This window comes from Archocentrus centrarchus, chromosome 1, assembly GCF_007364275.1.
Source record: "Archocentrus centrarchus isolate MPI-CPG fArcCen1 chromosome 1, fArcCen1, whole genome shotgun sequence".
NCBI classification, from domain to species: Eukaryota; Metazoa; Chordata; class Actinopteri; order Cichliformes; family Cichlidae; genus Archocentrus; species Archocentrus centrarchus.
In genome coordinates, this window is record NC_044346.1 from 9,006,958 (window position 1) to 9,072,991 (window position 66,034).

At 41.5% G+C, this 66,034-nt stretch overlaps 2 protein-coding genes and 1 long non-coding RNA gene across 4 annotated transcripts; all 3 read right to left on the reverse strand.

Annotated features, from left to right (window-relative positions):
• Positions 1–15,526: 15,526 nt before the first annotated feature.
• micall2b (mical-like 2b) lies at positions 15,527–30,246 on the reverse strand. 2 transcript variants are annotated; one of them, XM_030737518.1, is made up of 16 exons: positions 29,920–30,246; positions 29,048–29,096; positions 24,328–24,469; positions 24,059–24,246; positions 23,672–23,799; positions 22,356–23,045; positions 22,038–22,246; positions 21,537–21,600; positions 20,870–21,000; positions 20,645–20,703; positions 20,426–20,549; positions 20,208–20,310; positions 18,441–18,514; positions 18,237–18,351; positions 17,475–17,521; positions 15,527–16,221 (listed from the first exon to the last, which is right to left on the reverse strand). In XM_030737518.1, exons 1-16 carry the CDS (start codon positions 30,060–30,062, stop codon positions 16,130–16,132), a joined length of 2,358 nt encoding a protein of 785 aa, XP_030593378.1. In that variant the 5' UTR covers positions 30,063–30,246; the 3' UTR covers positions 15,527–16,129. The 2 variants fall into 2 exon arrangements, with proteins under 2 accessions (XP_030593378.1, XP_030593368.1); XM_030737508.1 differs by having other exon boundaries at positions 21,537–21,603.
• Positions 30,247–40,627: 10,381 nt separating this feature from the next.
• Positions 40,628–52,900, reverse strand: gaa2 (alpha glucosidase 2). Its single transcript, XM_030732688.1, has 21 exons — positions 52,765–52,900; positions 51,914–52,096; positions 51,161–51,733; positions 50,598–50,743; positions 49,683–49,848; positions 49,402–49,498; positions 48,791–48,910; positions 48,436–48,554; positions 47,700–47,831; positions 47,497–47,607; positions 46,066–46,179; positions 45,886–45,970; positions 45,676–45,793; positions 45,396–45,529; positions 45,054–45,205; positions 44,621–44,769; positions 44,372–44,513; positions 44,186–44,284; positions 42,777–42,941; positions 42,416–42,562; positions 40,628–41,101 (listed from the first exon to the last, which is right to left on the reverse strand). The coding sequence occupies exons 2-21, from the start codon at positions 52,004–52,006 to the stop codon at positions 41,039–41,041; spliced, it is 2,925 nt and encodes a 974-aa protein (XP_030588548.1). The 5' UTR covers positions 52,007–52,096; positions 52,765–52,900; the 3' UTR covers positions 40,628–41,038.
• Positions 52,901–56,543: 3,643 nt separating this feature from the next.
• On the reverse strand, positions 56,544–58,078 carry LOC115789717 (uncharacterized). Its single transcript, XR_004020719.1, has 3 exons — positions 58,018–58,078; positions 57,307–57,399; positions 56,544–57,208 (listed from the first exon to the last, which is right to left on the reverse strand). It is a non-coding gene; the product is annotated as an uncharacterized LOC115789717 (long non-coding RNA).
• Positions 58,079–66,034: the final 7,956 nt, after the last annotated feature.

Genomic DNA, 66,034 nt, shown 5'->3' on the forward strand with positions numbered 1-66,034 from the left:
TAAACTGTTTCCCTCAGTGCTTATACTTCAGTGCAATTGACTAATGGCCACAATCATAGACCTTATAAAAGAGATACTTCTTCTTCTTCCAAGTTGGACCAGAAATAGAGTGGGTGCTTTGACTCATTGTTCCAAAGTGGTATTACACAATGGTATGGCCTGGGGCTAGTTGGTTAGCACGCTAACTTCTGTAGTCATCTCTGCAACACAATACATAAAATCTTTCATATGTCAAAGCTATTAATTATTATTATTCAGTTAAGAAGTTTCAAGTAAAGTAAAATTGTGTGCATTATACATTTGTTTTTTTGAAGTATAATAAAAATAAATAAGTTATGTATATTATGTATATTGTATTTAATTACAAGTGGTTTGCAGATTAATCTATTACATAAAATATATTTACAAACAAATGATAAAATAGCTTATTCTATACTTTGTCTTAAAAATCCACTGTAATGCACTATAACACTGCCCAGCAGTTTATAAAGTCGGTCCAATAACCTCCACTCTAATTGCATTAATGTTCCAGTAATAAGAATCCAATAATATACAATGAAGAATCACCATGCAAAAGCCCACTCTCCAGGCTATAATTGTATTAATTAAGTAAAAAAAATATTAATAATACCCAGAGACTCCGCTTAAGTACAATTTTAATTTCACAAATACTTTTATGTCTCACTACCAAATATGAGTGCTTTCCACCCATGTGTTTGTGTGTTGTTGTTCCCACCAGAGTGATTTACCTCCAGAGACCTGAGATGCTAATTAAGATGAATCCACCTCCAGTCTTTGTTGTCCACACCCCTGTCTCATATGCAGCAGTGTTATGTTAATGAGCATGTGCAAAATCTCAGCCCAGTGTCCCATCTCACTCATTGTAATATATAGCATTTAATAACACCGTGCACATACACACATAAAATCAATATCCATGATTTAATAAAACAATGTGCCGATCCAACTGGTTTCACAGGCCTTATTCCTGGTCACCAGAGCATTACCACGACAACAAGCAACAGAATAATAGATCTGCTTCAAGTCTATTAATTGAAAGCATGTGTGTGTTTGTGTTTGTGTGTCTAAGTGTGTGCACGTGAATGTAATGAAGTAATGAGTTGGACATTTTTCATCTATGGAATGATGAAGTAGGATTTAATAAACTAGCAAAACACACACTCGCACTCACACACAGATTCCCTCAGCAGGTGAGCATAGCTGAGTTGACACTCTGTCAGCACATTGTAATTTGACATAATGAATGCAAGCATCGTTACTGCTGTTAATTGGCCAGACTAATTATGCTCCGAGGACGTCATTAGAGAGAACCTGCCGCTCTGCTCTGTGTGTGTGGTAGTAGATGAGTGTAGCTCTGTGTGTGTGTGTGTGTGTGTGTGTGTGTGTGTGTGTGTGTGTGTGTGTGTGTGTGTGTGTGTGTGTGTGTGTGTGTGTGTGTGTGTGTGTTTACAAGTCAGATTGAGGCAGACGGTGGGAAAAGTACAGGAGACTGACTGACTGGAAGAAGTGGGGTGTTCTCACGAAGAGAGCAGGATGAAGACAAGCAATGCAGGTGGTCAGGACTGATGAAGAGGGAGCAGCGGGGTGAGGCAGGGTATAGTTTAGGTGCCATGCCAGAGGTGAATTTAGATTTCAAGCCAAAAGAGAGGTGATGAAGGGTTCAAGCCTGTCAGGTCAAAACATTCAAAGTCCTGAAAAGTTTGTTAGTCTTTGCCAAAGCCAGGGCCCCAATGCACCACGTTATTTAAATTAATTCATTTAGGCGAGCATAACGTGTAAAGCTACAGTCATTTTTCTATGTTCTGACCTAAAAAAAGTCAATTACTCCATTCAGTTTAGTACTTTTCTATATCAGATTTTCATTATTGTTGCTCACCCTTTATACTGTAACAGTAATGCTTCCTACACATTCCCATGTATTAACTGAGGGGGTCAAATACTAATGCACCAGCGCCTTTGACGGCAGTATTTGGTGCCCTGGGAATGCATAAAAGCTGGATGCACAGTTCTTAGCCACTTCATTAGTGCTTATTTACCACTAAATACAGTTTCTACATGTTTTAAACATGCAGGGCAAGTTTGTTAGTGCCCATGTCCAGTGATAACTGGTTTGTTATTGTCACTTTTACATGAACTGTTATTTGGACTTGTTGTGCTCTGAGCTTACACTGTGAAATCAAATTGCAAATTCTCCACTAGGCAAGCTGTTTTTCATTTTTGCTTTACATGTGCATATCCATGAGATCACATCAGGTGTTGTATTCCTTCCGCTTGTACTAAACTTTTGGTAACATCCTGTAGTATATTTCTAACCATCATTTTCATTGTAGTCTGTATATTTGAGATTTGAGAGGGGAAAAATTACCAACTAGCTGAGTAAAGTAAAATAAAGTCTCACTAGCCTATACAGGGTACACCAGTCTCACAGGCCTATAGACCAGTCTATTGGCATGTGTGACTGGGGCTTTAGAAATCACATCGGCCATCAACCTCCAGAAACCACTCACCAACCAGTCGGGGAACATACATGATTTTTCATGATCTGGTTATCAGCTGGTGACTGACGGGTAACAAACCACTTTTTAATGCAAGAATAACAATTTTGTCAATCTAAGATATTTATTTGAACCATGTCTGCTTTGGTCCCAGTTCAGCCTATGTTGGGGTTTAGTTTCCCTGATCAGTCACCAAAGACCGAAGTACTACCACACAGCCTGACATCCACTTGGCAGTGGCTATAGTCTAGCCTGTGACATTGATTAGTTAATCTTTAGTCCTCATGTGATATTCGGTGTTTAATATCAGGATGTAAAACAAATCAGTCAAAAATGAAACACTTTCTCACTCACTTACATTCAAATCAAACCCTTGATGGGGAAAGATTGATCACTGCCGTATATTCCTGAATGAAATTTAGAAAAAAGCAAACCTACAGTGAACATGCTGATGTCTCTCAGCTGAAACGGCATCCGTGGAGTATTTACTTAGCCAGCCATTACAGCTGAGAAATTTGAGCAAATTCTGAGAAACAATATCGGCTCGCAGTCCGCCAGCAGAGAGGGAGGGGTGGCTGAGAGTCTGTGACAGAGAAACGTGTAATTTCCTAATTCTGATCTTGCAAGACAATCCGTCCTTATCAGTGTCTGATTCCCACATTGGAGGAAAAGTAGACAGAGAAGCTGGAGGCCATTTCTCTCGCTCTCTCACGCACACACACACGCTAAATAGAAGACAGAGGCATGAAATTACATAAAGGAAAGGGATATAGATAGAAAGGCTGAGAGACTAGTGAGAGAACAAACAGGCCTATCAAACGACCACAGACCCAGATAACAAGATAAGGCCTAATCAATCAATCCTTGCACACGGAGAGAGATTGTGCTAAGTGGCTCATGAGTCCTGCTGTAAATTAAATCTGCACACTCCTTCAAGTAAGACAGAATGGAGCGAGTGAGAGTTGGAGAGAAGAAGAGAAAGAGAGAGGGGGGATAATAGAGGCTAATTTCATCAGCATGGCCCATGATGAAGCTTTTACACGGTGGTTTGAGAGGCCAAACTAAAAGGCTGGAGGTTTGGTGATATTGAATATGAGTGGTGTGTCATGATTAGATTTGTAAGACGATAGCCAGGAATTAGATTATAGGGTCTAATGCGGATATCTGAAAGGGTGTCAGATCTTAAGGGTTTGGTGTGTGTGTGTGTGTGTGTGTGCGTATTTGAGCGCATGTCTTGTAATTCTCTTCCTGGAGAGGAGAAGCCAACAGACAATGGTCTAACACACTCTGATTCACTTTAATTCACTCAGTCCAGCATCATACATCCTCATCACTGCTGTGTGTATGTGTGTGTGTGTAGACTAAATGTCACCCGGTTTCTAAAACAAAAAAAAATATTCATAAGAAAGGAAAAGCAGTGAGCGGCAGACCCAGAAAAAAAAAGAAAGAAAAAAAAATGTCTGTTTGGTTAAACAGAAGCGCCAGTGATCCTCAGCATGATAAATCATTTTGCTTGGTTTTCGCTCTTAAAGCTACAGTGCCAAAGCCTGTGTTTCATTTGGCGCAGCTTCATTGTTCAGTCACTGGAAAAATGGCTTCACAAAGCAATAATTAAGACTATTCAAATGTTTACTCTCCATCTATTCTGCTTGTGTGTGTGTGTGTGTGTGTGTGTGTGTGTGTGTGTGTGTGTGTGTGTGTGTGTGTGTGTGTGTGTGTGTGTGTGTGTGTGTGTGTGTGTGTGTGTGCATCACCCATCTCCAACTGTGAGTATTTATCTAGGGAAAATGGCAAGACAGCATAAAGCATTAGTAGAAAGTAATCACCCTGACGATGGACACATTAGCCCATGTGTATCTTAGTAGACTCTCGCTGTCTCCAAGATCGTAAGGACCAAATGATGGAGCAAATCTTCAGCTATTTACACATATGCAGAGAAGCCTTGAATTTTTATACACATTACCTGACAGTTACACTTACCTGTCACTTCATGAAGTACATCTCTAATCAGCCAATCACATGGCAGCAACTCAGTGCATTTAGACATGGTCAAGATGAGCTTGTTACAATCACAGTATACAGAAGAGCATCTCTGAACACAGAGAGCATCAAACCTTGAAGCAGATTGGTTACAGCAGCAGAAGACCACACAGGATACCACTCCTCTCAGCTGAGAACAGGAAACTGAGGCTACAATTCGCACAGACTGTCCAGGATTGGACAACAGAAAACTGGAAAAGTGGTAATAGTGTAATGGCATAGGGGATGTTTTCTTGGCACATTTTGGGCCCCTTAGTACCAACTGAGCATCTTTTAAAAACCACAGCCTATTTGAGTATTGCTGTTGACCATGTGCAGAGAAATGGGAGCCTCGCATCATGGTTGTAAATCCAACAAATCTGCAGCAATTGTGTGATGCTATCACGTCAACATGGACCAAAATCTCTGAGGAATGTTTCCAGCACCGTGTTGAATCTGTGCCATGAAGAATTAAGGCAGTTCTCAAGGCAAAAGGAAGCCCAACCCAGTACTAGCAGGATGTAACTAACGAAGTGCGTTGTGAGTGTAAATCAAATCCTTAAATGGTCTGTTGGCAAGTTCACATGTATGCTGCATCCTTGCTCTACACTGATCTGATTCTGTCCAGAGTTCCTGTGTGAAAAACATCTTTATATTGAGACTATATTTGAAATTAGGCATTTTTAAAAATAAAAAGTTACATTTTTAAGCAAAAACGTTCTCAGTTGTGCAACCAGTAGCATATAGTTGCCAATGTCAGTTACATAACTGGTGGTAACTGACTTTAAATAACTGTGTTGTTGCACATTCATTTTACCATTTGTGAGTGCCGACACATCGGCTCGGCATAGGTTGTTTAAAAAAAAATGTTCACGCATTTACAGAAACTTTACTATCTTGCTGTGAAGATTTTTGTGGTTTCAGCTGAACATTTGAGATAAGAGTTAATGAATGTTGGCACAACTAGAAAAAAAAAAATCAGTGGTTGCTGGATGATTGCATTGAATTTCTTTGCTGTCAGTGATTGCAAGTAGTTGCCCAGTCATCCAGAGGTTGAGCATGCAACACCCTCAAAATCTAGGCGACAACTTTTGATCGCAAGGGGATAGAACAGCTCACCTGATGGGAGGCAACATGTTTCCAAACAAATTAGGGTTTGACTCGGACTGACTGGGGAAGGTTTGCAAATTGCTGTCTAATTTATAAATGCAGGCAGGCTGTCAGCATGTTGTAATTGATCTGTAATCAATCTGAGTCAGTCTGCGCAATGACCGCAAGTCGTGAGCAACACATTTCTTTGAAATAGGGGACTCAACACAAAAGGTTGCCAGCTGTTTGAATTCTGGTTATATTCTTAAACAAAAAGCAAGGTTGCTCATTTATAGTTCAATCACTGCAACACTCAGTGTCACAAAAATGTTTCAAATCTGTGAGGTTCAGGTTGTACTCTGGATGTAAGTAGTTAATGTGAATTTCTGTGTTTGTAGACGGCAAAAGATTTGAGATTTTTGTCAATTTCTTGCAGTTAATCACCGTTTTGCCAACTTGACCCCATTCAGTCGCAAATTGATTCCGTCTTATTGCCATTTCATTGCTGTCAACACACCAAAGTCTGTTTGAAGACAGCAACTGACTGCGAGTGGTTGCTGACTTGGTCATCTTTGAGGCAACCATTTCAAAGGCAAAGATATCTTAAAACAATGTAAAAGAGAGTCCAAAACACAAAGGAACACAAACTGCTGTCTCTTGGCTGACAAGCGTGCGACTTATTCAACCCATCCAACCAGCAAATGTTGACTTTATCGTTCTTTTATAAACAGACTGTTATCTCTCATTGTCCAATAACGCTGTGACGCCTGCATAAAGGCGCAGACACTTGCATGTATCTATGTAACCCCAGCGGTATCTGGCAGAACAGCAGTATTTGACACCGTGGCACAAGAACGAGTCGTACTCTCTCTGTCACTGAGGCTAACGTGACCTCATACAGCCACAGAGCAAACACAAACACAACATAAAATGCATCCAGCATACTGAAAACACAACCAACAAATCCCAATTATAAATAAAAAAAGAGAACCGCAGCTTGTGGCAAAGACCTCATAACTAAAAATGAATGGCCACGTGCGCACACATACACAGACACCAGTGAAGTTGTTCAAGTGTTGTTTGGCAGCGAGGGTAGGCGGGAGATTCATGATTTTTAATATGCAGAGCAACTGAAAAGTGGAAAAGCAGGCACTCGCTCACACATACACACACATATGAACTATGAAGATGTTTTTCCATTCGTGTGGTGACAGACAGCAGCTAACACACAACAGATCGCTCCCAGCAGAGAACACAGAGCCCTCACATCATTAACACCTCCTGCTGCGTATCGCAAGCCTTCTACTGTCTGGGGACATAAAGCCAAGGGAGGGAAGGAACAACAGATGAACACTTAGGACACGAACGAAGAGGTGCTGCAAATGTGTGTGTGTGTGTGTGTGTGTGTGCGTGTGTGTGTGTGTGTGTGTGTGTGTGTGCGTGTGTGTGTGTGTGTGCGCGCGCGTCCGCGTCTCCCAAATGCCTCAACTCATCTACTAATTAGTCAGGAGCAATTAGGTGCACTTAAACTAACCGCACACAGTGGCAGGCAGAACACACATCCAGGTAAACAAATAATCACAAACGGAGCGAATGACTCACTTTAACTGCACTGGTTAATAAAAGCAAAAGGCATCCTTCAATAGAAACAGAAGAAAAGACTAAAATGAATCTGTGTGAATACAGTCGTGAGAGACAGAAAGGCAGAGAGAGGGGAAGAAAAGAGTAATAAGGAGAGAAGAAAAAATGAGGAGAAAGAGATAATCATAAGTCCCAATGGACCGATTGAAGGAGGGTGGATTCGATCACGTGCTATCTCTCATTTATATGCTAATTTACACTATTAACAGAGAGTGGGTGAGAGAGAATGAGTGGAAAGAGGGACTAATAAATACCTACTGATTGCTGTTTGTTCATTACTAGCTGTTTGATTTTAAAGAAATTTGTTGTGAGCGGGTAGGCAGATGTTACCGTTCTAACTAAAGACAAACTGTGTCTCATATTGTCTTGAGGAACTCTTAAGTGCAACAACAAGGTGGAAAGTGGGTGTTTGAAATGAAATGGGGAAATAATGTACAAAATAAAGGCAGAAGAAAGAGATGTTATCAACGTAATTCAATTTGGATTAACGCCGCAAATCATCTCCTTTCATCCTTCCTCCCTCCCTCTCCTCCTTCACTTTTGTTCCTTTATGATACTGATAGCCACTTGAGTGCTTCTCTCATTTTCTGCTTTAAGCTTTTGCTGCTGCTGATCTCAGTTCAGCTCAATTAACAATAAATCTGAGCTCACATGTACACGCCTGCATACATTGCCTGGCGTGTATGCAGGCCTGACAGTGTAAACACTCCAGGCCTGCATACATACAGGAGTTAAAGAATCATATTAAAGGGTCAGACATGAGAGAAGTGTTTAATTTGTTATTATTGCTTTTAGATTTCTTTTTTTTGTGTGTGCTTTCTTTTACTTTTGGACCAAGCTGGATCCTTTGGTTTTTATGTTTGGACCTGTGTAATTATTTTAAGCATCCCGTGCTTTTCAAAACAGTACATTTGATATATTTATCATGCATGAACGCTACACTAAAAGGGGAAAATTCATAAGTACACATGGATTTTTGGACACGTCACAAGCGACATATTGACACAATATACGCAAATGTGATTTTTGGATATTTCACAAGTGAAATCTAATTTCTGTCTCCCAAAAATCTCCTAACACTCCCTCGGAAATCGCTTCTTTATTGCATAAAAGCTCCTGCTCACACGTCTAAATCTGCCTTGGTGTCATTTTTTTATTTCATTTGTTTATTTTATGGTGGTTCTCTAGTCTGAATCTAATGTCTGCTCTCTTTAAAAAAAAAAAAAAAAATCTGAAGCTCTCATACTTGTATTTTTCCTGACCCATATTTCCAGCAGAAAAAAAAAGGAAAAAGAAAAAAAATTCCAAGTTGCTAAGGCAGCACCCTCACACTGAGGTTCCTGAACAAAAAAACACTTTCAGAAGTACAACTTTTCTAGTTTTATATATATATATATATATATAAAGCAGTATGAGAGAGCTGAAGCCATGTTGTTTCATTCGGACTGGCTGTAGACCACCAGTGTAATATCTTATCATTTTCTCCAGATCAATTAATCTCACCAACTTCTTCTTAATTAGTTTTCCACAGTCTGAAAACCTGCTGTACATGCCTAAACTAGTCATGACCCTTCACACAATCATGGACTCGCTGCCTGTAATAAGTCATGACGTTTGTGTCACGTTCATTATGTGAGAGCAAAGAAAATCAGGATCTTTCACATCCTCAGATATTTCACAATCGCAGCTAGTCTTCTCACGCTGCTGCTTCTCACCCTCTGGATTAGATTAATAACAAGACAAAATAGAAAAATACAAACTTCAGCTGCATTTCTTTAAAGAATCATTCCTAGTAAGCAATTTGAACAGTGTAATGTCAGTGAGGGTTTCAAATACTGTTTGTCTTCAGTAAAGCTGTAATTGGGGAAAAGCGTGTATTCTACGACCAGTTGGCGAGTGGTTGTGGGAGGCTGTTTACTGTTGCTAGGCGAGATTGGCTGCAAACAGGTATATGGTGCTGCCCTTAAAAACTCAGCTTGTTTTAGCATATTGCCCATAGTTTGCATGGAAGACACCAAAGATTTTGCAGCTACTCGCTAAGCAGCTGCAAAACTATGAAAAGTGCAAAATTAAAGTTGCACTTTTTTAAAACATGGTGGTTTCAGCAGTCAGGTGTGTCCTCTGTGTCATCATGTGTTGCATGGAGAACTTATTTTCATTACCTTTTTTGTGCTAATTGAAACAAATTCTGGTGAACAAGCTCCCTCCTTCCAAGACAAATTTTTATAAAAGGACGCCCGACCAATGTTCCTGAAGGACATCTAGCACACAAATAGGTAACATCAACAACATCGGCATCTAAATATTTGCTGGGATCTCAGTGCAAGTTTTTAGCAAGGTTTGATAGAGGTTTCCAGAACAAACAGCTGCAGGGTTAGTTCACAGCCGAAAGGTGTGTGAATCCCACATTGCTGTGTGCAGTCTTCAAGGTTAACCTTTAACCAGCTGTTGAGGGCTGCAGTGTGTCAAACCACGTCTTCATGATTCTCTATTACCACATGTACTAAATACTAAAATCGAGCAATGTTGGTGTGAAGCCTTTGGACGTGCTTAAATAAGAGATGACTAAAGTAATGTAATGCAGTGTATGTATATACTGTCAGTTTGTGTCTCATGGAAGATTGTATGCTTCATTAATAAAATGGCTTGACCATTTGCCATTGCCACATTAAGTCAAAAAGCCAAAAATGAATTAACAAAAAGAAAACTCTCTTTATGGCACACAAGTTATTAGACCAATATTTGAGCTTTCAAAGAGCTTGAAAATGTGCGTGGAAATATTTAACCTGATAAATGGTGTTTGTGATTCATTGAGCACATATCCTCTCTGTCTTTCGCATTACTCATTCACAGAAACATAAGCATCCATGGAGGAGCTTGTGTGTGCACACAACACTCGCACACTGATCATTACCCTGCTGGCTTGTCACAGACACTTAGAGAAACACAAAGAGGGAGACCTAAACCAGAATCCTGAAATGATTTTCCCGCCTGTCACCACCACCACCAAGTTGTGTGCAAGTTTTTACTGTACGTGTGTGCGTGTTTGTGTTGGAGACCACATGCAAAGGGTTTCCACGGGCGACATCCAGAGGTTCTTGTGGGGGTCCCTGGGTCGTGATGGCTTTTCCAGCAGTGTCGTCACAAAGACACATTTATACCAAGACCGAGCTCGTTGTCAAAACACGGGGATGGAGGATCGGACCAAAAAAGACAAAAACATATCAGAAGCAACAGTTTACTCGCAAGTGTTCTGTTCTGCTTTGTGTTTGTACGCCTCACAGCAGCGCAAAAAAAATCATTTTGCTACGGATTCCATTCAAATCAGCCTCCTTTCTCCTACATGCAAGAAGCTGTCCTCACTTTTGCACCTCATTCTCACCGTTTTACCAAAGTGGAACATATTGTGCTGCTGTATGTGAAAACAAAGAAACGTATCCAAGCATCTAAATATCTACAGAAGGATTTTTTTTTTTTAAATAAAAGCAGAGTGAGGGCAGAACACCCTTAAGTTCCTCGTTTGGTCTGCTCTGTGACCTCTCGCTCGTTTATAAAAAGCCTTGTAAAATTCCCCAAAATAAATACACTGAGGAAGTCACAGCTTAAGATTTCACAAAAGAAATTATAGGGCAGATCAGTTCACCCCAGCTGAAAGAAAGAAACAGATCCTTTACTAGAGTAAGACAGAAAACCTGAACAATACTGGATCTTTGGATGCATAAGCCATATTGATTTTTAGCGAATGAAAAAATTTACATATTTTTATATACTGAGTTATACAGAAAAAGAAAAATTATGGTATTTAGTACTGTAAAAGAGAGTCCAAAACAATATTCTGTACTAACTAATGTATTTCACAAATTGGTTAGATTATCATTAAGATATTGCTCAGCTGTGCTATTACAGACAGTATATAATAGACAAAGGAACCCTGATGTTACCCACTGGGTTTTGAACTCCACACACTGAAGCTTCAGTGTTGGTGTTTTGGCCCCCACCATGTTGTTTTTTTAGGAGCCAGAAGTTACCTTACACAGGTGAAAGGTTGGAGTGCTAATTTGTCAGCTAATGCTAACTACTTTGTTAGCAAGCTGCATTAGTGAACTGTACGGTGAACTGTAACTTACTAATAAATTGTGAAAATTTCACTCACCGAAACAGAAGCACAAACATCTGGAAAGGACTGTACCACACAGCAAGCCATCATATAAAAATATAATAATATATAATAAAGTCAGTAATCCATTAAAAATGCTCTAAAAGGCACTAACAGCTCGCACACAATAGAGTTCCAGTTTAATGACTCAAAGTAGAGGATGAGGCCTAGAAGACACTGATCAGCTCCAGCTGCCTGTGTCAGGACTCCTGTCAACGAGTGTAAACTCAGTTCTCCAGGGGATGAGTTATTTAAAATAAAATTAACCCAACCTCAGGGGAGAAACTATAGAGATTTCTTGCGTGACATCATGTGCACATTGCTCATGAGTTGTCCACCATCTTGGATGTGATACAGTGGTTCCTGGAGGTTGCCGGCTGAAATCAGCTGCAATGAGGGTGCTGCACCAAAAACCTCCTGATTGCTTTGGCCACTAGCAGATTGATGCGATCACCTGTAGTTTGCATGTAAGACACCAACTTGCTAATCAACCAACTAAAACTTGAAAAAGTGTGCCACAAACCAGAAACTGAAAACATTCAACTTCAAAGTTGTGCCTCATCACCCCAACCAACATTTTTCAAAAGTCGCAACTTTTACTTTGAAAGCAAATATTTCCAGTTTTTTGTCATGCAAAACCTCAATAGAGGGTGAAGTCCCAGAAAGTTGATTCTGTTCATCTGGATGCTGAGTTTTCAGTGGGAGAAACATTTTGTCACTCATCCAAGTGACGTCTTCAGACTCAGCTGTTTCCCCAAATATTATTATGAACAGAACATCTGCATACTGACTAAAACAATTTCTTTACCTGGATGATTCAGCATGCATCAAGACAGAGGGCAAAACCGCTTTTTGTACCATGCTATGAATATGTTTTTCAGTGCTATAAAGTTGGACATTTTAACATTGGAGTCAATGAAGACAGACTTCCTCTTGGAGCCTGTAGAAGAACTGCAGTTTTTGCTGCTTCTGTACTCGCTTCATTTTTCAGCTCTGCAGTTTCGCCCTTTGTGTGCTGCATACAGTTCTGCGAGTCTTTTAAACAATGGCACCACAGCTGCTGTACTGGGCAGACTACCCTAATCCTTTCTTCACATATCAGTGCATGCTCTCACCCGCAACTGGTGCCGGCAGATGGCTGTCCTTCCCTGAGCCTGGTTGTGGCAGAGGTTTCTTCCTGTTAAAAAGGAGTTTTCTCTTCCCACTGTCGCCAAATCCTTGCTCACATGGGTCGTGTGATTTTTGTTGTTTCTTTCTAATATTGTAGTATTGTTTACCTTACAATATAAAGTGCCTTGAGGCAACTGCTGCTGTGATTTAGGGCTATATAAATAAAACTGAATTGGATAAGTGGAAGAAAATGGATGGATGGATGGATGGATGGATGGATGACTTGAAGTGAATATTGCACAGCACATACACAGTGTCAAATGTCATACAGATTTCACCTATATTAGTTTAGTACAATATTCCACTTTATTCTAAGGTAAGAAAATCAGAAGAGTGTTACTAGACTAATACAAAGCATCCATATCTGAGTGGAGAACTTAGCAGGTATAAAGCACCAGCTATTTCCCTTAAAGAGGTGAATGAGGTTAGGGAGAGGTCAACTCCAAATAACTGAGGCTTCTTAGGTTTTAAGGAAGACAATGATAGTTTAATGTCACACCTGGTAGAAGGAAAGTAATCAATAAATAAAAGGAGACAAGCTGAGTCTAGCTGAAAGCAGAATCACAGTGAGAGTACGTGAAGCCACAGACTTCTGAAGGGCTTAAGAGAAATAGTGACACGTACACGGTGTGTCAAATTATGAACACAGCTTCTCTTTAATCTTAAAAAAAAGTGAGGAAAAGTATACAAAAGAGTGTGACACAACAATACCAACAGGCTGAATGTATGCTAATGTCGACTTTATGTGACTTTAACATGGATTAAAAAGATACGAGCTGTGAATGGTTCAATCACATTATGTCAGAGCAGAGTCGAGCCTCACCGAATTTCTCTAAACTGTTTAAAAGTCTGCGTGAATAAATATGCGAGGGCCCACTGTGTTATGTAAATGAGCCACCTCAAAGTCTCCCGCATTACAGCTGTAACCTCACCGAGTCGAGTTAAAGGCACATTTTCACCCCCCGAAAGATAAACATGTTCCAAAGTTAAGCAGAGACATGATTGATTCAGACACACAGCGGTGCAGCGATGGAACATTTTATCACGGTTTGAGCGAGGAATCAACAAACATTTTCACACATAACAACAGGAACAGATGCTGCTTTTAGAGAGAGAAAGATTACACAGTTTTGTATTTTCACACTAACAGACTTTTAAAAAAGAAAAAAGAGAGAGAGAGAAAAGCTCGAAGTCAATTTCTCTGCTCTTTTCTGCTGTTATTGTATTATTTTTTTCTTCCCCTCTTCACTCCTTTAAATTGGTATTTTAACTGTGGCAGAGAAATTGTTCTTGTGTTTCAAAGCTTTGTTTTGTATACAAAACCAGTTTGAGACCAGATTTGTGTGTGTGTGTGTGTGTGTGTGTGTGTCTTGAAATCTAAAGCAAAAATGGAAAATAAATCAGTTGCTGTGCATTTTGTTCCCTGCTGTATTTTGAGTCTACAACACCTTCCTTAGAAAGGTGTAAGTTCGTGCGGCTTCTGCACAGAGTGCAGAGTGATTATTTTTAATTTAAACTGGGCCCAGCTTGTAGGTACCCCTAAACAAAACATGGCCAGGAAACTGCCATTTCTCTCTGTCTTGTCTCATTTAAACTTTAAACTGTAGAAATTAAGCAGCTTCTGTAGTGTTAGAGCAGTAAAACTTTTTTTATTGGGGGGGGGGGGGGGGGGGGGGGGGGGGGGGGGGGGGGGGGGGGGGGGGTATGAAGAAGAATATGTGGCCTGTTGAGGTAAAACCAAATCGCCTTTGTTTTTTTTAAAGGGTAAAGAAAACATGCAGAAGAAGACTTCAAAGTAGAAAACTTTTAATTCCAACTGAAAAACCTATTAAGGTGTTTGTGATGGATCTTAAATCTGTTATTTGTACTAACAAACTGTTTCATACTCTGAGCGCACAGATGACACGAAAAGGCACATGCTGCCTCCTGGTGGTTATACAGAGACACTGCACTTCAAGTCATAAGTGATATAGTGTGGGGAAGTAGGATTTGTTTTGGGGGATTTTTTTTGGACACTTCAGTCTGTAATCAACAGGACAGTGCAGAGAATGGACATGAAAGTGAGGAGAAATGACAGTCTGAGGTGGACTCCAACCCAGGCCTCTGCAGTGAGGACTCCAGCCTTTGGTATATGGGGTTGCCAGTTCTACCAGGTGAGCCATAGTGGCAGCCCAGACCTACTCTACTTACTAACATTTTCACCATATATGCTTTACAGTGCAATGCATCACCATATAGAACACCACAATCAGGTAATGTTGTCTTTTTATTAAAATAAGTACTTTTACAACAGCAATTAATTTAAATTCCAGGCAATTTTCTCCATTTAATAATCAGACAGCTGTTAAGTGCCACAAAGGAGATAACATTAACATAATACAACATCTAGTTCTGTTAAAAGCAAGCAGTTTGGCCACAAGCTCAGACACTATACAGTTCGTTTGGCTCAGGAATATTAAAAAACATGTACAAATCCAGATCCAATGTGGACCAGCTCTTGCATTTCCTGCATTCACAACAGCCAAACTACTGAGTATTTATGACACATACATGACACAAACCACACTCATACTTTCCCTCTACTCAGCCATAAAAACAAACTCTCTCAAAAAGCAGCCCCCATTATAGAGTTCATATTTATCTGTAGGTTGGGGTCACCAAACCAAACTGTGATTATGTCTTTTTTGACTCCAGTTTCTTGGTGGATCATTCATAGCATTTTTTTCCTGCTTACTCATCTCATGACCTCAGTCTGGGAACCACTACTCTAGAAAATGCCATTACATACAATTAAGATTTAGCTAAACCTTAAAAAGAAGTAAAGCAGTTACTGTCCAAATGTACAAATGTTCTTCTGCCCGGCCCAGAAAAGTAAACGAGGTCGGACGGTGACCCTGAAGCTGCTGACATGGCTTCCCCCCCCCCCCCCCCCCCCCCCCCCCAGGAGGGGTTTGAAGTCTGGACTGAAACATGAGCAGAGAGCAAGACACAGCTGTCTGCCCTCTGTAAGGAGTCTGATTCTCCTATTAGCATCAGTGTTACTGTACACAAGCAACATTTCAATGAGATGCACAAGTAACAAGATGTAAGCAGACAGCAAGAGTGTGTGTGTGTGTGTGTGTGTGTGTCGGCATTAAGGAGACAGATTAAGACTAGAAGGGGATTAAAACTAACAACTGGAACATTGAACCCAATCACATCACGGCTGGTGAGTCATTAACCCCTTAACATTTTGTGTGTGTGTGTGTGTGTGTGTGTGTGTGTGTGTGTGTGTGTGTGTGTGTGTGTGTGTGTGTGTGTGTGTGTGTGTGTACACAGTGGAGGAAGGCAGGAGGATCGTCAGATCTTGAGTGACGCAGTCGACAGAGGGAAGGGCATCTTTCAAGGAGTGCGGAGAATGACAGATCACACGCTCGCATATGCTGTGCACTCAAACGCACGCAGTATCCATGTTATCCCGTGAATCACAGGCTGAGCACACTGACGTTAAGCAGCACAAACATCAAAGACCAAAAACAGCAAAGAGTTTTGAAGAGTATCATGTTTCCTTCTTGCTTCCCCAGCTGAACAGTTTGGATATCGGAGACTTTGACTTCTCCTTCTTTGGTTTTTCCTTGTCTTTCTTAATGTCTGAGAGAGAGAGAGAGCGAGAGAGAGAGAGAGAGAGAGCGAGAGCGAGAGAGAGAGAATTTCTTAATGTACATTTCCAGAAAATAACCTTATTATATATCTTTTTTTATATCATATATATACACACTATTATAATGGTGGATTTTCACATTAAACATGGCCAAAGTTTCAAATAATGAGGCCTGCATATGAGCAAATAATCCATGTGAGATAAACATGTTCAGACTGCTCTACAAGCTCAGTTTCATGTTCTGGCTATTGCAGTTCTCTCTGTAAGCTCCACCCACACACTGTACAGAGCTTCTGTTTGTAAGGGATAGCCAATCAGAGGGAAGTTACTTCAAAGGGGGAGGAGTTAAGACAGCTCATTCCAAACAGTGGGTGAGCTAAGGGTGCAGCACTATGACACAATATAACATAAATAAGGGTTATTTTGAGCTAATTTTTGAACTCTTGTAGTCTAAGAGTACGGAGCTGAAAAAATGAGCAAATCAGGTCCCTTTAAATATTGCACCCTGATTCAGAAAACCACTCATTTGAAACTAGCTTGCTGTCACTAAAAACCAGGGAAGAACTTCTACAATCTGACTTAGTCACCACTGAAGATGTCGTGATGCCTGCCGCCCAGCAGAGGGAAGAAATTTTTCCACGTCTCCACTGTATGCGTGTGTAAACTGACACATGACTGCAGTCAGAGCGAGAACGAACTGTGAAACTTTGGCATTAACTTTATGAATACATTAAAATTGAAATGGCTAGTCTTTAGCCCACGGTCGGCATTCACCCGCTGCAATGTAATGACCTTTCACTGAAGTTCAATAAATCTCCTCAATTTTCAGCCTTGCTTTGCCGGTCATGAATTGCAAATGAAGCCGGAGCTAACGCTGTTCTATCAGAGGGTCAAATTAACCAGCTGCATTATCCATTTGTCTAATAGGGGCGCTGCTGACAAAAAAGAGGGGGGGGGGGGGGGCATTTTGTTTGATGCTTTTTCCATTAGCAGTCAGTAGATCAAACGAGATGAAAACATCGCCCAGTCGCACCCTTAAAAATGCACCACAAATTTGCGCACTCACACACACACACACACACAATGAGAATTCTATCTACTTCAATTAAAGGTGTCCATGATGGAAATCCTCAATTGGATAATTTATAAGCCAACTAAGTTGTAGTGACACCAAGGTTATGATAACTAATGAACAAAGTGGGGAGAGGGGTGGGAGTGCTGTGGAGGTGGCGGAAGCACTCACTGAAATCCAACATCATCTTGTTTAGCTGCTCGTCCTCCTCTTCCTCCCTGAGAAAAAGAAGCAAGAAGCCACAGAAGGCAGAAACTCCGGTTAACAGTGGCATGAACTGTGTATCTGTACGCTCAGACTCACCAAACTGAAGCAAAACAGAAAACAATGAATGCAGCTCTCACTGCACTTTCAGCAATTAATCACTTTCATTATCTAATATTTAGTCTACAAAATGTCAAAATAAACCAAAAAAAAAAAAGCACCCATCCCAAGGCCACAGTGCCAACTTTAAAATTGATTTTTTTTTTTCTGACCAGCTGTCTAAAACCTATTGAAGCAAATTTGCTACATTTCAGAAGCCATAAATAATACCTTGCGCACAGCTAAACAGATCTAATAATATTTGTAGTACATTTACTAAATGGTTGGATTGCTGATGGATTACATTCATATAGGAGAAATAGGGAAAGAAGCATATAGTTTCAAACATTCTCACAGGAAAAATTAAGGCCAATTTTTATTAATCATCATATTTATATTATTTAGGTGTGGAATCATTGCAGTGCACACTTTAGACAGCATTGTTCACTTTCTACTTATGTTTAGGGATTTTTTTTTTTGAGTATGTCAATGTAAAAATCCCTTATACATGCTATTCAGAAATCATGTGACCATTTTGGCCTGTTTGGGTTGGAAGAGATCTTTGTTTGGAACCACATTCATTAAAAGAGCTGCAAACTTTTACACACAACACACTCTACTCCCACACACCTGAGTCTGTCCTCATCCAGATTCTCTACAATCGCGTTTCTGTCATTGACGATCTCCATCAGTTTGTCCATCAGCTCCTTTTCCCTCTTCCTGGTCCAGGCTGTTTTCAGATGTTCTGCACACACGAGCATATTTTTAGCCTCAGACCAGCGCTCTGTTTTTCCTGTTGTGGACTCAGCAAATCTCACCACCTACAGCCCTCACCTGGTTTTTCCATCAGCCTCCTCAGCTCTTGCTCAACAGTGGGCTGCTCTTCCTCAAGTTCCTGGGTTCTTCCACTGCACATATTTGAAAATAGACAAAGCATATAATATATGGCTTTATTGGGAGGCGTCACACGTTATTCCCAAAACATCAGACACTGTAAATGTATTTAGAAAAATACTGCCTTCACCATATTTGGTAGTGCTTGAGATAACTCTTCAGTATCTCAGTCAGAATCTCTCAAACATCACCTTATAAACATCATCAGGCAACAGCTGCATGTTTACACATCCAGCACATGTGTTTTCATTCATCTGAAGTCTGTTTTCTCCAACTCTGTTTTGGTCTCCACCTCCCCCAAGATAAACATGTGGTTCCTTAATGGTTCACCATGTTGACAGGATATTGACACAAAAGTTTAAGACTAAGTTTCTACTGTGTAAACAATACAATTATCAGCCACTTCATTAGGTACATCTGTTCAACTGTTCACCAACTTAAATATCTAAATCAGACAATCGCATGGCAGCAACTCAGTGCAGTTAGGCATGTAGACATGATCAAGACAACCTGCTGAAGTTTAAGCTGAACATCAGAATGGAGAAGAAAGGTGATTTAAGTGACACTGAATGTGGCATGGCTCTTGGTGCCAGACAAGCTGGACTGAGTATTTCAGAAACTGCTGATCTGCTGGGATTTTCCCACAACCCTCTCTACGGTTTATAGAGAGCGGTCTGAAAAAGAGAAAATACCCAGTGAGTGGCAGGTTTCTGGGAGAACATGCCTTTTTGATGCCAGAGGTCAGAGGTGAATAGCCAGACTGCTTTGAGCTGATAGGAAGGCAGCAGTAACTCAAATAACTCCTTGTTACAACTACAGGTTTACAGAAGAGCATCTCTGAACACAACGCATCAAGGCTTGAAGCAGAAGGGTACAGCAGCAGAAGACCACACTGGGTGCCACTCCTGGCAGCTGAGAATTGGAAACTGAGGCTATAATTCACTTGAGTTCATCAAAATTGGACAATAGAGAATTGGGATGAGTCTCAATTTCAGCTGCAACATTCAGATGGTAGGGTCAGAACTTGGTGTAAACAGCATGAAAGCATGGATCCATTCTGCCTTATATCAACAGTTCAGGCTGCTGGTGGCAGCAGTACCCACTGAGCATCATTTAGACACCACAGTCTACCTGAGTGTTGTCCATCCCTTTAAGACCACAGTGTACTCATCCTCTGATCGCTGCTTCCAGCTGGATAACACCATGTCACAAAGCTCAGATCATCTCAAACTGGTTTCTTGAATATGACACTGAGTTCACTGTACTCAAATGGCCTCCACAGTGACAGGATTTCAATCCAATAGATGAATCCGGTTCTGTAAGCAAAACAGGTCCCACCCTGTACTAGCAAGGTGCACCTAATAAAGTGTCCGGCGAGGGAATGCCTTAGGCCATTTATTATAGTTGCAAGATAGTGTCATAAGACTCTTATGACTCTTTACAGTGAATATTTGCAGTGGGTGTGTTGTTGCTGTGTTCAGCAGCACTCGTGTCTGGTCACTGTGTGTGTGTGTGTGTGTGTGTGTGTGTGTGTGTGTGGGGAGCGGGGGGGGCAGCTGCTTTGTTCCAGGATGTCCTGCAGTGGGACGGAGGAGGGAGGACACTGGGAATTCATACTGTCAACCTTCTGGCCACAAGTCTGTTTCACTAATCGCTAAATAGTGGCATGCCCCCTTTCGGAGTGTGTTTGTGTGTGTGTTCACTCACATGTAGACCAGTTCAGACTCCCGGCGCATGGCCACCTGCTTGTTCCTGATCAAGTCGAACCACTCAACCATGAGCTTGTCCGTGAGAGCGTCATCATCACCCTCTGACAAGGAATACACAGTTAATCCCAGATACTTGCATTTAGTTTCCTTTCAAATTTTGCACCACGTCCTGATTCAAAGCGCACACAAACTACATGACGGGTGTGTTTGTCTCACCTTCTTCGGATTTGCGCAACTTCATCTCCAGGTCGACTCCTCTTTGTTCCAGCTCATTTAAATTATGTTCAATTTCCTGAAGCTCCCTCAGGATCTCCTCTTTGGGAATGTAGTCTGGTTTCATCTACAGATGCAAACAGACACAGACAAAAGTAAATGAACCACAATGTAATAAGATAACCTGTATCTGTTAAGAAGTTATCCTCTGAGGCCCAGTACCTTCTTTGCCCCTGATTTGGTTCCATTTTTGGTTTGCTCTTTCTGGCTGTCCTGTAATCCTAAAAAGTAGATAAAATGCAGAAAAGTATTTACAAACAAAGCTGACAACAGTTAGAGAAACTCCTGAGAGGTAAGACCGAAAGTCACTTTTTAGGAAGGTGTATTCTTCTGTAAATATTTGGTTTATATAGAGCAAAATTACCTAAGAGGTGACCACGTTCTTACCCTTTGATGCCGGTGGAGTGACAGAAATACTTGGGCTGGGAAATTGAGAGGAAGGCCTCACAGAAAGCTCTGAAGTCTTCCCAGTTCCATTGGGCCCTGGTTTAGTGGAAGTCTGTGAAGGACCAGCAGGTCTGTGGACGGACGAAGAACAAGCAGACAAAGACAAATAGCAATGATTTAATTAATGGCCGTTTATCTGCTCTTTTCTTGCTACAGTTTTGATTCATGAGAGCGAGAGGAAAGGTCACGCGTGCAAAAGGAACTCTGAGCACTGAGCATATGTTGCACCGTGGAGGACTCGACACAGTCCTGACACCATTTGGGGCTCACATGCATGTGGCGGAAGAGTAGAGACTGAAAGCCTTGACTACAAATGATGGCTCAGCCATTTGGAGGAGCAGCAGGTACAGGCTTCCTGTGGGAGGAATGTTTGGTGAGACGGATGAAAGACCGAATCACAGGATGGATGGATGGACAGGACATCAGGAGGAGAAAAAAAAAAAAAAAGAGTTCATACAGTTAATGCTTCATGATGTCGATATGCTGAGAGGCCACCCATGTACATATACTCCCTGCTGTTATCAGGAGCAGGAGTCAGTAAGGGATAGGAATTAACAAGAAGCATAAAAAGTCAGAACAAATTAAAATCAATCAAAAAAAGTCTTACTTGGTTTCTTGGGAGACAGGCTTGAGCTTCGACCTCCAATCTGCAGGAGACTCGGTCTCCCTCACTGCTGAGGAACAAGGAAAAAAGAATCAATTGAAACCCCAAGTGTTTTTCACTTCTCGGTTCAGTTCCCTCAGACATCCACTAGTCGATGTCAGGTCCTAATATCATTCTCCACACAAAGATGGAGAATGATATTACAGATCAGAACCTCATAAATAAACAGAAGAAACAGTAGGCCAATAAGAGACATAGTATTTTAAAAAAGAATTACTACAACTGAAAGGCATGCTTAAAAAGGCACCTTGGTCTGCTTTATATTTAAAAAAAAAAATCTGTCTTACTGTGTGCTTTGATTCTTAGAGAAACTCTCAATATGCGCCCTTCATGCAGCAGTAAACTCATCGACATTGTGCTGTTTCACATAATAAATTCTGCACATTTACTGAATAAGTCCTGAGGGAGACCTTGCGCTGGTTACAAAGTGTCTGTGAGTTTAACCTGATGTGTTGGGTGATGTACTGCCGGTCTTTGAGGCTGCACTGTCTGCAGTCCTGGTCCTGAGTCCGGTCTGACCGCTGGTGCTTCCAGAAGAGTTTGTGGGGTCTGCAGGCTGCAGGTCAGCCAGGATTGCTGAGTTCACTTTCAGCTTCACCCTGCCTCCGACTCCCCCCGTCTCCTTTTTAGGTGTTTCAACTTGAGACTGAGATCTGAATAGAAGTGAAGAACGCAACTTAAATGCCATTCCTCACCAGCAGAGGTCAGGCTAGAGCAGGGTACAATCCCATGTTTTTGTGACTCTCAGGTTAGATTACTTACGTCTCAGTTTTCTTTAGAGCAGCAGTCGTCCACGATGGCTTACTGTTGTTATTGTTGTTCTCCTCAGCCAGTTTTTTAGAGATGAAGGCTGCTGCTGCTGCTTTTGTCTTATTAGTCTCACCTTCCTGTTTCGCCTTCAAGCTAGTGCCAGTTGTTTTAGCTCTATTCCCAGCCTTATCCAAACTCTCATTTGCCTCTTTTCTTCCACTACCACTGACATTTACAACCACAGTAACAGCTTGACCTGCTGTGGCCTGCTGTGCCTTGCCACCAGCACTCTGACCTTTATTTATGTCCACATTGATGGTTGAAGTCTTTTTCTCCTCCACCTTTGCCGTGACATCTTCCTGGAAGAACTTGAGCTTGGACTGTTGCGTCTTGGCAGCAGTAACTGAAGGGCGAGGAGCCTCAGGGGGCCTGGTGCTGATAGATGGCGTGAAAGCAGTGTCACGTGAAGCTTCGGGTTTAGCTGAAGAGAGAGCTGACACAGACCAGGATGGGGAAGCAGAAGTGGACTTAGGAGTGGTGGGTTTCTCTGACTGCCATGAAGGGCTCTGGAGTCTGGAGGATGTGTGAGTTGGAGCTGGTGTGCTGTTTTTACTGGAGTCTATCAGAGGAGTGAATCTGGAAACATGGGTGTTTGTGGGCAAATCCTGAAGAGGTGTGCTTGTGTTTGCAGATGACAGCAACCTGTAAGAAAGAAAACACAACACACACAAAGTTTACAACAGGGAGATTCTTGCTTAACTAACTAACTGGGAATTTAGACCTGCAGTTGGCACCAGTTTGGCTTCAGTTCACCTCGCTCAAAAGTAAGATTAAACTGAATTTGGCTTTTTAACATTTAACCTTACCAAATGAATATTATGAATTTACAGAAATCTGAAACTTTTGCATTTACAAATATCTACATCTAGCTAGCTAAAGCTACTCCTGCTTCCCTTCTTCTGGACAGAAGGAACAAAAGAAAATTATTTTCCTGCATCACATGAACAATGACAATTTTATATTTTTATATATATATATATATATATATATATATATATATATATATATATATATATATATATATATATATATATATATATATATATATATATATATATAATTTAATTATTAATTCAGAACTTAAAGGTAGATACATAAAATTATTCAGTTTAAATAATTTTCTCTTTAAAGTTTTTAAATCCATAACTTGGGTTATTCCATTTTCCCCTTTCGTACACAGGTAAGTCTTTCCCTGTTCAGACTGCAGACTAGGAATCACAGTGATTTTCCTAAATTGCACAGGCATTAGCTTCCAATCAGGTGCTTACTTTGCACAGCTCCTGTGATAAAGCTTCCCGTCCACTAGATGTCGCTGCACCAGGTGAACGTGCTTGTTACAGGATGCACATTTGCTGCTCAGGGTGCCTGCCTGAGGAGACTTCTCAACCAGAACATCCTAGAAGAAAGAGAGAGAGAAGAGTGAGGACAATGGGGAACTTCATCCATTACAACAACTAATAGCATGCAGTGTGGGTTTTTTTTTTTTTTTAGCAACTGCACTGATGTCATCTACTGACACAGACCAAGTGATCTGTCTGTAGCTGACGTGGCTGAATTGATGAATGTGCACATTCTTGGTCAGTATTTCATAAATGAAGGCACCCTTTCAGGCTTCCTCCCCAGCTTAGAAACTATTAGGAACTATTAAAGTTCACCTGTGTTAAACTTCTGTTTTGTTTTGGGGAAGGAAATGGCTTTGTGACGTTGGAGGATGGGGGAGGGCTGTTCTCGCTGGCAGGCTTAGAAGAGGGAAACACCTTAGACGACACCGGCTGGTTCTTCTTCCCAGCCGGCTCATCGGCCGGGCCGCTGGCCGGACGCTTTATACCCCCCATTCCACCAACTGCGTGCAAACACAGATAAACAGATGAGACGACTGGAGATGAACAGAGGGTGACAAAGTGCGACTTTATTTTATACTCACTCGGGGAGCGTCCATGGAAGTAGTTGTAGTATTGGGAGACATAGGTCAGGATGCTGAGGCGGTCGGGAATCTTAAGAGCCACCATGTCTTCTGCATCCAACAATGCCGGAATTCCCAGTTGTTCTTCTGCAACACTGAACGCCTGCAAATAAAACCAACAGTATCCCGTAAAAAAACAAAAAACAAACAAGAGGCAGCTCAGGGTGGATGTTTTAAACCTAGATAAGCACAACACACTAATAAATCATAAAAGCTGAGCGCCAACTTTGTGTGACCGCCGTCTTTACAGACTTCAAACATGATCATTGTTTTGCTTTTTTTGTTCTTTAGATTTCCCAAAGAAAAACTTAAGCTTAAGATTAAAACACTAGTGGGGTTTTTTTTTGTTTGTTTTATATTTTTTTGGGTTGAGTTTGTTATAGTTTTTCTATGACTTCTGCCCAGTGCTTTCACATCCCAGAGCAGGAGAGAAGATAAAGGTTGGTGTATGTTTTAAGGTGTACAGACAACAGCAGTCTAATTTTAAAGACCAAATTTAATACATCCATTGTTCTACTCGCTCCATGTTAGTCAATAGTGAGAAGTCAGTCAAGAATTTGCACACTACACTAACATTCAGCAATTCTGTGGAACAAACAAGCAGCGGCAGGCCGGCGAGTACCATACTTTAATCAGTAATCAGATAATGAAGACAGCCAGACAAACACAGTTTACTCTGCTGTGCCCTATTAATCTCTTACAGTGTTTTCTTCTTTGATTGAGCAACATGTTGTTTCAGCTTTGAGCTGAAATCCAGAGCAGCGTCAAGCAGTTACTGCAATTTAGCTTTATTCTCTGCCGGCTAAAAGAGCGGACGTTTGACATGTTGAGCTTTTGGCACTCCCAGGTTTCAGAGTCCAATCATGAAGCTCTGGGAACAAAATGAAAGTAAAGAATGCAAGAAAGCAGCCAAAAGCAAAGTGCCCGCATTGAAGCGCTCTGTTTTTGGCCATGACTTCCCTTCTCAGCCACGCTGAACACTCATGGATGTTATTTCCAGTTGCCCAACATCCCGCGGCATTGATGTAACCTAAGTTCATTCTCAAACTTGCAACTGACTAACTTAAAGTCTTTTGGGAGCATTCGACTGCATCCCACAAGTGAAGCAGCACGCACAGCTCCAAATCTTGAACACTATCAGGTGCGCAGGTGTGGCTCCAGCAGTCGTGGTTCATTTACTCTCTGAAGATAATTTGGTTTCTGGGTGGTCATTCAAACCTGAACAGTTTTCCTTGTTCCTTATTTAGATTAGTGTATAAATGTGATGATGTTCTCAAACGGGAGATAGCAACACTGAACCTTTCATGTATCATTAAAGTCCAGGCCTCTCAGACAGAGTTTCTTTCTTTTACAGAGAGGCGCTCATTCAGCAGCTTTTGAAAGAACTCAAACCGGGTTTTTACTTCCAAAATCCAGTCCCAGCAAGACAGACACTTGTTGCTTCAACTTTCATGTCAGTGTTAGATCCCACCAATGTTATTCACAGTATGTGCACAGGCCTTCACAGTGCCTCCATATACTGTATACTGTCTCTCATGGAGAGCTGAGATTGATTGCAAACCTTAAAGCTTTTACCCATCAGTCTAGGTTGTGTGCTCGGGTCAGACGGTCTGCTTTGTCATCATCACGATAAAACTATTCTTGCTTTGCTCCAGTCATAATTACTGACCTATATTTATCAAAAAAAGAATGGGATGTTATTGTTTTCGTTTCCAAGTCTTAGTCCTTCAGTCTGCCATGAGTGTTCACACTGAATCTGAACAAAGGACGCTCATATTCACAGCTCCCTCCTCCTGGAGTCAGCTGTAAAAATCAACTAAATCTTATGGAGATGGTCACTTCTTTTTTTGGCCGGAAACAATGGCTGCCACTGATGTTTTAGGCTTCATATGTTTGATATATAGACTGGTATACTTATTTTGTGCATTTTTTGCTGTGTGCATGTATGTGTTACTAGTCTAAGGAACCACTAATGATTGTACTGCTGTCTCTTATCCAGGAAACTCTTGCAAAAGAGATTTTATAAATAAATAAGGGTTTAGTTAAATAGGATTCAAACACGCATACATATTTGATATGAGGTCTGTAAGTACAGTGTGGGTCTCCTGTTTTAGGATCATATGAACGCTTCCAGAACAATAAAATTGTTGTAAAATTGCTGCCAACCAGGGTTATAATAGTTTTGGATTTTACATTATCGTTTAGTTTTAGTTAGTTTTTACTTTTTTTTCTTTAATTCAGTTAGTTTTAATTAGTTTTCAGAGTGGTTTTGCTCATTTTTATTTTTGATTTATTGCTTAGTTTTAGTTTAGTTTCGTTAGTTTCAGTATTAGTTTTAGTTTTTCATACTTTGTCAGGTGCAAGATTCAAGGTACAAGAGTAATAAAAACTCAACCAAAGATCCCGTTTAAAGAAATATATTCAACAACCAACTGTTCACAGACAGCAGCATTGCCCGCTAAATGTGTGTAATATTAAGGACACACATGAACATCAACAGGGAGAAACAAAGAAAAACATGAACTCCCAAACTCAATAAATTCTACAATAAACTCCCAATAAAGTTCAGCATCAGTGCAGCAGATTAACAGCAGCTTGTGTTTTGGAGCTAGCTCGGTTAGATGCTCGATATGTGGCCGACCTCATGTCACATTTCTGCTTGTGTAGCTGGATTGTGTGTGTTAATTACCTTACGGTCGTGTGCTGGTGTTTTATATGCGGTGCCGGCTGGGACTTATTTTGGTTCACTTTCTTCATTCCCTCGCATCCATTCCGACAGTTTTAGCAGATTCCCTCCGGGAATTTGCTGACATTTGTGAGTCCTTATATTGATTGTTCCTGATTGTTATTCTCTCACTGATAAAGTGGCCGAAAACGCACAAGGACGGAACAGGTTCGTCACAATGTTGCGGCTGCGTGGCAGCGAGCAGTCACATTTCTCTGGAGGTGAACGCCAGATTGTCGGTTCAGAGCGGTTTCCGTAGCTGCCTTGTGTGCGCTTCTCAGGTGGACTTTGATGTTGGTGTTTTTTCCTCACTGAGACGTATTCCATACATTTTTCATCGTTCACAACAAGACGCTCTTCTATCTGTATTATCGGACTCAAAGAAACTCCATATGGGACTCTGCCGCTTTCTCAGCAGACCGCTGCCATTACTTTTCGGACCAGCGCGGTGAGCTCACGCACGCACGCATACAGCTGCCATTACTTTTCGGACCAGCGCGGTGAGCTCGCGCACGCACGCACACAGCTGCCCGACGGCGCTCCCAGCTTAAACTGGGAGAGCGGAAAATGATCAATCCACAAGATTTTTAAGTAAAATGACAAACAAGAAAAGGAAGATCATTTTATCTATGATTTTAGTTAGTTTTAGTTAGTTTTTTAAACTCACAATACAGTTTTAGTTAGTTATCGTTTTTTCCTTTTAATTTTAGTTTTTATTTATTTCAGTTAACGACAATGTTTTTTCAATTTCAGTTTTCGTTATTTCGCTCATTTTCGTTAACTATAATAACCCTGCTGCTAACAGAATTTTTTTTTTTTTTTTTTTTTAAAGGAATAAAGTTGAGTCTATGATTCTTATTAATGCTCAGAGAAAAAAAGACTTTAGACACGTCTGAAAAAACCCCATTACTGATAAGGATCATGAGCTGTCACTGGAAGTATTTGGAAAAACTGGTCTGTAAGTTATGTAGTCATCGGTTTCACGGCTGAGGCTGAAATGAATTGAGGTTTGTTGCATGAGTTTATAATAGAAGGAGTAGCGATATGCTGACTACATTCACTCATAAATAGGATGAAGAAAATAACAGGAAGACCTGTCAGTATGACGCAGTCAAGTTCACCAGCACCACAACCTGCAGCCTCCAAAACATTCAGTGAGAATACTCACTAAAAGGTTTCAACGAAAACTAACTTAAATTCATTAAGTTGGGATTTACTACAGGAATAGATGGGTGAAGTCAAAGTGGCTATGTCCATCTTTTATTTACAGTTCATGGATGCAGCTTGCCATCCTTAGCCGATAACTTAGCACTCAACCCCCAACATGGCAGCAGCCAAAAAGCTGACACTGAAGCTTGAAAAAGCAGCTTGAGTGATGTCACCTTTTATATACAGCCTATGATATGCACATCGAGAAAGTATTGTTTTGGTATCAAAGATGATGCAACAACAATAGCAACTCGCATGGTGATTAATATTTTCAGCTTTACTTTGATGATTTAAATAATCAGCCAACTGCATAACTTATGCAGACAATATTAAGAGTCTACAGCAACGCAAATCAGAGCCATAGACTGTGTAGAAAAAGTGGACAGTCACAACTTGCTTTGTGGACTTCAACTTTGGCATTTTGGCCTTCACCATCTTGGGGTTTTATAAACCCAGATGTGATGAATGACGAGCGGGTCTGATTGAGAAACAAAGGCCAATGCATGCTGGTGTGGTCACAAATTGTCAGTTACAAAGTAGCCAGGGCTAAAGGATTCATCGTCTCTAAAACAGGAATGTTAATATTAAAGTTCATGGCGATCCAACAAATAGCTGTTGACACACTTCAGTGTTAAGCGTGTACTACCATATAGAGAGACAAAAGGAGGGGGATTAAGGGAGCTTGTGTGTGTTTAGGAAATTAGTTTGTCATTAAGCATCAGTGTGCAGAATGGAAACATGTCTTACCAGTTTGTTGTTCTCATAGACATTTTCCTTCTTCAGGGAATCAAAATTGCTGCAACAGAGCAGACAAAAAACAAAGTTACAGAACACATAAATCAGCTCCCCTCTTGCTTCCTTCAGTTTACAAGCAGCACAGACTAACATGTGTTATTTAGTCATGCAGTGCTGACTCACTTCTGCATATATCACAACAGCGGCAGTCTGACATATCAGCTGCGTGACACCTGTATCACTGATCCCATGCTCTGAAACTAACAAAGTTCAGCCTGAATTAATCACACTGTCATTACTGAACACACTGAAACTAAGCTTTCAACCACCATTTAGTGCTTCGGCTCATGTAAACACGGCATGTGCTGCCACTCTGCTCCGGCTTATTATAAAAACTGGAACGAAGCGATTACAGCAGCTGTGTCTCTTCTTGAAATGAAAACAGTGTCTTAAGGGTCTCTCTGAAACTAAACCAGGCATCTCTGCGTAAAACTGGCCAGATGTCAGTTAGCGATGATTAGTAATTACTGGTTGGAAGTTTGGGGGCCACTTGCAAATGTCCATAAAGGCTGCTTCATTCTAAGATTTAAATCTCTATGGCCATTGTTTGCTTTGGATATCAAGTTTCAAGATGAAACTCCTTCTCCTGTTTTCTACAGACCAATAAAGCTCAGATTTGTCTCTGGCGCAAAAACTGCCAAACCCTGCCATCAAGCTGGGAAGCAAAACCACTGACTTCAGTCTTCCCTAAAAAGTTTTGTGCTGTCAACAGACAGAGCACAGCCAGCAAAGAATGCCTGTCTTTGATAATCGATAATATAAATTGATAATACTTCAAGTGTCACTTATTTCCTGCTTTGTCCTCCAGTTCCAGCTCTACTTACATGAGATCGGGTCTGTTTTTGTGGATGAGGGCGCAGAAAGCCAGTCCGTCCCTGAAGGACGTGGTCATGTTGGTGATGGAGACATCCCGGTAGCCCTCACACTGGACGCGGCACCACTGCTGTAGAGCCTTTATGGCCGCCATCCCGGAGCTCGGAGCCGGACTGATCCGTGTGAAAGCGCAGCAGTGCCGCTGGAGCGCTCACAGAGCTCCCACCCCCACCTCAGGGTCCAACAAGGAAACTTCAGAAACTTTCCACAGAAACTCGGACACGCCGGATCCCGGAAACGGGAGAGGGAAGACTTAAGCGTTCGTGGGAATCACCTTACTGAGTGTAAGTGGAAAGAAACTGGATGTGACACCTGCGAGAGGTCGGCGGTGACGCGGCAGCCGGGGGAGGGTGGAGTTTGGCCACGCTCGTGTTGCTCTTTTAACTCTTTGTATGCATCTGTGTGTGTGTGTGTGTGTGTGTGTGTGTGTGTGTGTGTGTGTGTGTGTGTGTGTGTGTGTGTGTGTGTTTACTATGCAGTAAGGCATAAACTCAGATTTATACAGGAAAAAAAACTATAATCATAGCCACTAACACTCCCTTCACCGCCCTAAGTGCTGTTCCAGGGCACATACAGAAACCACAAAGAGAAAACCACCAGGTGTGATAGTGCCGGTGTTGTGCCAAAAAGTGATCGTCTGCCAAAAAGTGATTGCCAGAAAATGATTGCCCATATTTAAACTGTTGTAAATGACTTGCTGACCTATAATCTGTGAAAAATATGTCAAACATATCTCTCGTGAATGATGTCAAGTCATTTTGAGTAAGAAACAACATTTCTGTCACAAGGTAGAAGCTGCAGTAAGTTTTATTGCAGCGACTTTTATATATTCTTTATTTATCAGGGTAAAAACTGTGATTGGCCAGATTTTAAAGAGATATCTGGACAAGAGGGCAGCACAAATCAGAACAAATATGACATTACACTCTATATAGATATTTTAAGTGACCAAAGAGGACTGGATTTATTATAATGTACGTGCAATAATGCCGAGTCATAAACATACTTGAATAACAGGTCATTTCTTCATTTTATATTTAAGCCCTTCATAAATCCTATTGACTACACTCTATTCACCAATATAAGCAAAGACATACTGTAAAAGCACACAGAAACATCAAAAATCACTTTCTGGCAGACGATCACTTTTTGGCACAACACCGGCTAATGATGTAATATAAACGTCACCTCAGGCCATTAAACTCCCACAAATAGCCAGAAACAATACTGAGGATATACAGTGAACAGCCGTCCTAAGCCTAACAAAACTCTATAAGTAGCCCCAACAACAGGAACAACAGGAATACATGTCCTTATATTTACCTCATGTCTTTAATAAGCTATTTTAGTAATAAGGAGATAAAGAGTGAAAGCTAGGTGTGGCTGTTTTTTGTGTAAGTCAGCTTGTCCCATCCTGTTCTGTCTGTTGAGTGTGTTGAAGGAGAAGGGTGTAGTCCGTTCACTAAGTTACCTGACACCTGCAAAGGCAGCAGGAAGAACAGAGAGCCTGGTTTACTCAAACGTGCCAGGATCTGCTGTTTTCACACTCTTTCTGCAATCTTTCTTAAGATTATATGCAGAGAAAAAAAGTGCTGATGGCACCACTAGCTGATCATTTTTAAGTTTCTGTTTAAAAAGATATCTGCTGACATTAAAGGTACTTTCCACTCCTGTCCAAGGGGTCCCCACGGTGGATGGATCCATGTTTTGATTTGGCACAGATTTTACACTCAATGCCATTCCTGACACAACCTTCCCATTTATCCCGGCTTGGGCCCAATAGGTCACAAGCTCCTTTGTCTCCTCTGACCTTCACATGTAAGGCAAATATGATAATCACTTTCTGCTGACATTATTTTCCATTGTGTGTGTGTTTCCCATCTTTCTTTCATTAAAGGCATTTTATTTTACTCAAAGTGATCTGGGTTTCATTTTTTTGTTCCAGTTCACAACAGCAGTCAGTCAGCAGTTGTAAAGGTAAAGACTCTAAATATTAAAGAGAAAACTCCAACAATCCCCTATGAGCAAGCACTTGTTGACAGTGGGAAGGAAAACTCCCTTTTAACAGGAAGAAACCTCCAGAAGAACCAGGTGCTAAAAGAAAGATAAACACAAACCAAAAGTGAGAGTAGACTAAAGTTAATGGTAGGTAGTGATGACATATAAACACATGAGGAGCTAGGGGTGAAAAGATGGGAGTAGCTGGGAAGTCCTGAGTGCATGATGGGAAGTACCCAGCAGTCTAGGCCTACTGTAGCATAACTAAGGGAGGGTTCACAGTCACCTGATCCAGCCCTAACTATAAAGCTTTATAAAAAAAAAAAAAACCAAAAAAAACTTTTAAGTATAATCTTAAAAATAGAAATGCGTCTGTCTCCCAATTCCAACCTGGGAGCTGGTTCCACAGAAGAAAGCTGAAGGCTCTGCCTCCCATTCTACTTTTAGAAACCAGAGGAACCACAAGTAAGCCTGGAGTCTGAGAACAGGGTGCTCTGTTAGGATCATATGAGGTCTTTAAGATATGATGGGGCCTGATTATTCTGTTTCAGTTCTGGATGCTAATATGGGAGAAATATGTTCTCTCTTTCTAGTCCCAGTCAGTTCTCTCACTTCAGCATGTTGGATCAACTCAATGCTTTTCAGGGAGCTTTTAGAACACCCTAATAACGGATTACAGCAGCCAGGCAGAGAAGTAACAGTTGCATGGACCAGCTTTTCAGCATCACTCTGAGACAGGATGTTTCTAATTTTGGCAATGTTGCAGATGAAAGAAGGCAGGCCTACATATTTGTTTAATGGGCATGTTTACTCCAAATGACTCCCAGGTTCCTCACAGTGTTACTGGGGGACAAGGTAATACTATCCAGAGTAAGTATCTGCTCAGACACCAGATACTTCCTGTTTCTGAGATTTTTAGAGCATAGTAACCCCAGTTTTGTCTGAATTTAGATGTATTTAAACAACTAAAGATCTGTTTCATAATCTAGCTGCAGAGCCCATAACTTGTATGCACAAGCCATTATCTTGTGTGCACAAGATAATGACTTATGCACACAAGAATTAAAAAAAAATAATCTCACATTCATTCTCAGTAGCTTTTACCAGCTGGACTTTAACTTAAATAATTGGTGGAGACCAAAACAGAGGAAGAAAAAAAAAAAAAACAGTTTCAAGGTATTAACTTTATAGTTTTGTGACATCATCAGCAGTGCTGTAGAAGATGAAAATGGCTCAAATATTCATTGGCATAATTTAGCATTAAACAAAACTGTTAAAGTGTTACACTTTCCACTTAGTGTTGAACTAAACTTTCTTGTTTAAGGTCTGACCTGATTGTTAGTATTCATTTCAGCTGCTTTGGTTAATTATGAAGAAGAGTTCCTGGGAATTTTCAGTCAGCTATTACTCCACATGTGTTGAATCATCTTTTTCCTTCTCTGAGGTCAAACCAGTTGTTTTCTTCTGGATTCCCACTGGTTGAATGGCCATCACTTCATTCACAGTCGGATGCTGCTTGCCTGCCAGATGCAAGTTTTTCCATGGGAATAGTTAAATGGACACCATTCAAAACCATGAATGATGAATTCAAGCTTCAGACCATCAAAGGAATCTTTCAGCTGGGGGGAGAAAATTTACTGCACTTTCAAGCTTCTTGGAGTAGGCTTCTGCGAAGAGCAGATGATTACGATTTTGATGTGAGCGTGAATACAATAGCAGAGGGCAAACAGAAAGAAAAAGTAAGAAAACTAAATCTGATAACGAGGCAAATACTTGGCTTGATTTAAGGCTGTCGCAGAGCAGTTTTCACCACACCTTTGACAAGGACAAGGTCTAAACTGTCAATCCAAATAAACTGTCAGCCACCAAGTAACAACAACCTGCAGAATACCTGGAACAACTGTCACATGTTTCTGATCTCAGGTAATAGTTTGGTGAATAATCTTTCATCTACTGCCAACATAAAGGTTCACATTCCTGATTTATATCTTGCAGCGCATTGGAAGGATTCTCATGAAATCTCACGCATGTGATCATGAACGCCTCAGGATGAAATGTAACCTTCAGTTTGTCAAGTGTGTTCCACTTAGCAAAGGCTCCTGTATGGTTCACTTTCATTACTGGGACACTGAGTCATCATCAATTCAACAACAAGTGAAAGTGTCTGCAAAAAACAGATGAAATACCAAAAAAAAAAAAAAAGTGTAGTGCTTATCTGTAACATTTTAGGATGATGAACTGAAAAAACAAGAAAAAAAATAGATGTAGCCACCTTGACATCACCCAGTGGTCACATTTTGAAGCCTCAAGCTGAGTGTTTTCACTGTTAGTATTTTGAAACCAGGATGGCTCTGACTGGACAGCCTGGATTATGCTAATTTCTGACTCTAATAATGGCCATAATTTACTAAATTAACGTCATGTTTTATTCAGTATGACCTGAAACTTGTGATTGAGCCCATAAAGTCTTCATGGAAGGTGTTTACCAACATCACAGAGCAAGGGAGCCAAGGCCCTTTAACCATAAACTTCTGCTGAGGTTTCTCACGTGACTTCAAGAGTTGTCATGTCGGACAACTCTTGAAGTCACTGGACGTGATACAACCACTGGTTTCTGTGTATTCCCCAGCTGTAACGCAGTGGTTCCCAGAGCTTGCTGGCTCTTGCTGGGTGAAATCAGTTGCAGATTGTCACTGCTGCTTGCAGTTTTACTACAGCTTGGAGAGTAGCTGGACGGTGTTTGTAGACAAGTCCATCACTTCCATTCAAACTATGACCGCAGCAACATGCTGGCAAACAAAGCAATCACCAACCGGTTGGGAAATACACATATTTCTGCTAGCAACAGGTGGTTCCCGGGGGGTCAGTGGCTGGTCTGTAGACCTGTGTGACTGAGGCTTTAGCAAACATTTTCCCAGCAACTGCAATCAACCTCCAGCAACCACTCACAACCAGTCAAAGAATACTCATTTTTCCCCTCATGACCAGCAGTTGCCAAATGGTTGCAGACTGGTCTCTAGGCCTGTGTGTAACTGAAAACTCCCTGCTCTGAAACCTGTATGATCCTCAAAGTCAGGTCACAAATCATGACTTCACAAAAGGGCCAGCACTGTAGAAATGATCAAAGTGAACAGAAGTATGAAAACACACAAAAGCACAAACACAAGCATGTGTTCGTGTTGTCGCTGTCCCATGTCAGCAACTTTTAATGTTAAAAATAATGCCTGCAAGCTGAGAAGGAATGTTTGAAGTGAACAATGAAGCTGCTTTTAACTTCTCTTTATGACTCCCCAGACTTTCTTACACAGAAACTCCCTGTTGAAACACTGGTAGTTTGCTTCACGTAATGTTTCTGTTTTATGTAGCATATAGTGAAACTTTAATGTGACAAAGCAGACTCACAAAAGCCAGACTGGAATGCAGTCTGAAAATATGAAGTCTTTCCTCGGAAATGTGTAACAACTGACACTAAACCACTGTTTGCTTTTGAAAATCTGCTCCCTAAATGAGACTTATAAGCACAGTAATCCACATCAAACATGCACAGAACAGCCCCCAAAATGATTTGTGTGTTGGTCCCACTCTCCACATGCAAACCATACCAACACCCCCCACACACAAATACTTAATCCTCCCAAATCCAGACAGGAAATGCCCTTGTCAGTAGAGCAGAATGCTTTTGACAGACCCCTGCTGCTCGTCCTCTCGCGCTCTCTGTGAGCTCTCCCTCCTCTCCCTCTCGCTGGATTATATATATGCGCTCTCCTCAAAATCCCATCTGGAAACAGTTAGCCTGTGAACATTTCCACACAGCCAATAAAAACACATCTATTGCAAGCCTAGCTTATCTGTAGTAGAGAATAATATAACCCTGCTATCAGTGGTGGGGGTTTTTTTTTTTTTTTTTTTTACTTTCAGTTTCTGGAGCTTGTGTTGGGACAGTGAAATACTTGTTTAGTTTTATGACTCATGAGATCCAGTCAAAAGGTCTGGGCTCAGAGTCAGGGCTCCTTCTACATCATGTTTTCCAGCTAGTTTTTAATGGTGAAGAGCTGGAAAATTTCATTTTTAAGAATCAAAATAATTTATCAGAGTCCTCGGATGGCCCTCATATCTTAATGATGGACATCCTGAGACTATCTAAACAGTGCCACAGGGTGGACTCTCCAATAACCACAATCAGAGGATGAGCTTTTTAAAGGGAAACAGCATCACAGAGAAAGAGGTGGAAAAGAACAGGACAACAGAGGCAGGAAATAAGAGAAACAAGAGTGGTTTTATCATTTGTGGCAACACACGCATGCACACACGCACACACGGATTTCAACCTTGTTTATGTCTCCAGGAGTAACTGAGAAAAAACATAAGGTAAACATTAACCATACAGCTCTCAGTTAAGAACAATATTTCCTGATAAGACCAATCATACTTCAGTGTACTGTCAGTCATACTGACTTAACTGGAGCTGAAGTGCTATGCCAGGTGATTATTCATTAGAGTCATACAATGAAGAGTGAGAATGGATTATTAATTTTTTCCTCAGGTTAAAAGAACTGAAAAAATATTACTAAGTATGTCAAAAAAATCCTTTGTTGCCACAGTGGAAATTACACAGTTGCAGTGAAAAACTAAGTGCACCCTTACTGCTTCCAGAGGAATTAAGAGAGTAAGTAGAAGCCAGTTGCTGCTAATCAAATGCATTTAATGAACTGATCTTAAGCCAGTATGAGCACTTCTATAAAAGCAAACGTTTTGGCAGTTTGCTGGTCTGTGGTATTCAGGTAACACAATGCCACAACCTTCCCACGAGTGGACATCTCAGCAGATCCACCCCAAGGTCAGACCATGCAATGCTCAGAGACACTGCAGACAACCCAAGAGCTACATCTCAGACTCTACGGGCCTCAGTTACCATGTTAAATGTTAAAATTCATGACTACAGAATTAAAAAAAAAAAAAAAAAGAATATGGCAACACAGCTTAATTTGCAAAGTTGCATCTGAACAAACCCCAAGACTTCTGGAGCAATGTCCTTCAGACGATACTGCACAATGCTGTGTTTGGAGAAAACCAGAAACAGCCTATCAACACAAACAACTCATACCAACTGTGAAGCACAGTGGTGGAGGGGGTGATGATTTGGACCCCTTTTTGTAGCCACAGGACCTGAGAGCCTTGCAGTCATTACCAAAGTATTTTAGAGTCAAACATGAAGCCATCTCTCCGACAGCTAAAGCTTGAACAAAATTGGGTCATGAAACAGAATAATTATCCCAAGCACAATCAAGGTGCTGCAACGGCCCAGCCAAAGTCCAGACCTCAACCTGACTGAAATGCTGTGGTGGGACTTTAAGAGAGCTGTGCATAAATGAATGCCTGCAAAACTCAATGAACTGAAGCAACACTATAAAGAAGAGTGTGAGATTGATACAGCCATAGAGAAAATGTTTAATTATTGCTGCTAAATGTGGTTCGACAAGCCACTGAATGATGGGGTGGACTTAGTTTTTCACAGAACTGCACAGAATCCTGTGAAAACTTTGTCACAACTAAGTGAAATAATAATCAGAGCATTGGGAAACTGTGCCCTCTGCTGTACTTCAAGAGGCACATTTAAGAGATTTGTTCACTGCAAGGTTATAATAGTTTTGGATTTTACATTATAGTTTAGTTTTAGTTAGTTTTTTCTTTTTTTTTCTAATTCAGTTAGTTTTAATTAGTTTTCAGAGTGGTTTTTCTCATTTTTATTAGTTTTTATTTTTGGTTTCATGCTTAGTTTTAGTTAGTTTCAGTATTAGTTTTAGTATTTTCATACCTAATCAGGTGCAAGATTCAAGGCGCAAAAGTGACTATTGTGTAATGAAAACATGACAAAAGATACCGTTTAGAGAAATATATTCAACAACCAACTGTTCACAAGACATGCTAAATGTGTGTAATATTAAGGACACACATGAACATCAACAGGGAGAAACAAAGAAAAATATGAACTCCCAAACTCAATAAATTCTACAATAAACTCCACAATAAAGTTCAGCATCAGTGCAGTAGATTAACAACAGCTACATGTGGTGTTTGACAAAAACAAACTCTTTGAAGGAGTCAAAGCTCAAATCCAGCTGCATCCTGATGTTCTCACCACCTGAAGCTGCTTCTGTTTTGGAGCTAGCTTGGTTAGATGCTCGCTAATTAAACTTTCAGGGTCTTTGCGGCCTCTGTACACAACCTACGAAGTGGTCGACCTCATGTCCACATTTATGCTTGTGTAGCTGGATTGTGTGTGTTATTACCTTGTGGTCGTGTGCAGGTGTTTTATATGCGGTGCAGGCTGGTCTTTGCTCTTTGTGCTCAGTTTTTTGGCTGCAAACATATTTGTCCCTGTTGTTTTTTTTGTGTTTTTTTTTACTTTCTTCATTCCTTCACGTCCATCCTGATAGTTTCAGCAGTCTCCTACCAAGAATTTGCTGACAGTTGTGAGTCCTTATATTGATGTTTTGATTATTATTCCTGATTGTTATTCTCTCACTGATAAAGTAGCCGGAAACACACAAGGACGCAACAGTTTAGTCACAACGTTCTGGGCTGAATGGCCCCGACAAGTAGTCCCGTTTCTCAGAGGCGAAGGCCAGGTTACCTCAATCAGAGCGGTTTCTGTAGCCGCTGTGCGCTTCTCAGGTGGACTTTGATGTTGCTGGTTTTTCCTGACTGAGAAATGTTCCGCACATTTTTCATCATCTACAACAAGACTTTCGATTCTATCTGTGCTCTTGTACTCAAAGAACCTCCATACGGGACTCTGCCGCTTTCTCAGCAGACCGCAGCCAGTACTTTGCAGACCAGCGCGGTGAGCGCACGCACATGCACACACACTCACACAGTTGTCCTGTGGCGCTCCCAGCTTAAACTGATTTCATATCAATCCACAAGGCTTAAAAAAAAAAAAAAATAGTAAATGAAAGTCAGTTTATCGATAATTTCAGTTAATTTTAGTTAGTTTTGTAAACTCACAATTCAGTTTTAATTAGTTATCGTTTTTTCCTTTTAATTATAGTTTTTATTTATTTCAGTTAACGACAATGTTTTTTCAATTTCAGTTTTCGTTATTTCATTCGTTTTCGTTAACTATAATAACCCTGGTTCACTGATAACACCACCCCAACAAATAACATTTCTACAGTTTTCCAAAAAACAGTTATTACCTAAATCAAATAAATATATTCAATCACAAAAAGGCAAATCCACTTTTTCAACATACAGTCCATTTGTGCTCATTGTATTTCAGCTTGTCCAGCACAATTTGCTTGTATGCAGTAGGACACATTTTAGGCTAGCTTTTGGGCTCTCAGCATCTGCATCGTACCCACAACCCACTGCACCCAAAAATCCTTTAGCATCAACACAACAGACAAAGTCATCATCCGTTTCAAAGAATGGAATAAGATTCCTCTCGCAACAAGAAAATTTGGGTTTCTCACTGAGCCTAGTTAGGCCTAAGCCTAGACAAACTGAATGATGTGCCCAAATTTCATGTCAAAATAAGCAAAGTAAACAAAAGAAAACATGGTATGATAGAGGAAAATGAATTTTATTTAAACCAGCAACTCAAAATTAGTAAACAACAAGTATTAGATGGCATACAGCAAATGTCCTGCAGGGCAGTGTCATCAAAACACAAAACACCATGAAATCTGTCTTCAGATGTTTTATTACCTGTTGTTACACTCAAGATTTAAAAAAAAAAAAAAAAATTTAATAGTTTTCATTTTGTTCATGTAATTTCACTTAAGCAAAAAAATTAAAACACAACTTCAGGATAAAATACTGCAAGCTGTTGGTGTCACAAGTTCAGTTACATCACACAAACATGTATTCATGATGTCTTCAACAAATAATTTTCCCAAGTTGCAAAAGCTCATAATCCACGAGAAATCCTAACTCAGAATTCCTAACTAAATTTTAGGCAGAAATGAATGGTGCTGATCTCAATAATAGTATCTAGGTTTCATTTGTATTCTGCTCTGTCAGAGTGAGTCACAATAAAGTGATTGTATGACATCTGGCTCCTATAATTAGTAAAGTAATTGTTGTGTTTAACAGTAATCCGGTCTTCAGTGTTGAAAAGGGGCTGATGATATAAAGCTGAACAGAGAAACCTCCAGAACCCCCAGAGGCTCAAAACAAGAACAAAGGAATCATAAGGCACACCCGCCTACCTGCCTGTCCTATACTGTGGTGCTAATTAGTGCACAACAGACTGTAAACAGCTTTCAAGCACAGATCAAACTACATCAGGAACTACAGTGTCACATTTTAAGGAAGTTCATTTTTCTCTCCCCTTTCTCCCCTTATTGCACATCGTCTTCTGAACGAAAGGTTTTAAAAAGCAAACAAAAACGCAGTGTTGATTAGTTTCACTTAGTATAACTGACCCAGACCAAGGCAAGCTTTATATTAAAATCAGATACACACTAAGAGATGTGGTCTTATAAAAGACATTAAAGCTGCATCTAAACTGCTACAGGTCAGCGATAACAAGTCCACAAGCTTTCCAAAGCATGCCGAGCACATGAAGATGATTTTGGCTAATTGTGCAAAACCTGCATTAGGATGACATTAATATTACTGCCCCCCCCCCCCCCCCCCCCCCCCCGAGTACCTTCCTTTCACTCTTAACTGATGGACAGTTGGCCCTGGCTCTGTACTCCAAATCACTGCATATAAACTCTTAAACACACTAGACACACTTTTCTTTTTAAAGAGTGAATCCCTCAAAGTCAAAAAGTGTACTAGCACTACACCCGACAGATGTGGAAACACTGAAGAGAGACTTGAATAGTGAAAATGCTGAACTCCAGTGGGTTCATTGCGAAGCTCACTGCAGACACACAGGCATCTTCCCAAGGACACGTTCAGAGAGTCAAGTGAAACGCTCCTGCTTGAAGGGCGAAAGCCAGCAATGAAGTAAATTACCTGACATCCCCGTTCACATCCATAGTGTCTTTGAGTCAAGAGCCAAAATCATTGAAAAGAAAAAAAAAAAAAGGCTGTTCTTATTCTCAGAGACAGCACCCATTACATCCAGCTGATAGTGAAGTTCTGACTGAGGTTGAGACCCAGATCAGCAACTGTTAACACCTGCAGAGAGAAAGGAGAGCAAACAGCACCTCAATACAACTACAGAAGGCATGCCCAACAAGTACTGCAGTACTTTAGAACAAAAAGTTATTAATTTGGTATTTTGATTTTAGAGGTCTTTTATAGGACTTTAATATTTTTTTATTATCTTATGACATTTATTTCACTGCTACAGTTTTTTCAGATTCAGGTTTTTCTATTTAAAAAACAAACATTTCATCAGGAAATAAAATGTTACAAAGAGTTTAAAACTTTGTTAACCTGCAAATAATGACTCAATAATACGAGACTAAAATGCCCACTGCAGTCACGTTTACTTTTCATACATTTTGTTGCCAGTTTTTCCTGTGCAATAAATGTTTTTATGATACAAATAATTCATGTGAATGACTTTGATGCATAAGAACAGCAGCTTTTACTGCAACATGCAGAATCACCCCTTTACTGGAATAAGAGTTTATTTACACAGCAAAATAAATATCACAAAGTGCTAAAGTGATAAAAAGCATAAAAACTGAGCAATTAAATCCACCAGTGCCAACTACTGTACATATATAGTACATACTGAATGTGGACTGGCCCCCTGGTGGGCCATGCAGGTACTGCAGGTGGGCAGCAACAAAAAATGTTTAAAGAAAATAAATAATTTTCTATTTTGTAATTTTATTTAAAATAGAAATTTAATATGTACATTTTAAAAAGGATAATAACTAATAAAACAGCTACAGGATAAAGAAAAAAAAATTCGCTCATCTTCATTTTACTGTTAAAGAAGAATCAGCCACAAAAAGCTAATCATTCGAAGATTCAAATGAATCAGTGAGAACTCAAAGAAGGAAACTCTTCATATTGGGCTCATGTGATCAAAAGTCTTTTGAGATTTTGAAACGGGTTTTGATTAAAGTCCTTCATTGTGACAGAAAAAAAAAATAGAATGAAAGGCTCATTAATGTAATCTAACAGCTTTAACAGTTTCAGTTCTCCCTAATAAAGTGGTTCCCTGATTATTATTTCTGTCTTTTTTTGTAAAGGTGGGAAAACTGGATAAATACTCGAGCGCTCTGCTGTGTTGACTCCAGCTGTGGAGTCTCTGCTATGCTGAGGAAGATCTCAGTCATATGAAACACATTTCAGACGGAGTTATTTTCTTCCCTCCAGCAGAATTTGTTGCCTTGATTGTGAAGATTTGCAGGCTGTCGTTCAACTGCTGTTAGCAGAAAGTGCTGCAGTTTGGCACCGATTAAAAAAACGTAGAGTCTTACGTGACTGTTTTACTTTTTTACCCACCCCTAAAAACATAACTCAGAGCCTCACCTGGTTAGTCCTGTAGGTGAATGGTGCATCCTGGGAGTTCACCAGCACTTTGCTTGGCTTCTCCTTTACACCATAGAAGGAGGCTGACTCCACGGTGATGTATGACGCCTCAACATTGTTATGGAGCACCTGGGATGTCATTGTGTTCTACAAAATAAGAATGAAAAGTTCAGCTTTTCAGGTGAGATCCTACTGAACAAGGATCTTAGTCACAGGCCAAGTTATCTCCACATATAATCCACAGCTAAATTAAATGAGTTTAGACAGTTTATGCATGCCATCATGAGGCATTATGGGAAATCAGACAAAGTAGGCTGGAGTAGACACCAGCAAACATACAGGGTACATTAATGGTGAATACCTGAGCAACGTTAAAGACGATGTAGGCGTACTGGTTGGTCTCATAGGTGTCAATGCTCTCCCCATCATCCCAGAACAGATCTCCACTGGCTGAACCGTCTTCAGACACAGCTGAGATGAGGTGGAGAGGCTGACCACTGCTTACCCACAGGGTCAGGTTGGGCGCCTGTTCAAACATGGAGAGAAAACATGAGTGAACTAACTGGAATGAACATGAACTCTGGGCTGTACCAGGTGGGAACACTGACAGAAGTTGCCCTTTTTCAGTAGCCTGCCTGTTTCAAACACCCTGAACTGCTCTGTGTGGTTTTGACTGTGTGTGGAGCCTGCAAGTACTGCCTGTGCTACTCTGCTACTCACTCCACAAGCTTAACTAGTAATGTTCAGTCTGACTGAGTCAGGTACCGTATTTTCCGGAGTATAAGTCGCACTTTTTTTCATAGTTTGGCTGGGGGTGCGACCTATACTCCGGAGCAACGTATATGTGACATTTATAACACATGAACCAAAATACTTCAGCCACTTGACATCTCCGTGAACTGCAGCTTTAAGGCAGTCTTGCGTAACCTGTGGGCGCAGTGGATGATGGATGGAGAGCACAGCTTAACGGCAACTGGGAGAATGCGCCACCCAACTTTCCTGGAAGTCATTGGATGGATCAAGAAAACATGGGCTTCAGTGACAAACCATCCTGTTGGGATTCAGAAAGGCTGGAATAATTGGAACTGCAGCTGACGACGAGTCTGACTAACGCGACACAGAAGAGGAAGCGGCGCTTCGTCTACGGAGTGTACGGAATTGTTTAGAAGTGACACCGAGGATGAAGAATTCAATGGATTGATGGTTTGGTTAACTTGTTAGTATGTTCTTTATGCTATGGTTATCTGAATAACTTAATGTTACGTTAACATACCGAACACGTGTTCGTTGTGCGTCATGTAGCTGAATGTGTTATGTTAGCATAACGTAGGCATAACCGTGTTCGTCCTGTTCTTTAATCCATTATTATTTTAAATTGCCGTTCAAGATGGAATTTCTGCTCTGGGTCTCGAATTCTATCAACCCCCCCCCCCCCCAAAAAAAGTGCGACTTATAGTCCAGTGCGACCTATATATGTTTTTTTCTTCTTTATTATGCATTTTTTGGCTGGTGCGACCTATACTCCGGAGCGACGTATAGTCCGAAAAATACGGTACTTGCTTTCTCGCTTGCACCTCGGTCAGGTAATGTGAAGGAAGGTTGTGTGCTGCAGCGCACACGTGAAAAAGGACTTTTAAGTCATATTTTAGGTTTGTGGTCAAAAATTTCCTTCCAAACTTTGGTAAGTTTGTTCCATATTGTGCTCTGTGACCACCATTTTGGAGCGTCCACCATTGTAACAGGTCCACTTTAGCTGAGAAACCCATTTACCTGTGTTGGTATGATGGAGCCCTCGCGCAAATGCAGGTTGATCTTATCTAGAGGTGCGTTGAGTCGAAGCTCTTCACCCTTACTGCTCACACAGTCGCCCTGGGAGGTAAAGGAACAAATGACGTAAAGCACTCTATTCAAGTGGCCCAACACGCTTTACTCATACTACCATTCAGAGAGTCTCACCGTGTAGTAATCGTACCACAGACCCTCTGGGAAGTAACCATCCACGTAGTCGACTCCAGGATCCAACACTGGCGTCACAAGCAAACTCTTCCCCCACATGAACTGCTTGTCGATGCCATAGGCTTTTACATCTTTGGGAAACCTTTAGAGGACATAAAGTTATGTCAAGAACCGCCCCCTCCAACCAAAAAAAAAAAAAAAAAAAAGGGAATACACGGCGGTTTATTTTTTTTAAAGAAATCTACTTACTCAAACATGATTGGCCGAGCCACAGTGTGTCCGTGTACATGTGCGTGATGGAAGAGAGTGTAGAGAACAGGAAAGAGAGAGTAGCGCAGCAGCAGAGCCTGTTTCATGGCTGTGCGAGCCAGCGGGCTGAAAGCTGTCGGGTCTTGAGGCTATAAAAACATTTCAACAGCAGATGGTGAAACACAAGCTGGAGATGCAAAAATGAAGAATTAATCCATCATTATTCATCCAGTTTAGATTCTCAAGTCTCGAGATACACAAACCACTGGAAAAGCCATCCATCAAATGTGTGTAATGTAAAACTTCCAGGTGTCATCATGAAACAATAAATAAATAAATACATAATGCAATTTCCAGAGGCACAGCTAAACCTGTAAGTGGTAACACTCCAAAAAGAAAAAGAAGATTTCATATTTCAGGTGGATAATCTTACCTTCATGCCGATGGAGTTGTGGTTTCGTGTGAAGGGATAGAAAGCTCCCAGCTGCGTCCAGCGCACACACAATTCCTCCTGCGTCTCCTCACTGAAGCCACAGACATCTGCACCCACCAGCGGGATGCCCAAAAGGTTGAAGGTCAACATACCTGATGCACAAAAAGAGATGGGAATTAAATATTTACTTATAAGATGGAAGCTTTTTATGAAATGGTCCTCAAATTCAAAATGATAAATAAACTCAGGTACTACTGTTCATTCCTATTACACATCAGCACGTCAGTCACAAACCTTTATGTGCATCAGCACAAAGTCCATTACATCTGCTGAACTTCTAACCTGCTATAGAAGTGTAAAGGTCTTTCCACTGGCTCCTGTTGTCTCCCAGCCAGTGACCTGAGTACATGCCCTGACTGGGGAAGGTGGAGCGGGAGATCACAAAAGGTCTTTTCGCCACGAGTCGCTTCAGCGCGCTGAGCAAGAGATCAGAGAGGAAGTAAAAACAGCAGGCAGAGAGAGAGTATTTAAAAATGGCACAAACTGCTCATTCCATGAAAACTGCTTGTTGTAGTGTTTTATTTCTGTAGTGTGTGTGCACGTGTGTATTAGAGCATCGAACCTTGCAGAAGCTTTAGCTTCCATGAGTCCATATAGACTGTGCATATTATAATGAATGGACTGCTTCTGCTGTGCAGTGGCACACAAGGTTTTGGCTCTCAGCAAACCTCCTAGCACACCTGAAAGTAGAAGTCATCAAGAAACCCATATGTAACGTTGTGTTCATGCGATGTTTGTTGTGTGATTTATGTTCAACATCCAAGTCTCCCACCTGGAGTGTAAGGAGGGTTTTCCAGGCTGTTTGATGGACAGCCACTGGTTGATCCATCCAGGAAGTTTGATGGCTCATTCATGTCCTACAACCAAGCGAGACAATGTCAGCGGGAGACATCTTTAAATGCTCATAAGTCAGAGGTTACTTATTTAACAGCGTTTCCGTTCTCACACTTACAATCCATAATCCATCAAATGGCACCTTCTCGTGAAAGCTCTGCAGGTTGTCGTACCACCATTCGTTTGTCACGTCATCAGAGAAATCTGGATATGCTGTGAGACCAGGCCACACCTGGAAAAGAGGAGAAAGAATTGCATTTTAAAACGCATGCTTAAAATGTAAAACTACGTGTTCAAAAGAGGCTGTTGCTCTATCATTCATTATCAGGCTTACTTGGTTGGACTTTAGAACTGGTCCAGCTGAACTATAACAAGCTCATGTTCACCACAAGTGCAGCTACACTGTCGCTACAGCAGAGGGCTGTACTAGGAAGCAAGATTAATGGGTTAGCGAGCTGTGTTGAGCTTCAAGTCAGTTTTCTTTTTAGCTGCCCAAACCACTGTGGTAACTTATGCTAAACAGATAACCCGGTTGGGAGCAGGTTAGTGTTGTTTATACTCCTGACACAGCAGTGTCAGATCTTCCACTTTATGTTGCCACTGGAAGAAGATGTAACTGACAGCTCACCTGCATGCACCCGGGACAATGAATTTAATCACCAAATGTAAATGTATCTGCACTGTTGTGGTGTTACTGCCATCACTGTGATTTCCATGATTGATTTCTGTGTTTAAAACAGTGTATGTATTCTTAGACCAGTTTCCACATTCTGAAACAGTACACTGAACATTTCTATCAAACCCTCTGTGACCTCTACAGGAGTTGAAGTGACTGAAGTGGTGAAGTGTGAAACTGGTTCAGTGTTAACTGCTTTCTCTGATCGGGGATTTGTTTACATTTTGTTGAGCCAGATGCAAACACAGCAGGTATCACAACAGCGATTAGCAGCTTTCTTTGAAAGTCCAGACTTTCTGCTTCAGCCTAAAAGTGGGCAGCTTCTTACATTATTTCAGTCAAGAGAGATTTGAAGAGTGTAAAAACTTCTTACAGCAAAACACAGCACAGGCACTTCAAAGCAGGCAAGAGGAGAATATTGCAGGAAACTTAATCCTCTAAATTCATAAATGAAAATATTTATTTTACCCCTCAGTGCACTCTCAATATGAATAAGCGCATTCAGGTCTGGCACACCCTTCATAATGAAGGAATGAATATTCTCCGTGATAAACAATAAAAACATTTTAATAACTGCAATACCAGCCAGGTAAGAGAGCAAATTAGGTCCAGGCATATTTATGCTTAAAGTCCTGTGACAACACGATGCACAGCTTCCTTTGGTGGTGTTACTAAAAAGGTGCAGTTCAACAGGTTGCATGTGCACAACAGGAATTCCCTCTGCAAAGTATCTACTGTGCACTTAAAGCATGTCCAACATGAACATCATCATAATCATGCTGCTGAAAATTCAGGCTCAGCATACTTTGCTAACCCATTAATCCTGCTTCACAGTGCATCCCTCAGTTCATGTTTTGTGGCTTTGTGTCTCACCTTCCCAATAAGTGTTTTCCCTTCGGCATCTTTAATAAAAACTCTTCTCTTTAGACCTTCATCGAATGGCCAGTATGAGCCCTCAGGTTGTGTGCTGCTGATACCCGGGTCCTAAAGGGTTAAGAAACAACTCACAACTCACAGGCCAAAGGAGATGCAACACACATGACAGTAAGTGTGTGTGTGTGTGTGTGTGTACGTACCAGAATCATGACGTAGCGCTGGTTATGAGCGTGCAGGTCCCTGACCAGGTCAGGCAGTGTGTCAAACTTTTTTGAATCAAATGTGAAGTCCATAAATTTGTCCATGTAGTCGATGTCATTCCACTGGACATCCTGCAAATAAACAGACACACATTACTGAAACGAGCAGCAGCCTGCCAACGGGCCATCATGAGCTCTACATGTGCCCCCAAACTTTGCTGAAACATAAAAATAAGCATAAGTATTATGGTGTTGGATTCAAGTAGCAAATATGTCAAGAAATCTAGGCTATTTACACATAATGACATTAACAGCATGTTAATAAAAAAAAAAAAAAAAAAAAAAAAAAAAAAAAAAAGATTGTGTTTAAGTATTTTAATCACCGTTTGGTGTAGATGCAGCTCTAGAACAGCCTTCCATTGGAAGAGTCACCAAGTCTAATAAACGATCACTGCTGTGTTATAGATGATTATAAATCTGACTAACTACTTATACATTGTCTTATTATTAGGTTATTCTCATTTAATTAGTTTATTGTTTTTAATTTTCTTCTTGTCATGCATTTTGTTTGCCATCGTTAATGTTCCCGTTTTGTCTTCTCATGTCCATAAAGTATTTTAAACTTGTATATTATTTATAATGAAGAGTCATGCAGGGAAGAATAAAATGACTTTCCCCACCTTACGTTTAGGGTTAATTTACAAAAGCACACAAAGAAATATTGACATGTAATTACCTGAGGCATCCCATAATTCCTCATGCTCTTGACAACCTCCCAAGTAGAATTACTCGTGCCGTAGCCCCATCGGCAGAGATGGTATCCTAAGGCCCAGTAGACGGGCATCGCCGGGAGTCCTGTGACAACAAAGATGGAAAAAGTGGAGTGAAAGTGGGAGGAGTCATCAAAACAAAAATTGACAAACTCAGGGAGACAAAGGCAAAGGTCTGAAGCTATTTATTAATCTTATTTTGTGATTTTACTGGCTGGTAAAGCCAGTGTGAAACATGGATCTATGTGTGCATCAATCTTATATTATTTGTTAGTGATGAAGCTACAGTACACATGTCTACATATAAGTGCATCTACTAACCTACAACTTCCACATACTGCTGAACCACTGAGCTGGGATCAGGACCGAGGAAAATGTAAAAGTCAAGGATTCCACCAATAGTACGCCAGGTAAGGGCCGGGGCAGGCTGGAGGACCACGTCTAGCAAAACAGAGATTAATAAAAACATTTTTTTAAAAAGGCATTGCACATTAGCTTGTGTTATAAATGTTGTGGTGTGTTCCCCGTTTCATGTAACATATTTGTCCCCGTGTAAAAATATAACTGAAAAGTAAAGAAGCACTTAAGTCAATGACAAAATTAAACAAATCAAAGTAAAACTCTGATACTTTTGCAAATCAACTTACAGTTTGTGTTAGCAAACTTCAGAATAATCAATACGACATCTACATATGATATGAACTATATCTCCAAACAAAGGGAAGTACACATCCTGCAAATATGAATCACTGGAAAGTCCATTTGTAACTTCTGCTTTTATGTAATTTCTTAATTTTCTCAGCTGCTGTCACATGAACATTTGTGAAATCTTGTAAGTATAAGCATTTTAGTGTGTGTGTGTGTCAGAGAGAGAGTGACCTATTGCACACAGGGAAACTAAGTTAATGTCTGAGGGTGACGAGCAGACTGACCCATTGCATTGCTGTTCAGCAGGAAGAAGCCGTGTGCATTCCCTCCATCCTCCATTGCCAAGTAAAATGGATGAGCCCCATACAGGTTTGTCTGTTCCTACAGTACAGAAGAGGAATACAAAGATATTAAAATAAAATTCATGTAATTATCTGCAACAAGTAACCATATCCAACAACATAATCCAAAGGAGCAACATAGCGAATGTTCACTGAAGACACGCTGCAGCTCAGACCCTGGAGTGTTCATATCGGTCTGACTAACTGAACAGAGAAAGCATTACCGTTGGAGGCACATCTCTGGCCCACATGGTGAGCGTGTTCCAGTGGACATCATGCAGGAAGGTGGAGCGATGCTCACCCAGGCCATAAATGAACTGAGTGGGTAGGGAAGTGGAGAACTGGAGGAACTGATCCGCATAGAAGAGAGGCGCCACTGTGGTGTTCAGACTAACAGGAAACATTAAGACAAGTATTGATACAGTCATTTTACAACTGATGTACTTTTGACACTACTTATATGAAGAAATCAAACTGTAGCCCTTTTCTTAACCTTAAGCCAAATGAGGATTAAAAGACTGAGCTTGAATCACTAAGAATGAGAGCAGCCAGAGGTGAGAACCACCCTAGAATCCACAATATTTTCTGATATGAAATCACCACAAAATCTTTGATGCTATTCTAGCTTGAGTAGCTCCAGGAGGAGCCACCAGTGACAGATTGCTTCCTTCCTGTGATTCAGTCATGTTTCTAAAATAATAAATAAAAAGAACAAACACTGTGTACATACTGCATCTCATCTGCACTGTTTTGCAGTGTGAACTCCATAAAAGAAAAGCACAAAAGCCATTCTTGTGTGATACGTTGAGCTTGGCACTTCCAAATAATTAAATTAATAAAATAAAACAAATCATTTCACAATGTCTCAGGTACACCCAAAGTACCGGGTGCACCTGAGACACCTGTTTAAATAAAAAAATTTTAAAAAATGCTAGAGTTATTTCTACCTCTAACATTGGGCTAGTCGCAGCGCGCCTAATGCTAAAGGCGTATGGAGGAAAAGGTGAAAAACTGACCATGCAATAAAGCTATTCTACTTGAAACCAATACTGTATTTATCCAATTTGAGGATTTCAGAATTTTGATATTGGTATATCTAATCTTTTATATCAAATATGTCCTATTGGGCTCAGACTTACAGCACTGCTCCTGTAGATCGCCTCTTCACAACGAGACCAAATGGCTGCTTTGAGAGCTCGATGATATAATCTGGGCTTTCTGCCTTCTTGGTGACAGTGGGGACGGAGATGGGAACCTCAAACCGTGAGCCTGAAGGATCGGTCATCTTTATTGAGAGCAATTTGTGGGTAAATGACAGACAAGAAAATTTACAGCAATGTAAAATAATTAAAAAAAAAATATCTTAATCAAGCAAATTTGCAAGACTACTTTACAAGCATTCGGCATGATGAAATGACCAGCAGAGAGTTTGTTGGCCTACGAAACTTCAATGCAAAGGAGTGCAATGTTTACTTACATCTATAACAGGCAGGTGTAGTTTCTATTTTATTGAAATCTACAAGAAACAAGCTCAAGCTTTTGCAACCACCCTCAGAGTCTACTCACCTGAATAACACGGAAACTCTGTGAAGGGTTTTTTTTATTTACATATTTTCACTTAAGAAAATCAAATAAATATGTAATTTTCTCCAAAATCTGCTATTATATACTTTACATGACTGAACGTGAAACCTCTACTAACCCTGACACGCAGTCGTTGGTCTGTCTCATGGCGTATCTCCACCTCTACAGTGAGGATGTCTCCGGGGTAATACGTCTTCACCTCCTTCACCAGCGTGCCTTTCTGTCCCAGCAGCGTGTCATTTAGTGACACAAGCGAGTACGAAGGGAAATCTGGTGGATAAAAACACCAAGGGATTCCGTTTTTCCCTGATGGGTGGGTGGCAGAGGAGGAAGCAGTCGGTGCAGGTATAAAGCAGCAGTTCCGTGCCTCACACAACTCCCGGGTCACAACCACCCCTCTTTCAGGGTAGCAATCAAACCTCCACGCCTCTGGGATTAGACTGCACGCCTCACTGCGAAAAACGGCTGCAGTATCATTTGCTGCTGTTTGTACTTTGGAGCCCGGCGTCTGTCCTGGGGCCGGCGGTGGCGGTTTATGCTCCTGTTGTTTGGTAGACTGCAGCCAGAACACAGTGCCCAGCAGCCATGCACCACAGACCATCAGCAGGAGACAACCGATCACCAGAAGGCCTGTGGTGACAGAGCATGAAGGTCTACGTTGAAGCAAGGAGGCATCCTCTGGCTCCAATACCTTAAAACACAACAAGGAAGTCAAAGTCCTGAAATAAACACACTCTCTCTCTGCCAGAACTCCCTAATAAACAGTAGCCATACTTTTGTGAATCAGCCTACTGAAGTAAAGAAGATCCTAAAACATAAGTGCCTCCACTGTAGCGATTATGAAAAGATTCATAAACATAAATGAACTCACTGGAACTTCGTCTTGAACAGGACGAGGCTCTTCTGACAAAACTGTGCTGGAAAACTGGACATCTTCAGGGTTCAGCCGCTTGTACGACACCATCGTGATAATATGTGTCTGCCGCAGGGAGACACAGAGCAGAACAAAGTCTGTACAGACGTGCAGCCCTGTGTCTCTTCCAGCTGCTCCTACCTGGTGGAGGAAGTGTGCAAAAGAAACAGTGAAGTGAAAATGACTGTTTCTCTAATTTGAGTGTAAGGAGCACATTGGGGAAAAACTGAACTACAGTGTCTATGATGTTTAATGTTTATTAATCATTAGGATTATCATTTAGGAATATATTCAACTGTGATATGTTTAATTTATGCTTCCTATACCATCATATATTATTGACTAATACCGGGGACGCTGCATCATAATCTGCTTCAGGTTCAACCTTTATGTAAAGGTCACGCAAGCGCAAAAACCATGTTAGCTGCTGTTATATAAGCTTATATAAATTTTAGTGTATGTTGTATGTCAATATCACAATCAAAGCTGCTGTGTTATAAACGTTCACACCACTGAGAAGTCCTAAACAGCAGAATCGCAGTTGAGGCTAACTTTAGCTAGCTACTGCGCAGAAATCCACGTAAATGTCAAAGTTCAACTAGGAAACGTTCAGCCTCTGAATTAATTCCATATTTATTTTAATTTTTTTTTTACAAGCATTAATAGGAATAGGAATAGAGAAAACGGCTGTTCACACTAGCCTTTTACAGTGATACGCTATTATTTCAACTAAACGTACAGTACATTAGCGTTAGCTTTCTTTAGCAGCAGTCTTAACTTTAGCAAACAATCACCGACAGGAGCGTTACCGTCAGCGACGTCCACCTGTATATGCTCTAAGCTCTGCAGGCGCAGAGGTACATCATACAGTCCACAAATGTGTCACGTTAGCCAAATAATAACCCCCGCCGCGGTAGCTGCTCCGCCACACGACGCGTTTATTTATCTCTGCGCGGCGTTCATGCTACCTCGTAATTCCAACAACTTCCGTTTGAAGTTCTCCCCCAACGAACTTGGATCAGACACGTCCGGTTTACGCTCTGTAAACTAATACCTCGTGTTCTTGCAAATTAAACTAACTTATATAAAAAATTGCTAAGATATGATCGTTAAAAAGTATCCCCCTCCCCCCCGAAAAATGGTCAGCAGAACGCTTCCATTCAGCGGTGCTGCCTTCAGGAGCAGCTGTGAGGTCTGTGGAGGTGTGTCTGTGGGCAAATCTGGTCCCGTGCGCGGCGGGAGATGTGGAGGTGTAGAAGATAAAACAATCTTTGGATTACTTGACTATGTTTGAGTATGTAAGCGTGTTTGTGGCACTAGAAAAAAAATACCATCCATAAGTTACAACGTCAGGTTATTATCTAAAAATTTGGAGTTAGTCAAAATTTCAAGTTAATTTCTCAATTTCAAGGCATTTTCTCATAGGTTTGAGTAGTAAGTTGAAATTTTGAGATCATAACCACACATTTTGACTTTTGGATGGTAAAAAATGCTTTGTTTTTGTTTTTTTCCAGTGGAGGAAACAAGCTTCTGTGTATTTCTTCGTATGATAAAATTAGAAACCACAACCGTAATGTAGTAAAGCTATATAAAATAGAGCAATTTCATTATTTCATTGTTCACATCATTAATACGTAATCTATTTTGTTCTGAAATTTTGCCCCTGACAAAAGTAAGCTTCACTCATTTAAACAGTTCAAACCAAGAAATCAAATCCTCACATACATTTCAATCAAATACTGACTCAAACTGCTTTAAGTACAAGGGTGTTTCCAGGATCTTTTAAATGGGCAGGGGGTGGACATCAGTACAGAAAAACGCCAGACACAATTTTGAGCCTCAGATGGAGCCCTGTGTCCCATTACATAATTTTTTAATGTGCAAAATGGTGCTGCACAATAGTGTAGCCCCTTAACTGGCCAGGGCCCGCTGACGGGCCGTTTGTAGTCCCTTTTATGTGGCAGGCTAGACCCTCCCATTTTTATTGACACCTCATTCGGCCAATCATGTAACTGGCTGCACCAAATCACCTGACAAAGCTACGTGAGGCCCTCTGAGTATCTCTGGCTCTAGCAAACCCATTTCTTAACATGATTGGCCGAATGAAGTGTCAATCAAAATGGGAGGGTCTAGCCTGCCGTATAAAATGCACTTCATTCGGCCGGCGGACCAGACGCGGTCAGAGCCAATAATAACCAGAAGGCGTTATGTAGTTTTTGTCAGGTGATTTTTTTGCTGCCAGTTAAGGGGTTAAGCAGAATTTGTGTTGGATACTCATTTTGCAAAGTAGAAAAAAGTATTGCACTTTTTAAGTAAAAATGATAGTCCTGCTTAAGCAGCTCAATAGGGTGCCAGTTCACAATGTAGAATGTCACTTTTCAGACTCACATACAGTATATTATTTGATCATTGTAGCTGTTATTTTACTTTATTATATATTGCTGGTTAGCTTGATCTGTAATAATAATGATCCTCGAATACTATTCTGTTCACACAGCCAAACCACAAGAATTGTGTGAATCTTCCTTGCAGTCCCAGGTAGCTCTGACCCATGAGGACATGGAGACCTCTGGGAGTGTCCATAGAGACGTAGCAGCCAGTTCTCACAGTGAGGCCTCCTGAATCAAGCTTGTTTCAGCACAGCACAGTACTGGGATGCTTATTTATGTATGAGAATTAAAACTGCATTATAACCCCTTATTTTACCATATTCCTGTCACATGCTTTGTTTTTGGATAGTGTTATGTGGCAGCATGGTGGTTAGCACTGAATCCACCATCTGGCTGTGGAGCATGCATGTCACACAGTCCAAATACATGCAGTTACTGGGGTTAGGTTAAGGGAGAGCAAAGAATGAGCGATAACTTCACTCAGATGGAGAAAGATGTAAGAAAGAGGTAGAAACGTCCTCCAAGGAGCTACTTTTACTTTCTTACTTTGAGTAGATTTCAGAGCCTGTACTTTTTTACTTTTACTTGAGTACAGAAGTTGAACCAGTACTTCTACTTTTACCAGAGTAGTTTTTAACACAAGTACTTGTGCTTCTACTTAAGTACAGAATGTCAGTACTTTGGCCACCACTGCAAACTTGAGACCTCTCTCTCTCTCTCTCTCACAAAGTGCAAAGTGCAGGCCATGTCTGCGTCTGAAGACCAAGTCTCGTGTGTGGTCTGTCACACAGTTGTTGGCAACCTGGGAAAACATTTGAAAAACACCCATAAAATCAAACACCCTGAGGGGCGTAAAATTTTGATCCATTTGTGCAAAGGGCGGATAAATGTGAGGTGTTGCCCTGCTCCATTCCCGGGTGCAATTATGTACCCGGGAAACATTTGGACCAGTGTTACGTCGAGTTGCGTGTCCCCATCGGATACCGTTCCCCCTGTGTTAATCTGAGGGAACTTTTCCTGATGGCCAAATAACAGCCATCAGATACCTTTCCCCCTGTAATATACTGGGGGAACGTATCCTAATGGCACCTTAAAAACCATCAGATACCGTTCCCCCTGTGTTAAACTAGGGGAACGCATCCTGACAGCCATCAGATACCGTTCCCCCAGTTTATTAAAGGGGGAACGGTATCTGATGGCTGTCATTAGGTCATCAGGATGCGTTCATTTGCAAAAAGTGGGACAACTTCGCCAAAACACGTTGTTTGAGCTTTCACGGTGTCCGTAGTTCTCTTGCGCCGCAAGCACGCCGGTCTGGTTACGAGCGCTGAACAAGCACGCGCGTTTTTTGCCGCGTGGGTGGCGCAGAGACGCTGGGGAAACCATATCTGATGGGGAAACGCGACTCGACGTAACACTGGCATATCGACCGCTCCCACATAGAGCTCTCTGCACACTCTAAAATTTGACAAGTTGACCTTACTTAAGAAAATCTTGGAAACCGATTGCCCTGAAAAATGTAAGTAAGTATAAATGGACTAGCTCTTATATAGCGCTTTTCTACTCAGTCAGAGCACTCAAAGCCCTTACACAACATGTTTACATTTACCCATGCACTCACATTCATACAAGCACTTCCATGTTTATACTAAGCTAAGTGCTTTTAATTAACTAGCATTCACACACATTCATACTCTGACAGGATGGTCGGAGAGCAACTTGGGGTTAAGTATCTTGCATGTAGCCTGGAGTAGCCAGGAATCGAACCGCTGACCTTCCGATCAGTAGGTGACCTGCTCTACCTACTGAGCTACAGCCACACATAACTATTAAGTCTTATGTTTGTTTACTTAACATATACTTGTTCAGTGTACTTAAGACCTTGTTGTGTCAACTTAATCGTGTTAAGTTAAATTAACTTAGTTTAGTGAACTTGTTTCAACTCAGAAATAGGAAGTAAATTAACCTGTTCTTAACTTAGCTACATCAAGTTAGTCCAACTTACATGAACAGTACAGTTTACTTAGCAGACTCTAGGAAACCGATTGCCTTAAATGAATGAAGTAACTACAACAAAACATGATGAGTTCACAAGGTTCAGTGTTTTATTTTTAACAAAATACTATCCTCAGCTTCTTAACAAAAGGCCAATGTGGCCACACATGAACAAATACAAAACTAATCACGTTTTTACCCTTCCACAGGGTTCAATAACAGTAATACCAGAAAGATGCTTAAGTCAGCTTACAGGCTGAATGAGCAGCAACTGAAACAGTTTATTTTGAACTGTAACAAGTAGGCACTCTAGCACTGTAACATTTAAAAAAAAAAGTGATTTAAGTAGTTATATATGGAGGACAGATTCTGACATACTTGGCAATAAACATAGAAATAAATAAATAGCTTGATGAAGTAATCCATGTGCCAAACATTGCATCCAACAAAAAAAAATAAGAACTTTACCAACTTATTTGATAATACAGTGCAACAGTGCAAAAAAAAATCAAATTAAAATATGATAGTAAGTTAAAAAAATATCATATTAAATGAATACACAATATGAAAAAACATAGAAATACAAGTAATGGCATAAAAAAAGAAACCAGACTGAGCATCAGCCTCTGAATGAAGTCAAAGGTGTTTTTTAGGCATTTTGGACAGTCAAGATGAAGGGCACAGGTCAGTCCAAATATGAGGCAAACAGCATGATCAGTGTCAACCATGACAATTGTACCTTCCAGAATGATAACATGCTGGATGCTTCAAGGTGAAGAGCATTCGGACCTGGTTGCTGACTGACTTCAGGAATAACAGGCAATAATCCCACAGGAACCTGGGTGAAGTCTGCCACGGCATCTGAATCCTGTGGATATTAAGAAAAAAAAAAAGAGAAAAAAGAATGGGGTGAAAATCTTGATTTCCAAGTGCAGAACCTCTAACAAACCAAATTGCAATATGTACAAAAGAGGCATTGTAGCAGTCTCTTTCATCACCCCCGAGGAAAACCAAGAGACATCGCAGGACAGCAGTCCTCATGGGAACAACATCATTAGTCTACAAGAAGGGAAAAACAATAAGAGTAAGCAAAAGCATCTTCTGAAGAAAATGAATCACCTTCTTCACAATAAGTGATACAAAATAATTGTTCAGCTCGTTGAGAGCACTTATTTAGTGGAATGCATTGCATTTTTTTCTTCCATGCTTCCATGTCCAGAGCATTATAAGCAAGCAAAGTCGTAAAAAAACAAAGAACGGCTCCCACTGGCCACTTTTCCACCGGCGGATTTCTGGTGCCAGTATTTGAACCGTTCAGCAGTTTTTCCACTCGAGGTTTGTTCCTGAACGTCACATTACCCTCCATGACCGAGTGAAATTAAGGCTACACGAATGTTAGCAGGCCTGGTTTACGCTTACAAATATGCTAACGTACTGCATTTGAAATACAGGTAATTAATGTTAAGAGCTCTTATCATGGACAAAACATTAAAGGCTCTCAAGTAAAATACAGTACATGGCAGTTTTAGCTAATATTGGCCCCATAAGCCCATGCTAACATTAACATTAGTCTGCAAATACGTTTATGCATCATCATGCAAAACTAGCCTGTAACAATACATTGAATAATAAAGTCATACATGACACATAAAAATATAATGAAGATGAACAGCTCACCTTTAGAGAAGATCAGCTTCTTCCAATGTGTAAGTCCACAGGGTTTCTGGAAGCTTCCCGCACTTCTGTACTGCGCATGCGCACTGCTGAACTCACTCCAGCATTCACTCCGGTAACAAAAATATTCAAGTCCAGTTTACACACTAGAACTTAGTCTTGTACCTCTCTCAGGCTAAACATGTACATTACTCACATTGCTTGAGTTAAATCAACAGTATAGTGAGACTTCAGTAAAGCACACAAACATAATTTAAGTAAGAATAGGTATTACCTTTTAGAGTGCAGAAGCAAAGAATCGCTTTTTAAAGCATGCAAAGATCTTACAAGCTCTGACAAGAGCTTGGCCAAACCAATCCTCAGCCTCCCATGGTCACAACTTTGGACCTGGAAGAGATACCGGTTCCCGAATATGAAACAACAGAACCCCAGCAGGAGCCTGGGCCCGTCTGTGGGACAGAATCTTGAGTTGAACTTTTTAACAGGTAACATATTGTGTCACCATTGTGCATTCTGCTCTTACTTTGAATGTGTGTTTTTGCTTGACTTCTGTGTTTCCAGGGTGGTTTCTGTTTTCAGGGTTTCCGTGGGGTGGTGAAAGGTAGTAAAAGGTAACAAACAGAATTTGACTTGGTAGTAAATTCATCACCCCTTCAATCAGGGGTGCAGCTATATACTTTCTGAGGTGTATGCGGACACATTTTTAGCCCCCCCCCCAAAAAAAAAAAAAAAAAACAGGGGTGGGGGTGGTAATGCTAATTAGCAAGCTAATACTAACCCCTAAAAGCTGCTCCCGCTTGTTAATTGAGTGAAGGGGCCTACACATGTAACCAGAAAGCACATCTAAAGCATAATCACAGTCTTTGTGAACCTGTAGTTACATTTCTCGAGGTGCATGTCATTTTTCTTGAAGGCCTTTCACAGCTCCACTGGTGCTGAAAACTAATGTTTGACTATGGCTTTCTGAATACAGCTATCGATTATTTCCAGAATCGAGTATTGTATCGATTATTCCATCAATTAATCAAGTAATCGGATAAGAAATAATTTTTCGTACTAACAATTCATCTGCACATTTTAAGATTAAGATTAAGATTAAGATAGTGTTTATTTGTCACATGCACAGTTATACACAGTACAATGCACAGTGAAATGTATTTTGTACCTGCAACCATATATACACACACATATAAATAAGAAGAATAAAAATAAAAAAAGTAATTCACACTATACACTATACTCTATATACTATACACTATACACACTTTTATAAATTATAATATTTACATTGTGCAATAATGGTCCAGTTAGGGCTCAGAGTTGAGCAGACGGATGGCTTGTGGGTAAAAACTCTTCTTCAACCTTTCAGTCTTAGCCCTCAGGCAGCGGTAACGCCGGCCTGATGGGAGCAGGAAGAAGAGAGAGTGTCCGGGGTGGCTGGGCTGTTTTAGGATCTTCATGGCCCTCAGCCTGCACTGCTTGGTGTAAATGTCCTGCAGGTTGGGGAGGGTGGTTCTGATGGTCCGTTCAGCTGAACGAACCACCCTTTTTAGGGCCATGAAGTCCTGCTTGGTGCAGTTTCCCATCCAGGTGGTGATGCTCCCACGCATGATGCTCTCGATGGTGCAGGTGTAAAAGTACCTGAGCACCTTGAGTGGGAGCTTGAAGTCTCTCAGCCGCCTGAGGAGGTAGAGACGCTGTCTGGCCTTCTTCACAGTGATGTTTATGTGATGAGTCCAGGACAGGTCCTGTGAGATGGTCACTCCCAGGTATTTGAAAGTGTCCACTCTTTCCACCTCAGCACCACTGATGACAAGTGGATGGTAGTCCCTCTGCTGCTTCCTGCTGAAGTCCACGATCAGTTCCTTCGTTTTGCTGACGTTGAGCAGGAGGTGGTTCTCCTGGCACCAGTTCTCCAGGCGGGAGACCTCTCTCCTGTAGGCTGTCTCCTCATTGTGAGAGATTAGTCCCACAACAGCAGTGTCGTCAGCAAACTTGATGATGACGTTGGACTCTGACGTGGCCTCGCAGTCATGGGTGTACAGTGAGTACAGCAGAGGGCTGAGCACACAGCCTTGGGGGGATCCAGTGTTGAGGGTGAGGGAGGATGAGGTGAGGTGACCCACTCGTACCACCTGTGGTCTGCTGGTCAGGAAGCTGTGAACCCACCTGCACAGGGATGGGCCCAGGCCCAGGTCCAGCAGCTTAGAGACCAGCCTGGAGGGAACTATGGTGTTGAATGCTGAGCTGTAATCTACAAACAGCACTCTCACATAGTTCCCCTTACCAGTGTCTATGTGTGAAAGGGTCTTGTGGAGGAGGAAGGATATGGCGTCATCTGTGGATCTGTCTGGCCGGTATGCAAACTGTAGTGGGTCGAGGGTGGTGGGCAGTGAGGAGGTGATGAATGTCTTGATGAGTCACTCAAAACACTTTATCACCACAGAGGTGAGCGCTATGGGCCTGAAGTCATTGGGGCTGCTGGGGTGTGGTTTCTTTGGGACAGGGACTATGATGGACTTTTTAAAGCAGGTGGGAATCACACACAGTTTCAGTGAGAGGTTGAATATCAGTGTAAACACAGGTGCCAGCTGGTCAGCGCAGGTCTTAAGGACACGTCCACTAATACCGTCTGGTCCAGCCGCTTTCCTGGTGTTTACACGTCTAAACGCCCTCCTCACGTCGCGCTCCGTCACAGTGAGTGTCTCTGCCCCTCCGGCCGGGAGCGCAGCGGGCTGTCGGCTTCCCGACTCAAAGCGCGCAAAGAAGATGTTGAGTTCATCAGCCAGAGAAGCGTCGGCACTCACCGGGTGTGTGTGTGGTGCTTTGTAGTCCGTGATGGTGCGTAGTCCCTGCCACAGTCCCCTGGAGTCAGACTGTTGTAGTTGCTGTTCCAGTCTGCGGCCGTAGCGATGTTTAGCCTCTTTCACCGCTCTGCGGACGTTGTATGATGCAACCTTGTAGTCCTCCATGTTCCCAGAGGCGAGGCCGGAGTTGTAGGCAACAGTGCGGGACCTCAGGGCGTCGTGGACAGATTTATCCACCCACGGCTTCTGGTTGGGAAAAGTCCTGATGGTCCTCCTAAGTGAAGTGTCATCAACAACTTTCCCAATAAATCCCACAACAGTTTCCGTAAACTCCTCGATGTCTCCGCCCGCGCTGCTGCGAAACATGTCCCAGTCGATTGAATCCAACGCACCCTGCAGAGCGGCCTCTGTTTGATCAGACCACCGTGTCACTTCTCTCACAGCAGGGGGTTCCTGCCTGAGCCGTTGTTTGTATTTCGGCATGAGAAGGACAGAGGTGTGGTCAGACTTCCCAAAAGGCGGAAGAGGCTTTGCTTTGTAGCCCTCTTTGAATGGAGAGTAGCAGTGGTCTAGGGTCCTCTCTCCTCTGGTGGGGCAGTCGATGTGTTGAATAAACTCCGGTATCAGCTTTTTCAAGTTTGCACTGTTAAAGTCCCCGGCTACGATGAGAGCTGCATCACGCTGGTTAGCCTGATAGGTGGAAATCGCCTCATGTAGCTCGGATAGTGCAGTGTTTGTGTCCGCCTGAGGTGGAATATAGACGGCGCTGAAGATGACCGAAGTGAACTCGCGGGGCAGGTAGTGGGGACGGCATTTCAGGGTTAGGAGCTCCAGGTTAGGTGAACATGATTGTTTCAGAGGGACAACATTCCTACTGTCACACCAGTTGTTATTAATCTTTAGGCACACACCTCCTCCTCTTGATTTTCCAGACTCACTCGTTCTGTCCGTGCGATGAACACTGAAGAACTCCGACGGCTGTACGGCGTGGTCCGGTATGAGGGGGGTCAGCCATGTCTCCGTGAGACAGATGATGTTGCAGTCCCTTATGTCCCTCTGAAACTGTATCCTGGCCCTGAGTTCGTCCAGCTTGTTATCCAGTGACTGGACATTAGCCAACAGGATGCTCGGCAGTGGAGTTTGGTGCGCTCTACGCCTCAGTTTCTCTCTTACGCCGGCTCTTTTCCCTCGGGGCCTTGTCCGTGACCTGGGTGCTCCGCGCCATCCTTTGTTTGAGCTGGCCCACTGGAAACGCAGGATCTCCTGGGGCCAAGCCGGGTCGGGAGAAAAAGGTGTCAGAATACAGCCAGAGTGCTGTATTCTGATATTAAAAAGAGTCTGTCTGTCATACGTGATATGACACAGAGCAGGCGGAATTTTTTTAACTTCCGTACTGCAGTTTTTCTCTATGTCACATGTGTCAGACTCAAGGTCTGCGGGCCACTTCCGGTCCACGATCTAATTTTATAGGCCTGCAAGATGATTTCATATAGCTATTATTAAATGTGCTCCCACCACTTATACTACAAATTCCACGCACTGCAGCAGCTGCCGGCAGGCCAAGAACTGTGCGCTAACCCGTTTTCCCTATTGCCGATTGATCAGTGATCAGCGGATAAAACATCGGTCAGCACTTTTTACAGTGACATTTAAGCTGCCTGACTCCCCAAAAATGACCAAACGAAAAGTGGAAAACAGGGATTTTCCAAACAGGTGGGAGGCAAAAGACCTGAACGCTGACATCGGAGGTAAACCATCTGTCTCTTTTCCTCACTTGCGCTGCGGGGGAAAGAGCGGATTGGTGGGACAGATACGGAAAAGATGAAGAGGAGACCTGCACAGGTGAGCTGACAGTGCATCACTGCGTCACACAGCAGGAAACGGTGCGCAGCAAAGTCCTGAAGACAGAACGCGTCATAAACACCGAAACACAGACAGGGAACTTTGTAAGAGGCAGTTTCAGTCTTTCTGGAGTAAATAGCTTCTGAATTTGGTGACGCGCCTTATTACACAGGTGCGATGAGCTGCCTGAGGAAATCTGTCAGTTCATAGAAAGTGAAGGAAAAGCCTCAGCAGGGCTCCGGGATGAAAGGTGGCTGAGAGTCGACTTTTCTCATGAAGCATCATAATGCGTCCCTGCAGCTTTGGGGACTGGACCGCGTGATAACTTGTCTCCACCGCTGTGTTTGCAGCTGCGCTATTTGCTGATAAACTGCACACACTGCGCAGTTTATGCAGCGTTTTTCCGACTGTGAAGCGCAGAAATTCACATTACAGTTTTTACCTGAAAAATTTGCAACTTTTCATCAGTTTGAAATATATTCATGTGATTTTTGAAGAATAATATAATGTTATATTTTATTTAATGTGTTGAGGAAAAAAGCTGCTGTATTCTGGCCATTCAAATTTATTTTACTAATTTAAATAATTATTTTTAATCCTGTTCCGCCCGCGACTCAGAATGTGTCTTCAATTTTGGCCCGTCCTGTGATTGACAGCCCTGCTCTGTGTGAAACAAACAGCGGTTTATGGAGCAGCTACAAAGTTCTCTGTTCTTCATGTTGCTGATCAGGTGGTTGAAGAAGGACCTCCAGCTGTTTCCCAATAGAAGTTTTAAGGTGGTTACAGGAGTAAGTGCTGCTGCTTTGGTCTGAGCGCGCTGTCTCAGTAACGGCTCATAACTTACCGACTGTCTTTAAATTGGACAGGAGGAGGGGAGGTGAAGGAGCGCAGGGGCGCCTAATCAGCGCCGCGCCTCTGTTATTGATCATGTCATATGCACAGCTGTTAAATACAGAAAATGCAACTAGAGAAATATTTTCCCACATCGTTTTGGCGCCCCCCTCTTGTGCGGCGCAGCTATGCATTGCATATAGTGCACACCCCCTTTTTGCGCCACTGCCTTCAATATATTTCGACTTTTCCATTGATGCAGACTTTTTGTTTTAAGTTCATTTAACTATAAAATCGATATAAAAATATAACGTTGATTGATTCGATTGGTTCCGCTGTCTGATCTGCTGTGCACATGCGCAGTGTTGCAACCGCCTAATGTGTCGAGACTATAGCGAGTCATTTTACGCCTCGTCATGGGAAAATGTAAGTTTTCACAGCTTTGGCTCGATGACCCGGCATTCAAAAACTGGCTTAAGCCGGTCATGTGAAATGATCAAAAGGTGTTTTGTAAAGTGTGCAGAAAAAAATATAAATTTGACCCAGAACGGTGTGACGGCGATCAAATCACACCGAGCATTCACCTTTCACCAGCAGCGGATTCCCGCGGGGAGCAGATCCCTACTTTGTTTTTTAGTGCTACACAAAGCACTGCGACTGCAACCTCAAGGTCAGCTATGAGCACAAGTATTGCCGTCACACCTCAGCAGCAAACCAGCAGTCCAATATTCTGTTGGAAAATATTCTATTGGAAAATAAATCATCGGCTTGTGAAACTTAAATTTCATCGCATTTTGTTTATATTCTTACAAAAAGAAATTGCCTGAGTCTTCTTGAAATGCGTTTGGAACATTAATGTGTATGAGGTCTCAGTCAAGACAAAGTCAAAGTTGCACCTTCAGGTAAGTGGGATAAAGTTTTGTCTTTGGTGAGAGATGGGCCATCATCTTACATGGCTTAGTGCTGTAAATCCACCGCTACCCCAAAAAAGGCTGCTGCTCGATTTCGTGCTGGTAGTAAAAATATTGTAGAGGTAGTAAAAATAGGTAGTAAAAGGTAGTAAATTGAACTCCAGGATTCCTGTATAAACCCTGTGTTTTATTTTGATATCACAGCTTGGAAGTACGGCTCACTTCTTGGACTGAATAGAAATGTGACTTCAAAGTATTGTTATAAGAATCGTTTTATTCTGTCTTCATTTCGTTCTCCGACAAAGCAAAGAGATGCGGGCCGTGAAAACAGAAAATAAGCGTCTGCTTGAGAGGATCGCCGACCTACAGCGGAGCTTAGGTGTGTGCAAGAGGGTGGCGGCGGGGCTGCGCAAGGGACCCTCTGTGTTGGCTCAGCCAGTTCTTCATCTGGTAAGTCTACTGTATGATTTGCGTGTTTCCTGGTTGCTGTGCGAAGGCGGGTGGCGGAGGCTGACTCCAGAAAAACAACCACCCGCTACCTCTTGTATGGGTACCTGGCCGCGTACTGGGCCTGTATGAGCGGCCACAGGCCCAGCGTCTTCATTAATATGAAGGAGGACGAGGTTGTCGCCTCGGAGAAAAAACTGACAGACCAGGGAGTCCTCATTAGGGTAAGTTCACTGCCACTCACAGAGGCTGCCCTGTGGCCGCAGACAGCAGTGAAATAGACACCATTTTCCTTGCTTCTCCGTCAGGCGTCTTCTGGCTATAAAGCGTACCATGAGGTCCAGAAATCGCTACGCCCTGTTCACTCTGGGCAAGCATCCTTTCAAAAACGTGAACAGGTACCTCCAGATGGCGTGGGACGAAATGGGCCTAAAGGGGGAAATTAACTTCACCCTCATCAGGACGGCCCTGGCAGATGGAGTGAGTGCATCATCTTATCTTCTTCACACAGGATATTCATACACTACACTTTAAAACAATCCTAACTCATTTGCCCCTTTCAGGCCAAGGCCAAATTTTATAAGATGATTAAAAATAATCAAAAGGGTGGAAATGTAATGGAAAATTTGTTTTTGAACTCAAGTAACCTCTGTGTACTTCTTTGGTATGTAATTGTAATTTTCTAGGAATGGGTGTTATTCTGTGCTTCGGTCAATGCTGGTGCGAAGGCTGTTCGTGCTGTATTGATCCCTTTGCAAAGGTTATATTCTTACTTTCAATAAATCATCAGAAAATCAGTTTGGTTTCAGAGCTCAACTTATTTTTTCCACCAGTCTCTGTTGAGGGATTTTGCAACACTGTACAGTGGAAAAACAATCTGACATTTCCTGAGGTAATGTTAAACAATTTCAACCTGATATTTGAGCAATAATTCTGTTTCTGCTATATCAGAGATTGTTATAAATTGCTGTTTCTGTAACAAAAATGAGATTTTCCTTCATTCAAGACCAGGTTATGTCAGCAGTTCATCAAGCAAATGAGGACAAAAGATTGATTCCAAAGTAGAACATAATGCTGATCATACAGCTTAACAAGAATCACAACATTTCTGTGTATTTTTAAATATGTTTCAGACTGAAGAGTCCTAGTTTTCTGCACAATTCGCAGTCATGCTCTTATATT

Coding starts and splice junctions, on each gene's coding strand:
- micall2b (XM_030737508.1), bottom strand. CDS start 30,062: ATGGCGGCCATAAAGGCTCTACAGCAGTGGTGCCGCGTCCAGTGTGAG. Junction 29,097..29,919: donor AAAAACAGACCCGATCTCAT/GTAAGTAGAGCT, acceptor GCTCTGTTGCAG/CAATTTTGATTCCCTGAAGA. Junction 20,550..20,644: donor CCAAATCAGGGGCAAAGAAG/GTACTGGGCCTC, acceptor TTGCATCTGTAG/ATGAAACCAGACTACATTCC.
- gaa2 (XM_030732688.1), bottom strand. CDS start 52,006: ATGGTGTCGTACAAGCGGCTGAACCCTGAAGATGTCCAGTTTTCCAGC. Junction 50,744..51,160: donor ACCAACGACTGCGTGTCAGG/GTTAGTAGAGGT, acceptor CTCTCAATAAAG/ATGACCGATCCTTCAGGCTC. Junction 45,530..45,675: donor GAAGCTAAAGCTTCTGCAAG/GTTCGATGCTCT, acceptor TCTCTTGCTCAG/CGCGCTGAAGCGACTCGTGG.